Genomic DNA, 72089 nt, shown 5'->3' with positions numbered 1-72089 from the left:
CCAGGGACAACCTGGACAAGCTCGTCGCCACGTACAGCTGCGCGCTGGCCGCCCTGTTCCACAACATCCTTGACGTGTCCGCCTACAACGCCTTTCTGCTCTGGCGAGAGCTCAGGCCCAAGTGGCTGCGCGGCAAGCTCAACAGGCGCAGGACCTTCCTCAAGCAACTGGGCAGGGCGCTCGTCACTCCGCTCATCTAGAGACGCTCGCGTCTCCCTCGCACGCAAGCTTCCGCCGCGCTCATCAAAGCCGTGGCGGCGAGGTCAGCCGCTGGTATCAAGCGAGCCCGACAGGACCAGCGAGGAGATGAGGACGACGATGAGGACGAAGACGATGAAGACGAAGACGATGAGGAAGACGATGAGGAAGACGAAGACGACAAGGAGGAAGCGGAACCGAGAGCGCCGAGAGTGCCCAGCAAGCGAAAGAGGTGTCAGCTCAGTCCAAAGAAATAGGACCGCAAGACACACACCGTGTGCGGGAGCTGCACACAGCCCTACTGCGCGGACTCCGTGAGACAGTAGCCTCTTGGTTTGAGCTTCGTCGATTTTACGCTGCATAAAAAAAAAAAACAGCGACATCAACTTTCCATTGCAACAAGGGTCCCGGGGACCCGAGGGACACAGGCCTCCATGAGGCCAGTAGCGAGAGACAAAAATGCCATTGAATAGGCAAGGGTCCCGGAGACCCCAAGGGCCAGGTAGTTGCCGCCACGGTAGTTGACGTGGCAAAGCATTCAAATAGTAGGCCAGGGTCCCGGGGACCCGAAGGACGAGGACGCGAGGCTAATACAAAAAGTGAACATAAAATAAGTGAGGGTCCCCGGGACCCGAAGGACAGAGGTCGCGAAGCTAGTAGCAATGCATAAAATCACAATAAGCCAGGGTCCCCGGGACCCGAAGGACGAGGATGCGAGGCTAATACAAAAAGTGAATAAACAAGTTCCCATGACACAAAGGACAATACAAGGGTTAAACGTGATAATTCAGGTTTTACAGCAACATAGTTGACTGACCACTATCATTTTCAGCATCTCACTGATAATTGTATTGAGAATAAACATAAGTAATACAAAAAATAACATTTCCCTCCTATTTTTGTTATTTAGGAAAAAAAGCATCAAGACCTGATGCGAAGTCATCTGAATCCAGCTCCAGTAGTAAGCGAATTTTTTTGGGAAGTAAAGCACAGCTACATCCATCCATACAACCAGCAGTGACAGTACAGTGGAAGCAGCCGGTGGAGTAGCCCCTCTACCATCCACTCCTCCAGTCCAGTCTTCTAATCCACATCAGGCAACCAGCACCATAAAATCATTTGTCAGCTCTAATCCAACACTTAAAGCAGAAATATGCTGGGCAACAAAAGTTGTAACCAGCCACTATTCCTACAAATCATGTGAGAATGCAGACATTTTCAGAACCATGTTTCCTGACAGTGATATTGCAAAGCAGTTTACTTGTGGGGAGAGAAAAGCAGCATACCTCACCACATTTGGGATTATTACTTCCCTATAAAAGCCAAGAAAGAGTCTGAATATGTACTTCTGTTTAATGAAAGTCTAAATAGGGAAATTAAGAAAAGCCAGCTTGACATGCTGATACGATTTTGGAATGATAACCAAGTAAAATCAAGGTACCTAACATCATTTTTCATGGGTCATCACACTTCAAAACAAATGCACGAGAAGGTTGAAAAAGTGCGTTTGGAGATAGGCTTCCAGAACCAGATTCAGCTGTCGATGGATTGCCCAAATGTGAATTTGAAGCTCTTCTCACTGGCCCAGCAGAACATTGACAAACAAATAGGCAAGAAAATGTTAAATGTTGGAAGTTGTGGATTGCATATACTACACAACTCCTTCAGAGCAGGGTGTGCATCCACGGACTGGGAGCTGGGAAATGCTCTGTCAAGCCTTAAATGGCTATTCAAGGATGTTCCAGCTCGTAGGGAGGACTACACAGAAGACACTGGTTGCACATCCTTCCCTCATGACTTCTATAGTCAACGGTGGCTGGAAAATGTGGAGGTGGCTGAGCGTGCCCTTCAGATTTTGCCCTCTGAAAAGGGACATCAGTGCTACTAAAATTAAAACTGTAACAGAGCCACTTACAAAGTCTTTCAAAACGGCTGAGATGATTGTGCAAGATGCCTTCCCAGCAAAGCTGAACTTCTTTCTAATGGTAGCTAAGGAAATCACACCGTTTTTGAAGTTCTACCAGACGGATAAACCCATGCTGCGGTTTATGGGCGGTGATCTCACAAATATGCTGAGGAGTCTAATGGAGAAGTTTGTCAAGTCCAGTGTCATGAAGGATGGAACTACCCCTGTAAAACTTCTTCAAGTTGACTATGCTAACTCAGTCAACCACATGGATGTCACCAAACTGATTGTCGGATTTGTCACAGAGCGAGCCCTTGAGGAGCACATGAAACAAAACTCCTCGGAGAAGCTGAGTCTGGAGTTTAGACGGAACTCTTTGAAAAGGCACCACTTAAATATCCACTTGTTAGAAGCCTGTCTGTCCTTGATCAAAAGCAAAGAGACAAGTGTCCAAAAACTCAGCACTGTTCTCCAACTCCTCGTGAAATCTGTCCGCATTGAAGAATAAAGCAGTGATGACATTCTGAGGAGTTTGGCCACTTTTATGACCACAATCTGAGGTGTGCCTCAGATTTCTTCAGGAATTTCAACCCACAGGTTGGAAGGTTGGATGAATTCTACCATGCCATCTCCGGGAGGTAGTAAAACTCGCCCTGCTCCTCTCCCATGGTCAAGCCTCTATTGAGAGAGGGTTTTCAGTTAACTAAGAGGTGATGGTGGAGAACCTAAAAGAGCATTCTCTGATTGCTCAGCAGATCATTCATGACCATGTGAACCATATTGGAGGGCTGCTCAACATGGTCTACACAAAGGAGCTACTCCTCTCTGCAGCTGCTGCCAGGCTGAAATATCACAACTATCTGGATGACCAAAAACGTCAAAAACAAGATGAGCAGACTGCTCAGAAGAGGAAGGGAGTAATGGAGGAGATAGCTGAGATCAAGGCCAAAAAGAAGAGGATGGAGGAGGACAGAAGGGCCCTCCTGAAATCTTCAGATAGCAATGCAGAGAAAGCTGAATCAGTTGGAAAACTCAGCTTCATCTCAAAGTCAAATGGTCTTCGCAGAGCTGCAAAAGAAAAACAAAAAAGTCTGGAGGCTGTAAAAAAACAGCTAAATGACAAGCTGAAGGAGCTCAAAGACACTCCTTCATAGGTCCTTAATGTACTATATGGCCTTAACGTACAATGTTCTGTGTTTAGTGCCATGCTAGCAGGCAGCTAGGCGAGCATTATAACGTGTGTTACAAAGTGACCCACGTTTGTCTCTGAAGTAAAGACTGGACTACAATAGAGCTGTTTGGAGCAGTTTGTGAACAGTGTTTTCTGTTGGAGATGTAAGTCCCTTTGGGGTGGACTTTGGGCTTTTTCACTTTGTAAACCTAATTTATAATGTGCACAAAAAGATCTATAATACAATAGCGGAAAGGGGAAAAGCCAAACAGCATAATAATAGCACTTTAAGTTGATTTGTTTAGTTTTTCAGTATCTAGTGTTGTATTTTCTTTTTTTGTTGTTTTTCAGGAGTGGATAAAGTCCACTGAAGTCAACTTTAAGTTTATTTGTTTACATTTACACATCTTGATGAGTTCATTATGTTAAATTAAGTTAAATATGCACTTTAAGGTTATAGACCATATACATAAAATTGGGCCTAATCTTTATAAAGCACACGTAGCACTTTTGGCCGTAGATACTTTTGCACTATTTTGTGTTAATTCTGTATGTTTGACAATTCAAGTTGTTTTGATTTCCACAATATTGTTAAAAAAGGTCAATGAGCTGAATCTGATTGACTGTCTACCTCAAAGACGAATGTTTGCATTTTTTTATATTTTCAATAAATTAAAGGTATAGTGGAGGATTTTCTTTTTCCGGGTGGATCATCAAGACTATTGGTCCTCCTGGTTGTCAATCATTCTGGTGATATGTTTACGTAGCTAAGGCCGTCGTACGTGCACGTCCCTAGCTTTCAGGTGTAACTGCTATATGTGTTGTGAGCTTGAGCTACGGTTTCAGCCATTCATTGAAGCATTGAAGCTTTTAGGAGAATATTTCACACGCTGGCGTGCGCTAAAAGCACAGGTTGGGCTTCCCACTGATGCCTCAGTCGTGAAGTTTCTACTCCACAGGTAAAGTTTGGCATGCTATTTGGAGAAATCCATTTAAAATCACTGCTAGTAAAAGTTGATATAAGCTATGATTAGCGATGCTAGCCCTGGCACAAGTCACGCACCGCGCACACACGGTAAACATCTCAATTTGTGAAAAAGTGCAAATCTTCTTTTGGAAAGTAGGCTTGTATGAGCCATGCCAACAGCAACTTGTAAACAGTGCACTCTCGTGCACACGTTTAATAGGCGTTCCCTCTCGGGAGCAGGCAGAGTGTTGCGCATGTGCATTTTTTCAAAAAGTAGGAGAGGGCGGTTCTTTTCTAAAATTCGGGAAAATCCTCCACAGTACCTTTAATTGAAAGTGAACCTGTTGAGTCATTTTGTTTGGAATAATTGTTTTTACATTGACTCAGGCAGGTTAGATAGCAAGCAAAGTCTACTTAGACAGTGATACGTTTTGAAAAATATCTGATCCTTCTGCTATTAAGAAACACAATTTTGGATGTTTATAGCATTATGTCTTTTAATGTGACAAAAACACTAAATAATAATTTTGACGATGTATTGGTATGTAATTTACGGTGGTGTAAGGTGCTGGAAAAGCTTTAAAATGGACCTTGAAAGTGCTTGAATTTGACCTCGGAAAAGGTGTACAAACCCTGGAATATACCCGAGTCAAACTTTTGTTTAAAAGCATAATTAGGACGGAAACGCCACTTTTAAGATTTACCGTATTCTCGTTTTCAGTCAAATGGCCTTTTGAATGGGAGTGTATCACCAGGGGCTCTACACATGAACTCGAGCATTAGAACATTTTTGCGTACACAGAGTTCATTAAAAAGACGTTTTGAACAACGCACTTTAGCAGGTGTTTACGCTATCCGCCATCTTGCTAGTCAAGAAGAGTCAATCTCCGAATGCAACATAACAGGGAGGAGAGTAAAGATGGAAAGCTCCTAAAGCTTAGTTCCATATAAATGCACGGAGAATTTGTTGTTTTGTTGTTAGTGAAAAACAATATTGACCTTGTAGTTGAAAATGGAGCCTCATATAAGAATGACATTTACTCCTATGGAGTCCGTTCATTCGCAATCGACTTGACTAGCAAGATGGTGGATAGCGTAAACAACTGCTAAAGTGAGTTTGTGACGGGGCGCATGGCTGCTGTCACGGTAGCGATGCACTACCTATTTTATCTCAAGGACTGAGTGTAAAGGTTGCCTGTATAGGTTTGTTTAGCGTGTAGCGTTAATATGTTCTGTTAATTACAATCAAATCAAATCATCTGTTAACCTAGTCATTCATCAAATTCTTCATAGTAATCCTGTAGCTTTCTTGTGTACACATTTTAACATTTAACAGCTAATACTGCGGTGATTTACATGCTATAGCTACAACCATCAATACACCATTCTCTCATTGTTTAAAACCATACCATTTACTTTATAGACATGACAGGTTAAACTATCCACGCAACACAAATGTCTTCTGGTAACTATGTGTGTTTATTGAGAAGAAAAGGTAACAGGTAGGCCTAATCTTTGTATTACCAACATGTGCTCTCTTTGTTAAAGGAAAGTTTGCCGCAATCCTCAGGTTTAAATGGGTCTGTGACTTCCGGGGTAACACGAAGTGACATGAATTTTAAGTAATACATTTATTAGTCATCAAGATGTCTTGTGGCTTTGTCTAATTTGGATGTTAATCATATAATTGAGATGCTGTAAATGTCTAGCTTCTTAGTTATATTAATTTTGGCTGTATAGAGCCGGTACTGTCTATTCACCTGAGCCACCCCTGCATTGTGTTATATTGTTGGTATGTTCCAATTTTAGGGGCGGGGCTTCAGGCTATATATAGTAGCAGTAGTATTTGCTCAGGGGAGAGCTTGAGAAAAACCTGAGGGAGGAGGATGTAAGTCTGTTGGAGGCCCTCAGAGTAGTGACTTGATTTAAGGTCAATTAGGAAACGGTTCTACGTTTGTATTATGTGATTGTTTTGATTTGCAAGTTTTATTTTCTTGAAAGTATATATTTTTCTGCTTTCCTTAATTTTTATATCACGTTTTTGCCTCATTTGGCCTTAATTGGGATAAACAATAAAAATCCCATCTTGTCAACTTCATCTTGGAAATCTTACACCATTATCTCAATCAAGAAGCTATTAGGTCCCTGGATGTGCAGGAACCAGTGCTTCACGAAATACTGAGGACATACCAGGCAAAAGTCAAAAAGGGTATTGTTTCACGGCTGTATAAGGGATTTATGAATAAATAAAGAAATTCAACATTATATGTGAAAACAAAATGGGAAAGGGATAGTAACTTGAAAATAACTGATAAAGAGTGGAATGATTGCTGCATATCACAGTGGAAATGCACAAACTCATATTCATGGAGGGAATTTGGTTGGAAATGTTTGATCAGGTTCTTCATTACTCCAAAACAGAAAATTTCTGGCTCCGGGGAGGAGACAAGTTAAGCTGCTCTAATCTGTAAAACAATCAAAAGACTGAGACGGCTGCATTTAGAATTAATGAGAGATCAACCTTGTGAACACTTAGAAATTAGGCAGTGTGGAAGTGAAGATGCCAACCATTGGCATATACTCTGGGATTGTCCAGTAATAAAACAATATTGGATAGAGATACACAAAGATATTGAAAATATTTTTAACATGAAAATACCCCTCAAGTTTACCAATTTTATTTTGGGTAACACAGACTTTTTACCGGATTATGCAAAGTATCTGTTTAGAATTTTAACTATTGCCTGTAAGAAAACGGTTACCAGACACTGGCTCCTCCCTGATCCCCCTACTCTGGAAAGATGGATTGAATGTGTTAATGAAATCTACCAGATAGAAAGACTAACATTGTCACTCCGTTTGCAGATGAATACATTTGTAGGTTTATGGTCAAAATGGGTATCCTATGTTAATCAAACACTACATGCAGGAATGTTTTCTTGAATGCTCTTAAGATGGTGGTAATCAAGGGTTACTTCTACTGTACTTTTTTTTTTTTTTAACCGTTTTATTAACAAAATAATTGTTTGTTGTCTTTCGCTCCTATATGTATTAGAGATTTGTCATATAGTAATGCACCCTTTTGTTTTGTGTTCTATTGTGTTCTTATATTTACAAAAATGGGAATGTTGGAATTGGAGAACTTTGGTCTTGACCACAGACTGGAACTGTGATCATGCGATAAATGTAAATCTGACTATTGTATTGCTCCCAATGTTTCAAAAATAAAGAATTAAAAAAAAAAACGATGTAGTGTCCAGTGACCAGCAGCAGTTGTCCTGTTCTGTAATTAAACAACATAGTAAAGTGTAGTTCTTGGTAAAGTTATTGATTTACAAAGGTGGATATGCTAAAGGGTTTAATGATACATAATTGCTTGTGTATGATACACAAGCAATTATGTATCATGAAACCCTTATTGAAAGCATTATTGATGCCTTACCGCCAGACCAGACAGAAGAAGCTCACATAATGGCAGTGTTAAAAGGTTACGGTTGTTGAAGTTATGGAACCCAGAATGATATTCCTGACATTGCCACATGTTGGGCAGTCTTTCACAGCAACAGAGCAACAGAGACACGTGATAATGAAAACATCTGTTAAAAATTTGTTCTATCTGTATTAGGACTATGTGAACACAAAACCAATTTTTCACTGTTAAAGCTGTCATAGAAAACACAAATGAATGTGATATCATGATGGATACATCATTTAAAAGTATTGATTACTTGGGTTCTGAATTAATTGACTTACCCTTTTTGACATAGTTCATCCCGTACACCACAGCTTGAGTCAGGTCCCTGGTACAGTAGGGGCAGGTGTTTTCAGAGGGGACAAAACATGGTGGTGGTTGTTTCTCCTGAGTCCTGAGCTCCACAGGTAACTCTTGCATGATGGGATGCGCTTTTGCCTTAAAAGATCATTGTACAAATTCTTTGATTGTTCACATTTTATGGCTCACAAGCGATGCTGCTTTCAACAATGTGACTTTCCAAGTCATCTATGTCATGTATGTGGATATCTGAAGTGGCCTGCAATGTACCTGGGGACTCCTGGTAAATCCACCACATTCCCATCATACAATGGATACAACGGTGAGATTGTCCAGTTCCACGACACTGACAGTTCCACTGTCCTGCCACTGCATCAAATGTCACTCTCATCCTCCCAAACTGACACCAGTTGTCTGTTTCATTAGTGAATACCGAAAAAAAAAAGCCACCACTGGGAGTTTCCCTCCTCTCCAAAAACAGGAAACACACTATCCACTCCACATTTAGTTGCAGCATTGTTCAGCTCTTCACATTTGACACCGCACTCAGATGACATCTGCCCTTTGCTCTGCATGTCCTATATTGAGGTAGATGTGAGGATTGCTGGCTTGGCATACGGTTTGGCATTTGTGGTTTTTTCTAGGTGTAGACATTCTTTTCCAGGATTTCCTGATGACAAAGCACGACACTTGTCTACCTCACAGTAAATTTTTGGTGGATAGGTTGACTTTATGACATGAATTGGGAGAAATGGACTATGGCCATATTTAGGAGTAACATAAATTCCGTTTCTTACATCTATACATGTCATGGGTGTAGTGTCAATGTTATGGACGTCTCTGATAAGTCTTTTTAAGTTTTTAGGTGCACTGAGCACAGCTGTGCAGTGCACACATGTGAACTGGTCGGGCTTTGAGTCCAAATTGTCTGTGGAGTCATCTTCGAGTGTCCGGTTTTGTCTTTGAAGTGCTTGGCTTCCCTGCTAAAACAAAAAGGTTCTATCAGAGATTTTAATGTAAAAAAATGTAACATTTGAGTTAAAGGTTTAAACTACATTCTTAAGCCACAGTACCCTGCCCTGTTAAGATATCACGTTTCTAGAATATAATTGTATAAGTGTTGGGTATGGAATAGGGTGACACAGACTCTCTTGGGTCTGTTGATGTTCTGATGATCTCCTTTGAAGATATGTGACATAATTGCACACCATAGCTTTTACATCTTCTGTACGCTAGTCTTATTGACCACAACACCATTTCAATCCGGCTTCCGTTCACAACACAGTACTGAAACAGTCCTCTTCATAGTCACCTTTTTAAAATTGCTTAATGTTTAGCTTAGATTGATGTGTTTTTTAGTGTTTTACTATTCAATGTTGTTTTGCTGTTTTATGTTTTTATGTAGTGTCTTTGTAGCCTAGAAATCTAGACTCCCCCTAGTGGCAGCAAATTTATTTGGCAGCCAGGGGGGGTGTAGGCACTCTCCGTTGACTTTCAAGCTGCAAAAACCAAATTTTGGTCAGGCCAACACATTGTGTATAGAGTCGGTGGGCGGGGCTTATGGCTGCTGCTGCTGAGAACACTTCTGGAAGACTTGGAGTTAAGCTTTTCTTTGATAAAAGAACAAAGAACAGCACAGAAATCATTCTTAAAAAAGGAAGATGTGTTCGGAGTTTTGCCGACCGGATACGGCAAAAGTTTAATCTATCAACTAGCTCCGCTACCTTCTTCGTTGCTCTGCCTGGTTGTAGCGCTATCCTATTACGTGCAGAGGGAATTTGAAAGACAACCGTTTATCCCGCCCCTCGGATCGAACTCCGTCAATGGTGAGTTCCCAGACCCTACATCTGGATGTGGGTCTGGCTTGTCAGGCTAGTGTCTTTGAGTATCTAGAAAAGCGCTTATAAATAAAATGTATTATTATTATTATTATTATTACAATCAACATCTCCTCTGTATATTAATGTGGCATGTGGTGAACCACTACATTTGAGAAGGGTTAAAAAAAAGGATGCGGCTCCCAAGAATAATGAACGAACGCTGCATATGGGCTTGGGTTTCTAGTCTAGGGAGTGAGTTGCAAAGGTCGTACTGAAGGATGTCATGGTCCAAGATGATATGTCATGATCTGGGACTGCAATATGATGAATCCAGTGTATGGATTTGTTGCTGTGGATGTGCATGCATGAAAAAGTCCAGATTGTCAAATATTAGGGAATGTGTTGGTGGAGGAGTGGATTGTGTGATCGGAAAAGCTGAGGAGGTCAAGCCCAGCTCTGCTGCTTCAGAGTCACTTAATCTTCTAAAAGGTAGCACAGCTATTTCAGAGTCATTTACGCTTTGAGCCAGTCGTCTGTTGGAAAAGAAAAAAGTAATAACAATTACAATACTTATTATTATTATTATTATTATTATTATTATTATTATTATTATTAATCAAAAGATAGACACAACATTCGAAATAACACACTTGTGCTTTGGTCTTCACTGGTATCCACTCTCTGACCAACATCAATGTTCCCTTCCGCTTCAGAGTTCAGGAAAACTTCATTCTGGACCTTTAACATTTTTAGAGATCCCTACATAGGAGTGCCAACTCTTTCTGCTTCTCTACAGAATTTTGGTGAGTGGTTGTTATGGCCTTTGAAACACTGCTTTCTGCCCCACTATAATGTAGTATACTATCTAGGTAGTACACAAAGGCTGACAGGCGGGCTTCTCTTCCTCTCAAAGCAATGAAAGCTGCTGCACAAGTTGCAGTTCCAGAGTGGTTGTTGGCAGTTGGAGAAAATGGAGAAAAGGAATGGTGAAAAACATTAAGCTGGTGAATGAAAAGGCTTTCAGATCATCCGGCGTTGACTTCCACAGGATGAAACCGTTATATATTTTTGCATTCGTTGCTTACTAGCTCCAGGATGTACACCTTTATTTCCTCCACAAGATGTTTATGCTTCAATATTAACTCCTGGTCTCTTTTTTTCTGATGATTCAGATGAACATGCTTCTTCAGCCTGATCTCCTTCGTCGTCTGTCCATCTTTTAAACACGGCCGTTCAAACCGTGTTATTAAGTTCTGACAGGACCGACAAATGCGAGATTTGTTTGCCGTATTGTCGAGTTCTAATCCTAAACGGAGAACTTGTTCGTATATGCATTCACCTTTACTATTTCTCTCAAAAATACATTTTGTGTTCGTAAGTACTCCTTTTATCCTTAGATTATTTTTACAACACCGGCAAATATCATTTACACTCATCTTCTTCTACTTCCAGCGAGCGAGCAGTTGAGTTCTGTTGCTGTTGACAACTATGCGTCACATACTCCATTGCTCTGATTGGTTGTAAGTCTATCCAATGAGTGCAGAGGAATTTTCTTTCGTGGTTCAGTTGAAACACGGCCCAAAATCACAGCCCAATGGAGCAGTGTCAGACTCACATTCAGACTAGAATCTGAGTATGATGACGTCAGGCTAGAAGACAGTATCCTCCATGGGTCAAACATGTCCATTTAATGATAATTATACCTCTTAAGTTTTAAAAAACAGCAAAAATATTATCGTCACAAGAAAGAGAAAAGGTCTGGTGAACGCATTGATGTGGTTTTTATGTTTGTGGTGTCAAATATATGTGACACAGAACAGGTAACAAACAGGGAACCGTCTGCGTACTTCCAGATATTTTTTTTCATGGTTTTTATCGGCAGTTGGTATGGACAGAGCCAAAAGTTTAAGTCCGGTGGATTCCATAGTCAGCAACTGGCAAAAAATTTCCCACATTTTGACCAACCATGATGTACGAAGAGTGACAACTGTAGGAAAAAAATAAGCCCTTATGTTTGTACTAACATTTCAATGAAAACATTAAAAAAACGGCGGCACCATCGCGCAGAAGAGGCACATAAAGGCACATAAAGGCACACAGAGAAATTTCATCCTTCAGCACGAAAGGACAGTAAGACAGTCAGAAAATGTGATGCAAGCTGAACTCACTTAACACTTACAGTACACTTAACAGTAACCCCCTCCCACCAGCCTAATAATAATGTTTTTATTATTGATCAAAACTGTCTTCTAGTAAAATAGTGATTTTGTCATCTACAGGGACAGCTGGGGACAACACTTTTCCATGGCGTGGCTGTGCCTCTGCAAACATGTGTGAGGTTCTTTCTCAGCTGAAAGTCCAAACTGCTTTTGCTGCCTATCCTCCCTTTGATTTAAACTTCACCAGTGCACCAACATGTTGTGGAAGCAGCTTCTGTAATTCAGCCGGGACTGTCAAACTGAGTGTTGTTCCTGTGCTGCTTGGTCTCATTGTCCTTGTCCTCTATTAGAACCAAGAGCGAAATAGAACTGAGAAGTAAACTGAAACACAAACAAACTAAAAAGTTTCATTCAGGGCAGTAATACTAAATGTTCCTAATGTGTGGGGTTTAGCATAAGAAGCGCCTAGTTGAGAGCTTTAGTTCCCATCAACTTGTTCATGTGTTTAGTAAAAGCTGTTCTGCTTTTGAGAGTTACTGTCTTAAAAACTACAACACCCAGTAGTCCTTCAGTTTGATGTTTTCATCTCTTATCTTTGTTCTGCACCTTAATTTACAACACAGCACCATGTGAATAATGGCATATAATGATTTAGTAGTTAAGTACCATAATTAAAGAAACTGTATAAAAATGATCAACCCATCTTTATTGTGTGTCACATACTGTAATCTCTGGTTTATGGTGTTTTATGGTGCTTGTGGATTACTTTTTTATTTCATTTTCCTTCATTTAATCAGGTAAAAGGGTTGATGAGATTAAAAAGAGAGACCTGGAAAAGAAGGCAAAATAATAGCAACGCTAACATTGAATACAGAAAACATGAACAGACTAATCATACACCATAAATCAATATGAACAAAATCCAGTTAAGATGCATAAGCAGGTGTGAATTCCCCAAATTATCTACACAATAAATGGCATGGAGTGTACAGAAGGGTTGCCAGTTTCACAACATTTTATATGAAGCACATGCAAAGTCAGTGATGAGATAATGAAGTGGGAGTTAGGACATTCCTTTACTCTATGTGTCAGACTTGTCCCTCTCTATCAGAACAATCACAATGACACTGTCATAAAGTGTCAAGGAAATTATGGTTTTTCTTTCTTGAGCTCACTGATGCATGACCCAAAACCATTGCCAACATTGAAAAAGAGTGTGGGAAGGTGTGTTTACATGATGTTTTATTTCAAATGACAAAAAGGATTAGTGTCTGAATGGTCTTCTTGTATGAAAACAAGGTAGGATCAGTAAAATCCGCCCCAAACATTACAGGCTTGATAAGCATGCTGGCCTGACATCTACATGCCAAATATGAGTTATAGTCTTCTATAACTTGAAAGTATGGGATCACACCCAATCCCTGAGGTCTTTACACGTGCATGTGTGATGTGTCATACATTTATTCACCTGAACAGTATATAAAGTGTAGCCGTGCTGTTAAGGTATAGTATCACCATCCAGGAAAACTAATCTTCAGTACTTACCTGTTGGTCATGATGAAGCTGATCTTTTCTTTAACTCTCATCTGGGCACTCTCCAGCACTGGTAACTCTACTTATTCTTACATTATTGTTTCTGCAAGTACAATAGCCTGATTTAGAACTTTTAAGACGTTTATTAATTTTACCAAAACTATTTTTTAAATCTTAAAAAGATTATTTAGTTAATTGATCAAGAAAAAGTTAATATCCTTTAATAATTATAGATAAAATAAAACTTAGTCCCAAGCGGGTAAATTTACATGTTACAAAAAAAAGCAGTCTGACAAGGTAGGAAACAGATAAAGACTAAGACTAGAATAAGAAATACAACGAAATATGAAAATGTGAATTACATTCTATATATATATATATATATATATATATATATATATATATATATATAACCATTACAACGAAGTAGCCACCCTTTGCTTTTTTATTAATAAGGGAAATAACTCCACTAATTAACCCTGACAAGGCACACCTGTGAAGTGAAAACCATTTCAGGTGACTACCTCATGAAGCTCATTGAGAGAACACCAAGGGTTTGCAGAGTTATCAAAAAAGCAAAGGGTGGCTACTTTGAGGAATCTAAAATATAAGACATGTTTTCAGTTATTTCACACTTTTTTGTTAAGTACATAATTCCATATGTGTTCATTCATAGTTTTGATGCCTTCAGTGAGAATCTACAATGTAAATAGTTATGAAAATAAAGAAACACATTGAATGAGAAGGTGTGTCCAAACTTTTGGCCTGTACTGTATATATATATATATATATATATATATATATATATATATATATATATATATATATATATAATTTCTAGGATAAAACTCTTCCAGTTAGTAAAGTCAGGAAACAGAGCAGACAGGTAAATGCAAAAGCAAGAAACTAGACTAAATACAAGTCTCGAAAGCTGGGGAATACGTATACTCAGTGGTAAGCAACAATCCGACAGGGAGAGGAAAGTCAGGCTGGTATTTGAAGGCAGTTGATGAAGCAGGATGAGCAGGTAAACTGATTGGGATTGGTGCCAGGTGTGAGGAGAGTCAGCAGGGAGGGTGTGTCCACACACTGTAGAACACAAACTGCAGGACAGCAGTGCTCAGTGAATTAGTCAGTAATTATTTAATGTATATATTAAAAAGTTGAGGCATTCTTACACAAAACATAAACATCATATTGCACAAACACAAGCCTTTCATTTGTATTTAAACTGAACTTGTAAACAATTGACTATTTCTACACATAAGTAACATCTTTTGGAAAGGCTGTTCACTGTTACACCAGTGCCCCCTTGTGGGGGAGGGTCCAGCTGCACTGTTGAGCGCATGAAATGGTGCCATTGGTAGTAAATGGGCAACGCAAAAGGCATGCTGTCAGAACAGAGTGGAAAGTGGACAATAACATGAAATTATTATAAAGTTTATAGGAAATCTTACACTGTATAAAGCATGTATAATATAGATATGGCTATCAAGTGGCTGAACTCAAACCTTTGACTGGAAGAATAGCATACAGTATTTTATGATCAAACTAAATTTAACTAATTGTTAATGTGCTCAACAATTAACAACAATTAATTGATACAAAACAACATATATACAGTAATATTAGCAAACACACTATTCAGACTTTCTAGAGTACCATATATAACTGGATGATTTTTTTATGCTACGGTCAACTATATACAAAGAAACATGTGGTCAGTGCTGCTGCTGTGTGTGTGTATGTGTGTGTGTGTGTGTGTGTGTGTGTCATCTTATTTGTACAGGAATGTTGCCCGTCCGTCCTTCTGAGTGGCAAACCTCTCAGTGACCCTTTTATTAAAGTCAGGAATGTCCCTGACAAGTTTCTTCTCCAGAGAGCATAGCCAGAGCATTCAGGCGATCCTGTGTCATGCTGTTTCTCAGGAAGGTCTTGATCCTCTTCAGTGTAGAGAAGCAACTTTTTGACTCCGCTGTTGTCATGGGTGTGGTGATGAGGATCTTGAGGAGGCTGACAATCTCTGTAAAAGTGCTCTGAAGGTTGTTCTCCATGAAGAACTGGTACAGGGGCACAGCACCACGGAGATAAAAAAAAATTTAGTTGAGCGCGGAGCAGCGCGGAGCGGAGCGAAATAAAAGAAAAAAGAGCAGAGCGGGGGTAGAGGAAATACGGAGAGAGACCGGAGAAACCCGTAACGTTGTTCTGAAACACTCGGCGGAGGCAGAGAAATCAGCACGACCCAAGTCATCCAAGGTGTGGGAGCATTTCACACTAAATAAATCAAAAACGTGTTAATTGCAAGATAAGCAAAAGCGACACGGCATGGCACGGGCGCACCACAGTGATGAGTCAGCACCTAAAACGTAAACATGTTGGAGTCCTTGATGAAGAGGAAGGGAGTTCAACAGCAGGGTACGTCACTACAGAATCCTACTTCTGTTCCGTTCTGAAGTGAGGAACGTACCGTCCCTCCAGTAGCTCTTCTGGTGCTGCTGTTTACTCTTTATCCAGCTGACTAGCATGACAAGCTAGCGTTAGCTCGGTAATAACTGTAATAAAGCAGGGGTGGTATACTTTGCAATACTTTTATTCACTCGCCTTTTTTGGCCCATTAATTTTTCAATCTGTTGTCATGTATATATTATGTGCTTTGTCCCATATCAGTTATTTTTGACAAATATAATAGTGTGTGGTGTATAAACGAACTTAACATGCACTTACTACAATGATGGTAATAATTTAATGAATAAGTGTGTGTGTGTGTCTGTCTGTCTGTCTGTCTGTGTGTCTTGTCTGTATCTGCTATTTGGGTTACTTACCTTTACACAACTATTAACTAAAACAACAAGTATGTATGTATTGAGTTGATGTAAATTAATGCTTTTTTTTTTATCCGATTCATCGATTAATCAAAAAAATTATCGACAGATTAATTGATTATTAAAATAATCGTTAGTTGCAGCCCTAGTTTTGAGCTTGGCCTTGTTCAACATGGGGTACGCCTCCACGGTTGTTTCTCACGCTCTATCAGGGAATTTCACACTGTGGGAACAACTCTCTGTGCAACAGTGTTGCGGATGAAGGAGAACCTCTCCTTGGCATGAATCAGGATGGTATCACATACCTGTAAAAGATACATCATCAGCTTTAATTTGCAATGAAGCTAGTTTGATACAAGTGATCCTGACTGAACACATGCCTATGTCCAAGTCAAGTATATGATTACTAAGGTGCTGATTGTTCAGGGTTTTTGGTTTTGGCTACTACCAGGCCTGAAAAAAAGTTCTAGGGGAAACACTGACAATTACATCACAACTTATCTCTGTAGCCAACCTCTGTTGTTCTTCTGGTCCCAGCATCCTCCGTCGCTTTATGGGCTGCTGCTGCTCGTCAAATGCGCTGTCCCCACACAAAGAGGGGTCCAAAAAATAAAGTTTAATTTGATAACTTGCCATCAGACTTCTTAACTCACTGTAACCCACCTTCAACACACACACATAACCAGTGACTCATATATATATATATATATATATATATATATATATATATATATATATATATATATATATATATATATATATATATATATATACACACACACACACACACACACACACACACAACTGCTTTTAACCTGTGATGTACATAATTAACTTATGTTATTACGTTTTTAAGCCTTTTTCTATTACATTTGTGAGAGGGATGCAACATCATTTTGTTCTGCTGTGCACTTGTCCTATGTAAGTAATAGTCTGAATGACAATAACGTTAATCTCCAATCTTCAATAACAACTTGGCCTCTTCTAGACTCTTTTTGACCTGGTAGACACCTGAATAAGCCTGTTATTACAAACTGTGTAATACTTTCCTGCATTATTATCCAAGTCTGATTGTGTCTTCTCTTTCCTTTTTAAAATACTAAAACAAATATAATTGTGATGTGCTCTATGATAATCACTCATTTTGATGACAAGACACATTTAGGCTTTTACACTTTTGAAGTGAGCTATTCATCTTATCAGCCAATAGTAAATATAGTTATTTACCTGATTGTTAGCATGCTGTCTGTGAACCTCTGGACAAGTGCTTTAATGAAGACAGGGTCGATGTTCCTCTTCTGCAGCTGGCTGAAAAGCATGTCCACATTTGGCATGATCTTGTGGAACATTGCCAGGAAAAAACAGAAAGCCTAGTCTTCGAGCATCCTCACAAAGCCCCCAGCCTCTCTGACAGTTGGGGGTTCAAAGTTCCCAGAGTATCTGATGGTCTGGAAACACTTTAGGAGTTCATCCTTGTGCTCGTACAGTGTTTACAGCGCGACTGTGGAAGCTCCACCGTGTTGGAGAGGCTCTGGGGAGTCTATGCACAACCACTTGGTCAAGCATGGTGGTTCGCTTAGGAGACCTGGAGAAGAAAGTAGAAAATCCTGCAATATCGTAAAAGAAAGTGCCGATCCTGGGGATGCGTGAAGTAGCCTGCTACATGATGAGGTTCAGCTGATGTGCATAGCAGTGGACGTAGTACGCATTTTCCTACACATCCACTATTTTACGCTGCACTCCTCCGGTGGCTCCCCTCATCACACTTGCTCCGTCGTAAGCCTGGGCAATAAGTTTGGCCTTTTGTCCATGTGAGAGTATGGTGCTGAGCCTTTCCAGCAGCACTGTAGCGATGGTTTCGGCAGTTGCGTTCTGGATCATAATGACCTCGAAAAAACGCTCTTGGATGTTACTGTTAGCATTGATGTAGCGTAGCACAAGCACCAGCTGGCAGTGGGTGGAAACGTTGTCTCGTCGGCTTGAATGGCGATTAAATGAGCACTCTTTACTTCCTCCAGGATGTAATCCTTAAGCACTGACAGCATGCAGTCCAACACCTCGTTCTGTATCATCTTTGACGTGCTCTTAAAAACAGTAGCTGTCTTCAGGTGCTCCTCCAGCACACTGTCAAGGGAGGCAACAAAATCCACCAAGCCCCTTGTGACACTCATTTGAATTGAGCTTGGTGCTCCTGCTCCAATTTTTATTACTCTAACTGTTTTCTCTTCCTCAATTTTGTTCTTTTCTGTTTCAGTCCCTGCTGCTAAGACAGCAACAACCGCCGCCCCAATGACAACTGTCACCCCAACGACAACAACCACTGCCCCAACAACAACTGTCACCCCAACGCCAACAACTACCGCTCCAATGCCAACAACTACTGCCCCAATGACAACAACTGTCACCCCAACTTTTGCCTCAACGACACAAACTACTGCCACAACAATAACAACTACTGCCACACTGACAAATGTCGCCCCAACGACATCAACCACTGCCCCAACAATAACAACTTTCGCCATAACGACACCAACTTTCGCCCCAACAACACCAACTACTGCCACAACAATAACTACTGCCACAACCGCAACAACTGTTGCCCCAACCACAACTGTCGCCCCAACAACAACCACTGCTCCAACGACAACAACTTCTGCCTCAACGACATTACCTGTCGTCCCAACGACCACAATTACTGTCCCAACGCCAACAGCTGTCGCCTCAACGCCAACAACTACCGCTCCAACGCCAACAACTACTGCCCCAATGACAACAACTGTCACCCCAATAACATTACCTGTCGCCCCAACAACTACCACCCAAACGGCAAAAACTATTGCCCCAACGACATCAACCACTGCACCAACAATAACAACCACTGCCCAAGCGACAACTACCACCCCAACGACACCAACTACTGCCACAACAATAAAAACTACTGCCCCAACCACAACTGTCGCCCCAACCACAACAACCTTTGCCCCAACGACACCAACTACTGCCCCAACAATAACAACTACTGTAACACCAACAAATGTTGCCCCGACATCAACCACTGCCCCAATGACACCAACTTTCGCCACAATAACTACTGCCACAACCGCAACAATTGTCACCCCAACCACAACAACTGTCGCCCCAACAATAACTACTGCCACACCGACAACTGTCGCCCCAATGACAACAACCACTGCTCCAACGACAACAACTTCTGCCCCAACGACATTACCTATCGTCCCAACAACCACAATTACTGCCCCAATGACAACAACTACTGCCCCAACGCCAACAACTGTCACCCCAATGACATTACCTGTCATCCCAACAACTTCCACCCCAACGACAAAAACTATTGCCCCAACGACATCAACCACTACCACCCCAACGACAAAAACTATTGCCCCAACGACATCAACCGCTGCCCTAACAATAACAACCACTGCCCCAGCGACAACTACCACTCCAACGACACCAACTACTGCCACAATAACTACTGCCACAACCGCAACAATTGTCACCCCAACCACAACAACTGTCGCCCCAACAATAACTACTGCCACACCGACAACTGTCACCCCAACGACAACAACCACTGCTCCAACGACAACAACTTCTGCCCCAACGACATTACCTATCGTCCCAACAACCACAATTACCACCCCAACGACACCAACTACTGCCACAATAACTACTGCCACAACCGCAACAATTGTCACCCCAACCACAACAACTGTCGCCCCAACAATAACTACTGCCACACCGACAACTGTCGCCCCAATGACAACAACCACTGCTCCAACGACAACAACTTCTGCCCCAACGACATTACCTGTCGTCCCAACGACCACAATTACTGTCCCAACGCCAACAGCTGTCGCCTCAACGCCAACAACTACCGCTCCAACGCCAACAACTACTGCCCCAATGACAACAACTGTCACCCCAATAACATTACCTGTCGCCCCAACAACTACCACCCAAACGGCAAAAACTATTGCCCCAACGACATCAACCACTGCACCAACAATAACAACTACTGTCCAAGCGACAACTACCACCCCAACGACACCAACTACTGCCACAACAATAAAAACTACTGCCCCAACCACAACTGTCGCCCCAACCACAACAACCTTTGCCCCAACGACACCAACTACTGCCCCAACAATAACAACTACTGTAACACCAACAAATGTTGCCCCGACATCAACCACTGCCCCAATGACACCAACTTTCGCCACAATAACTACTGCCACAACCGCAACAATTGTCACCCCAACCACAACAACTGTCGCCCCAACAATAACTACTGCCACACCGACAACTGTCGCCCCAATGACAACAACCACTGCTCCAACGACAACAACTTCTGCCCCAACGACATTACCTATCGTCCCAACAACCACAATTACTGCCCCAATGACAACAACTACTGCCCCAACGCCAACAACTGTCACCCCAATGACATTACCTGTCATCCCAACAACTTCCACCCCAACGACAAAAACTATTGCCCCAACGACATCAACCATTACCACCCCAACGACAAAAACTATTGCCCCAACGACATCAACCGCTGCCCTAACAATAACAACCACTGCCCCAGCGACAACTACCACTCCAACGACACCAACTACTGCCACAATAACTACTGCCACAACCGCAACAATTGTCACCCCAACCACAACAACTGTCGCCCCAACAATAACTACTGCCACACCGACAACTGTCACCCCAACGACAACAACCACTGCTCCAACGACAACAACTTCTGCCCCAACGACATTACCTATCGTCCCAACAACCACAATTACCACCCCAACGACACCAACTACTGCCACAATAACTACTGCCACAACCGCAACAATTGTCACCCCAACCACAACAACTGTCGCCCCAACAATAACTACTGCCACACCGACAACTGTCGCCCCAATGACAACAACCACTGCTCCAACGACAACAACTTCTGCCCCAACGACATTACCTGTCGTCCCAACGACCACAATTACTGTCCCAACGCCAACAGCTGTCGCCTCAACGCCAACAACTACCGCTCCAACGCCAACAACTACTGCCCCAATGACAACAACTGTCACCCCAATAACATTACCTGTCGCCCCAACAACTACCACCCAAACGGCAAAAACTATTGCCCCAACGACATCAACCACTGCACCAACAATAACAACTACTGTCCAAGCGACAACTACCACCCCAACGACACCAACTACTGCCACAACAATAAAAACTACTGCCCCAACCACAACTGTCGCCCCAACCACAACAACCTTTGCCCCAACGACACCAACTACTGCCCCAACAATAACAACTACTGTAACACCAACAAATGTTGCCCCGACATCAACCACTGCCCCAATGACACCAACTTTCGCCACAATAACTACTGCCACAACCGCAACAATTGTCACCCCAACCACAACAACTGTCGCCCCAATGACAACAACCACTGCTCCAACGACAACAACTTCTGCCCCAACGACATTACCTATCGTCCCAACAACCACAATTACTGCCCCAATGACAACAACTACTGCCCCAACGCCAACAACTGTCACCCCAATGACATTACCTGTCATCCCAACAACTTCCACCCCAACGACAAAAACTATTGCCCCAACGACATCAACCATTACCACCCCAACGACAAAAACTATTGCCCCAACGACATCAACCGCTGCCCTAACAATAACAACCACTGCCCCAGCGACAACTACCACTCCAACGACACCAACTACTGCCACAATAACTACTGCCACAACCGCAACAATTGTCACCCCAACCACAACAACTGTCGCCCCAACAATAACTACTGCCACACCGACAACTGTCACCCCAACGACAACAACCACTGCTCCAACGACAACAACTTCTGCCCCAACGACATTACCTATCGTCCCAACAACCACAATTACCACCCCAACGACACCAACTACTGCCACAATAACTACTGCCACAACCGCAACAATTGTCACCCCAACCACAACAACTGTCGCCCCAACAATAACTACTGCCACACCGACAACTGTCGCCCCAATGACAACAACCACTGCTCCAACGACAACAACTTCTGCCCCAACGACATTACCTGTCGTCCCAACGACCACAATTACTGTCCCAACGCCAACAGCTGTCGCCTCAACGCCAACAACTACCGCTCCAACGCCAACAACTACTGCCCCAATGACAACAACTGTCACCCCAATAACATTACCTGTCGCCCCAACAACTACCACCCAAACGGCAAAAACTATTGCCCCAACGACATCAACCACTGCACCAACAATAACAACTACTGTCCAAGCGACAACTACCACCCCAACGACACCAACTACTGCCACAACAATAAAAACTACTGCCCCAACCACAACTGTCGCCCCAACCACAACAACCTTTGCCCCAACGACACCAACTACTGCCCCAACAATAACAACTACCACCCCAACGACACCAACTACTGCCACAACAATAACAACTACTGCTCCAACCACAACTGTCGCCCCAACCACAACAACTTTTGCCCCAACAATAACTACTGCCACACCGACAACTGTCACCCCAACGACAACAACCACTGCTCCAACGACAACAACTTCTGCCCCAACGCCAACAACTGTCACCCCAATGACATTACCTGTCATCCCAACAACTTCCACCCCAACGACAAAAACTATTGCCCCAATGACATCAACCACTACCACCCCAACGACAAAAACTATTGCCCCAAAGACATCAACCGCTGCCCCAACAATAACAACCACTGCCCCAGCGACAACTACCACCCCAACGACAACAACTACTGCCACAACAATAACAACTACTGCTCCAACCACAACTGTCGCCCCAACCACAACAACTTTTGCCCCAACAATAACTTCTGCCACACCGACAACTGTCGCCCCAACGACAACAACCACTGCTCCAACGACAACAACTTCTGCCCCAACGACATTACCTGTCGTCCCAACAACCACAATTACTGCCCCAACGACAACTACTGCCCCAACGCCAACAACTGTCACCCCAATGACATTACCTGTCGTCCCAACAACTACCACCCCAACGACAAAAACTATTGCCCCAACGACATCAACCACTACCACCCCAATGACAAAAACTATTGCCCCAACGACATCAACCGCTGCCCCAACAATAACAACCACTGCCCCAGCGACAACTACCACCCCAACGACACCAACTACTGCCACAATAACTACTGCCACAACCGCAACAATTGTCACCCCAACCACAACAACTGTCGCCCCAACAACAACTTCTGCCCCAACGACATTACCTGTCGTCCCAACGACCACAATTACTGTCCCAACGCCAACAGCTGTCGCCTCAACGCCAAACACTACTGCCCCAATGACAACAACTGTCACCCCAATAACATTACCTGTCGCCCCAACAATTACCACCCAAACGGCAAAAACTATTGCCCCAACGACATCAACCACTGCACCAACAATAACAACCACTGCCCAAGCGACAACTACCACCCCAACGACACCAACTACTGCCACAACAATAAAAACTACTGCCCCAACCACAACAACCTTTGCCCCAACGACACCAACTACTGCCCCAACAATAACTACTGCCACACCAACAAATGTCGCCCCAACGACATCAACCACTGCCCCAACAATAACAACTTTCGCCATAACGACACCAACTACTGCCACAACAATAACTACTGCCACACTGACAAATGTTGCCCCAACGACATCAACCACTACCCCAACAATAACTACTGCCACAACTGCAACAACTGTCGCTCCAACCACAACAACTGTCGCCTCAACAACAACAACCACTGCCCCAACAATAACAACTTTCGCCACAACGCCAACATTTGCCCCAACAACACCAACTATTGCCACAACAATAACTACTGCCACAACAATAACAACTACTGCTCCAACCACAACTGTTGCCACAACCACAACAACATTTGCCCCAACAACAACAACTACTGCCCCAACAACAACAACTACTGCCCCACCAACAACTGTTGCCCCAACGACAACAACGACTGCTCCAACAACAACAACCACCGCCCCAACAACAACCGCCGCCCCAACGACATCAACTACTGCCCCAACGACAACTGTTGCCCCAACGACCACAATTACTGCCCCAGCGAAAACAACATTACTGGTCGCCTCAACGACAACAACTACTGCCCCAACTAAAACAACTTTTGCCCCAACGACAACTACTGACCCAACAATAACAAATACTGCCCCAACAACTACTGCCCCAACGACTGCTGCTCCAACGACCGCATTTACAACAGTTGTAACCCCAACAACAAAAACTACTGCCCCAACGACAACAACTGCCAACCCAACTACAACAACTACTGACCCAACGATAACAGCTACTGCCCCAACAACAACCATCACCCTGACGACAATAACTGTCGCACCAATGACAACAACCACTGCCCCAACGACAACTACCGCAACTACAAAACCTGCCAGTGGAGCCTCTCGTATCCAACTGTGTATGCTCCATCTGCTGCTCGGACTATTTAAATTTACCCTATGTTAGAATACATTAACCAGAATCTAGAATCAGAATCACCTTTTGAAGTATTAGGCTTACTGTTCACTGCCATCTTTTGTTGGCATTTAAAGTGGATAGGAAATCCCAAGTGTAGGATAAAAGGGGGATGGAGTCTGTGTGAAGCTGAGGTGGGACGAGGAGGCAGGAATGTAATAGACACATACCTGTTCACAAGGGAACAATACTTCTGCCCACTATAATCTGGAAAAAAATGTGTTGTCAAAAAAATGAGACATCTGGTTTGTGAACAATGAGGATGCTTTGTCAGATCTGTGCAGTGACATGAAAATTAAGCACAGTATTGTAAACAATCATATACAAATATAAATGTTCTATATCCAACTATTTATCTAAGTTAACAAATTATGTAACATATTGCTGATTTACATGAATTTATTCTGTAATTATTTTTTTGTCTGGCTCATCTAGTGTATTTGTGCTGCCCCTGAATGGCAGATTCCTGAAGGCTAAGTACAGTGTTACATCCAGCAGCCGCTTCAGTAGTGTTTTGTTTGGCGCCATACTGTCTTTCTAAACTACCTGTACACTTACAAAGTTCTCAAAGTTTTGGTTTAAACGTAGGGACCCTCATTATGCTACCATGGAAGTGTAATGCTATTTTGAACCTTGCTAGTGGTATAGAAATAGCAATTTCTTTTTACTTTACCCATTTGCGCTAAAACATAAAACATCACATTCGATTAGCATGAAAACAAATCCCAGATACGGTTGACTCGGTACACATGATCCCCAAGGTTCATTTTGCACCGGATTTGTCCTTTAATCACAGAATCACCTTGACACTTAAACACAAAATCTTGAGATTGAAAAAGTTTTCGACACTTTTTTTCGGTAAAAGTGGGCCTTAACCTTATTAGCTAAACCATTAATACACAATAACGTCAGATGCAATGTTATCTGACTAACATTACAGCTGATTAGTGTCACGATTTGAGGCTAGGACGGAGGTTCACCTTCCAGCAGGACAATTACCCCAAACACTTGAGTGGTTTAAGGGGAAACATGTAAATGTGTTGGAATGGCCTAGTCAAAGCCCAGACTTCAATCCAATAGAAAATCTGTGGTCAGACTTAAAGATTGCTGTTCACAAGCGCACGCCATCCAACTTGAAGGAGCTGGAGCAGTTTTGCAAGGAGGAATTGGCAAAAATCCCAGTGGTAAGATGTGGCAAGCTCATGGAGACTTATCCAAAGCGACTTGGAGCTGTAATTGCCGCAAAAGGTGGCTCTACTAAGTACTGACTTTAGGGGGATGAATAGTTATGCACATTGACTTTTTCTGTTATTTTCTCCTATTTGTTGTTTGCTTCACAATATACAAATATAAATGTTCTATATTCAACTATTTATCTAAGTTAACAATTTATGTAACATATTGCTGATTTACATTAATTTATTCTGTAATTCTATTTTAAATACTTATATTTTTCTTCGCAATCAATCTGTTTTTTTTTTTTTTTAAACAAGGTTTATTTATTCATTTTTCAGTTACGAACAACACAGTTTATGCAGAAGTCACAGGTCGCATAGATTTGAACAAAATCCCTCCCACCTTCCCACCCGTCCCACCCCCAGGTTGCAGGCAGTCAAGAGTAATATGAATTACCAAGGGTTACACACATCAACAATAAAAACAAAAAGAGAATAGAAAAATAACTAATAAAGAATTGAGAGAAAAATTAAATAAAAAAAAAATTAAAAATTAAATAAAAAAATAAAAATTAAATAAAAATCAAGTTAAGTGTAGCAAAAACGCTAATGGAAACAAAAGAGGATGAAGGACATTCAGCTGAAATCAGATTGTATATTCATCCCTTATGGTTAGTAACCAAGCATCCAACCCATCTATAAAGTCTACAAAGGGCCTCCAAGTCAAGCAGTTTCCTGTTTACATCTGTCACATTCTGGATTAAGCTTTGGATAAATTCTCGACAATCTCTCTTTGGAATAATGCAGGCGATGGACCACTTTGAACTGGATAACACAATGTCTCTCATGCATACTGAAGAGGAGTATATCCTTCGGATTGCCTGATCCCAATCTTCCTCGGAAATAGATGCACCCATATCCTGCTCCCATCGATTTTTAAGAGGTTCAAGTGGTATCTTCCCCCCTTATTAATTGCGTCGTAGAGTTTACTAATATAGCCCTTCTTGACAGGGTCGAAATCTAGAATAAGGTCTAATTGGGTTTAGGGGGGGGACAGCCGGAAAGTGACCTAATTTAGAACGTGTAAAGTCCCGTATCTGCAAATATTGAAAGAAGTGAGTTTGGGGTAGATTTAACTTTCTGGAGAGCTGGTCGAAAGACGCAAAGGTGTTGTCAATAAATAAGTCCTTTAAGTAACTAATCCCTTGAGTCTCCAAATTTCGAAAGTTCCATCGGTGAGGGATGGAGGGAAAGCCTGATTTTTTGCAATGGGGGTTCCAAGTGGGAGGTTTCTACACTTGAGCGCCTTCCTAAATTGATTCCAAATTTTGACAGATCCACAAATTATTGGATTGATGGTGAATTTAGGCAAAGGATGAGCCCAAGGAAGTGCTGAGCAAAGGATGGAATGAAGAGAAGTAAGGGAGACCGATGATGCTTCCAGGGCTAGCCAACATGGAGTTTCAGTGTCTGCGGGCTTGGACTGCCAGGCGGACATAGACCGTATGTTGCAGGACCAGTAATATTGCTGTAAGTTTGGTAGGGCTAGTCCGCCCCCTGAGCGGGGTCTCTGAAGAATGGTTTTACGAATCCGAGGCGGTTTACTGTTCCAAATGAATGAAGAGATAAGTTGGTCTAGTGAAGAGAAGAAACATTTTTTAATGTACAGTAGACTGGTACAGACTGGAATAAGTACAAGAATTTAGGCAAGATGGTCATCTTAACCGCATTTATGCGGCCTGCGAGAGATAAAGGGAGCCTGGACCAGCGCTCCAGATCTAATTTGGTTCGACCCAGAAGAGGCTGGAAATTGTATCTAAAAAGATCAGCATATTGCCGTGTTACAACTACGCCAAGATAAGTAAACTTTCTAGGTGAGACCTTAAAGGTGCAATATGTAATATTGTGTGTAATACTGGCAGCTAGTGGTTAAAATAGTTACTGCAGTTCACTTTCAAAACACTGGAGAGTCGTTTCCCTCCGCCCCCTCGAAAATCAGGTGGGTTGCCAGGTTGAACCCATTGTCACACAGGACAAGACGTAACAGAAGAAGACGATCATGACAAGCGAAGACGAGTCTTACAATGTAAGTGCATCGTAACAACGTACATTTCCAATGTATTTGTTGTTTTTAAATTATAAATTTATCAACTAAAGTACACGTTTGCAATGTATGTATTGTTTTAAAATTCTAAACCAGCTCGTGGATTATTTATAACTCTGTCAATGAGAGCTAACATTAGCTAGATGCCTGGCTTGCTATGTTCACGGTTACGTTAGCCTAAGCTTAGCCCGTTATTCTGAAAAAAAGAGCCCACTGCTCCGAAAATACACTGCCGGTATGCCGTCTTTACTAGTTTCCAGACCACGTTAGCAATAATTTCACATTCATTTCGGGGTTGTATATAGCCTACTGTTGTTCCTTGTTGCAGCCCGATGCAGACCTGAGTTATAAAGTGCCCTCACCTGTATCGAGTGAGGCCAGTGAGGGCTGGTTAGGTGCCAGTGGTACAACAGGCAGAGGGCGGAGAGGACGAGCTAGGGGAAGAGTGACACAGAGAGGAGGAGAAAGTGCAGGCCCCAGTGGTGCAACAGGCAGAGGATCTAGAGGAAGAGCTACAGAGAGGGGAGCGAGTGCTAAAGGTCCGAGTCGAAGAGGTAGAGGAAGAACCAGAGAAAGAACGACGGAGAGAGAAGAGAGTGCAGGTCCTAGTGAGAGAGATGGGGCCGGACGAGGGGGTGGAGGAACCAGAGAGGGGAGACGAGGCAGAAGAGGCAGGAGAACAGGTGCCAGAGATGCAGAGGAGGAGGAGAGAATCCAGGTCCTCCAAAATGAAAGAAGGGTTCAGACAGAGGTTTGTATTTTCATAGATCTTCAATGTATGCAACATAATAAACAACAGTAATACATGACAGTGGCTACATCATGCAGACAGACACAGTACAGTCCATGTATCTTGAATATTGAAGTATCATAAACACAAATTCAACCACAAAGTTGGGTTAGAGATGGAAATGTGAATCTTTTTCTGTGAAAATAATTTATGTTGTATGTTATTATCCTAATGTGGTTGCATCTATGATCCGTTTACATAGGTACTCATTCAACAGATGAGTGATGTGCATCTCCGGGAGTTGGCCAGTCGGCTCTTTTCCATGGAACCAGGACTAATTTTTGATGCCCTGATGATGAACCAGGTTGCTGCCCCACCGTCCTCTGTTTTAACCTGGTGTATGTGTGGAAACTGTAGGGAGATGCCAACAGACAGGGAAAGAAAATGCTGTGGCCAAAGGCCCAACCACTGCATTAGCCTGCTGCCACACTTCACCCTGTATTGTCTTGAAGATGGTTATTTGCGGATTCACAGACAGTACAGGAATGATGTTTTGGTGATTGGCGAAGCAAGGGAGCCTGGAGATGAAAACAGAGAGTTCCGATATGCTGCCTATCGGCAGTACATTTTCTGGCAACATGGGGCATTGGGTCAGGAAAACCGGCGTGTAATCCCTAGCTGTTGTGTCTGGTGGATCAGGGACAAGTACCCAGATCCTCACGTGCATTATGTTGGTTTTATCCCTCGCCTCTAAAAAAAAAAAAAAAAAAAAAAACCCTCTCCTTCTGTTGGATTCCCATGTATTTCACTTCCACATTTGAATAACACCTCACTCAGCTACCTCAATTTCTTTTAATTGTTATACAAAATTGTATTTCATATTATTATTATTATTATTATTAACTTGATTGATGTTTATTACAGTGTTTCTTGTAAATAAAGTTGACTTACTTATGAATATACTGTTGTAATAATCATTTCTTTAAAAATCACATTAATCCGTTAGGGTGATGGTTAAAAGTTGATGAACGAAAGACAACATTAAAAGTCCAAAATTATTTTTAATAAACATTTCTATGCATTTCCTATTTATAGAGCAATACAGGTAGTTACATGCACATGAAGGAATTAACAAGATAGTATTGTAATCAAAGTGAGTTGTTGACGATGGTTGTGAAAAACATGATTTACAGTATTGATAAGTGATAATATTTTTTATAACTAACTGCTGTAGACACTATATGACACAAATTACAATAATAAGAATACTTGATGAATAATGTCAATAAAATTATCTATATAAGGTAAAGCTAAAAGTACTACCAATTTAGAAGTAGTTTCATCCTTCTAGTAATTCTCACAGTGATATAAATCTAACTGAAAAATAAGTCAAGGCTGTGCAATGACATTACTGGAAAAACACCTGATGACTGTTTGTTTGTGAACATAGCCATGCTCCAGTGAATCACTCTGTCTAGAATGCTGGCACTGAGGAGACAAAAATAAATGCAGTTAGTGTTTTGTGGAATAGTTCTTTAGCACAAAGTGAGGAAAAAGGAGGATAGTTTCTTTCTGTGCATTCATTTATGTCATACATATGGTTGAGCCTCAAGTTTGTTTTATTAAGCCGTGTTTTATTTTTTTTTTACCTACCAAGACCTCGCCTGACTTGGATTTTCTGTAGTTCCTCTGTGGTTGGTGCTGGTACAGGGGGAAGCAGGCCAAACCTCCTGGGGTCATAAGGGCATAGGGACCTTAGCCTTGGCATTCCTTTGCCAGTCAGTCTCTTCAGGAGAATCCGAGCCTGCAGATCTGGGATGTAGCCATACGTCTTCTCTGTTTTCAGTGTATAAAGACTGTATCTTCTGGCATTCTTCTTGTACAGTCTCCTGAACCTGATAAAAGTATGAAACATATGTTTACATATCAATAACACATGAATTGTATTTTGTGAGGAGATGACTATAGAGCAGAAAAAAACTCTTCTTTGCTCTCCAGTCATTCAGAGAAAGGATATGACTTTTCTCTGCTCTCCTCTTCAGGTCTCATGTAGACCTAAAGGTCTACAGCCTTGGGCAAATTTATGGGGAATTGATCCATTACATAGATAAGATGGAGAGAATTATAAATAGTATATTATGCAACATGCATACTAATATGGCCTAAAATTATCAAACTTACTGTTTGCTTCCATCAGGTTTCATCCTGTCCGGTCGGTCTTTGTGGTAGTTATAGTCCAGGGCTGCCAGCAGGGTTCTGGCCTCGAATGCAGGTGGGCTAAATGCAGAACACTTACTGGCATACATTAGTATGTGATTTTGAAAAGACTCCAGTTCAGCTGTCGTTCTGTGGAAAAATGTAGTCACGGGCAAAGATTCAGTAGTTCATGTATTTAGCTTGATATATTCATTATTCAAAAACATACACACAAATTACCTGAAGTTCAAGTACTTGTGAACTTCATTAAGCCACCGCTTGTTTCTCATAATGCCCTTTAGAGCCTCATGAGCCATTGAGCCTCTTACGAGCCACTGCTTTGTCCCGTCGTGTTCCATGGGCTCATGTTGGCAGTTCCCCTGCACCCACCTGTGTTCATTGGTCACATGGTGCAATAGTCCCATCCACAGCACCTGGAAAAATTCCAATAAACTTACATCCTTCTTCAATTAAGATGACAAGTTTGCCTACCTGTAAGTGAAGCTGGCAATGGTGCCCATAATAATATTCCATAACACACCATACATTGCAAAGCAACCTGTAGAAAATGTTTGGCTACAGCATTGTTTTGCAAAGGTTAACAAGTTTTACATGTTCAGTATATAATTTTTAGAATGTTGTGCAATCACTGCTGTATTTACATAGAGAATATAGCAGCCAAACATAATCAAGCATTCATCCAAACCATTGTGTGTTTAGTAGCTACAGATCAATGTGTGACTGCATAAAAACACTTACAAGGAAGTCGTGGGACAAGTCAGCCATTTTGCAGCACCACCAAAAGTGGTTAACAATGTCCTTCAACCAATGGATCAGGCTAGACTGGCCTTTGATCTGTGCTGCCTGTAAAAGATGTATAAAAATATCAAGGACGAGATATTCCTCGGGTTATAGAAAAATTGTCAATCATGATAACGCTTTGCATTGAACATAACACTTACAGTGTGGATCTTTTTGGCCAAGTTCTTGGCCCCATGCCACATGTCTAGGCTGTGCCGCAGCCCCAAGTCTTTGTACTTTCCTTTGTCTGAAAAGTAATGTACATTATGTAAAAAGTGTAATTTTCCCATCAAAAACTGACTAAAGTATAAATTTCATAATATTTTTAATTATTAAATTCTGATGGCTACTTACTCATGAGAGCAGAGATCTGGACATGGGCATCTGTACAAACTTCGACGAGCTTCAGCTCAGTCATAAGCCTGTCCACCGTTCGGATGAATGCCTCTTTCTCCATGATAACAGAATTTCTCTGCGTTTCCCTTTTGTCTATGTTGATGATGGAGAGTATTTCTCTGGACTCATTTTCCATGGCGGTGTAGGTGCAATATTGGGCACAGTGCCCAGGGCTGTCCATTCTTCCATCCGCTATTGAAATATATAATATTAACAATAAGTATTCATTGAGGACTGAATTTACATATCAACACACTACTGAAGTTTTAAATAAAAAACAAAAAGTGCACATTACCGATGATCACCACATCTTTGTCTTTTAGGCGCTGTACTATTACTTGTTGTTTATCAGTCCAGTACTCCTTTATGGTGTTCACACAATAGGTGTCCTGGATAGTGAAGAAAGAGCTGTGGTCGACCATCCCCATGTTCATGAATTTTAAAAGAAGAGCAACTTTGGAATAGTTGCTCCCAGACAGTAAGATGTTGTTGGCCAACATGAAATCCCCTGCTAGCATCCCGTATTTCACTGTAGGCTGTGAGCTCCACCTCCAAACAATATGACCAATGGGACAGGTCTGAAAGTAAACAGCAGTAAAAATTCTCTCTATGATTAACAATCCAAAATGAATGACAAGGGTTTTGCATTCTACATACAGTGTGGGGAACATGATATAAAGTCTCCAAAAATTAACAAACAATAACATAGGTCTACAACTTGGTTGCAGTGTTTTATAGTTATAAAAACTCACCCATTCGAGGATGCTTGCTGTACCCCTGGAAGTGATGGAGACGTCAAAGGGGGGAAGGCATTGGCAGTCCACATTGGTTATATTGCACCTGTATGGACAACTCTGCACTGGCAGCATGAGGAATGTTGCTAGCTGCTTTAGACTGTCCTCATAGGTGATGGATGCCCGTTTTCCTATTAGGTCATCATCAGTTATGACCTCGAGTGGAGTAGGAAAGATGGGTGTTTGAGTGGGGGGTGTTGAGTCAATGATGGAGGGTCTATGTCAGGGATGTCATGAACCGTCTCATTCGCTGAGATTATTGGCATACTGTCAATGCATGTGGGTTGGTGCAGCGCCCCACCCATCCTGTCAAAATACGAAATATAAACAAAAGATTATAACCTTTAAAAGTTATCATGCTGGTAGAGCAACTAAGTGCCCAACACACACAGTCAAACTCAAGTTGCTGCCCTTTTCTCCTGTTTTAAGTGGTGTAATTGAAAATAATGTTGTGTAAGGATTGAATGTGTACATTGCAAGGAAAAAAATAGCTAATGTGACTTTTACTTTCCCCATTTTACATATTACATTATTGCATGCATGCATGCAGGTTGTGGCACTATAGTAGCTATAGAATTTGAATTATAACATACCGAATACAAAGACGAGGAACATATTCCTCATCTGAGTTGTCATCTCCTTCAGTTTTATTTTCTTCTTCTGGTCTGAAAGTGTTCCACTTGATGGACCTCCAATACTGGACAGCGCAGGGGCAATCAAGTGAAGCTTCTTCCTCTGCCTCTTACTAGGGGTAGAGGTGCTTGGTCCTTCATAGCTAAAAAAAAAAAAAAAAAAAAAAAGCCATAATCAAGACATTATAATATAGTTTCAAAGTAGGATCCGCATATTCTCACCCTAACTTTACACCTACCCGGTTGTATTCTAAAACATGAATAAATACAGTATGTCATAACCCTGACTGTAATACACAAACAAAAATAAGGGAACATTTTTCGACAAGACAGCATAAATCCTCACGTTATGTGTAACGTTAGCTACTCTAGCTAGATAACTAGCTAGCTACGTTAATGTTTGCTAACGTTAACGTTACATTGTTTCACAAGGAAATGCTAACGTTAGAAAACGCAAATTAAACTTTAGCAGTCACGCTAGCGAAAGACTAATCGCATTCGTAAGTCAATTTAGAGTCAAACTTGCGGTTTGTCATAATGTATAGCTAGCTACCTGTCACGGTGGTTGTTGCCGGGAGAGTCAACCGATGTAGCCCGTCCTCTGGTCGGTAACTTTAGCAGTTAGCGTGTGTTAGCATGGCGGCTTTAGCCAGCTCCAATCGGTATAACTTCACCGGCTGTGCGTCAATGTTTTGCCAGTAACTAACACGAGTAACGCTACTCTATATTAATTTAACGAGAGTACTCGAATGTTTAAATTACTTAAAATGCAATCCCCTACAAACTTTGGTATACGTTAAAAGTGAAGCTAGATGCTTACCTGTTCAGAAGGAAATTAGCCAACTCGGTATCGGTCTTAAAGTCCTTTTGGTCTCTAAGCTGTCTCCATCTTTCAAATGCATCTCCAATATTTACCCGTGTTTTATTACGCATCTGGTCATGCAACTGTTTTGAAACATGCCGAGGTTTTTTAGGTCGTGTAGAAGCCATCTCCGTTGATCCCATTTGTTTGTGTGCTGCTTCCATGGTTGTAGCGTGCTGGGTTTACGTGTTTACAGGTATATCTGGCAACCCGGCCTGCCTGTCAAACTGGGCCGTTGATAACAACACACAGACCAAAACATAAACAGAAATTCCGTCACAGAACGTAAATTTAAAAAAGAAAAAATACTGACATTAGCATTGTTGTCAGAAAACATTGTATTTCAGCTTGACATGTTTCCTTAATATCTGATGAGGCACTGGTGTCATTTTTGGATTTATTAGAGTAAATATATTACATATTGGTCCTTTAAATGGAAGAGAGTCCAGCGAGCATTGCTCTGATGCAGCGTTAATTGGGAGCAGTTCACTTTTGTGAATATTAAGTTTATATCCAGAGAACAGGCCGAAATCTTTTAATAATTTTAAGATCTTGGGGATGCAGCTCATCGGGTCAGATACCAGGATAAGCAGGTCGTCCGCAAAGAGCAAAACTTTGTGTTCCTTTTCTCTATGTATACCACGAATGCTATTGTCCCTGCGCAAGGCGCAGGGGCTCTATTGCTATTAGAAAGAGTAGAGGGCTTAAAGGGCACCCCTGCCTAGTACCCCTGCGCAGCTGGAAGGGAGGTGAAGTGGTGTCGTTTGTTCGAATTGAGGCCGTTGGAGAGGAATACAATAATTTGACCCAGGAAATGAAATTATCACCGAAACCAAATTTGTGCAGGGTATGGAAGAGGTAATCCCATTCGGCGCGATCAAAGGCCTTTTTAGCGTTAAATGAGACCACCACCTCTGGGACATGAGAGGGCTCGGAATATAAAATATTGAAAAGATGACGGAGGTTGAAAAACAAATTCCTGTTTTTAACAAATCCAGCCTGGTCTGGGGAAATTATATCAGGGATGACGGTCTCCAAGCGATGGGCAAGGGCCTTAGCCAGTATCTTTACGTCAGCGTTGAGCGAGATGGGCCGATACGATGCACAGTCGAGGGGATCTTTACCCTTCTTAAGTATAATTGAAATTGAAGCTTCACATAAAGACGGAGGAAGAGAGTGAGCTCTAAACGCCTCGCCGAACATTTCATCCAGAAGCGGTGAGAGAAGATTTGAGAATGCCCTATAAAATTCCACTGAAAAGCCATCAGGCCCCGGTGACTTCCCCGTCTGCATGGCTCCAACAGCTTTTGTTATCTCAATTTCGGAAACCGGTGTGCGTTTCAAAATCCACTAAGTAGGCAAGGAGAGGATTTAAAAGTTTAACAAGTATTTATTTAAGTAAAATCATAAGAGCATAAATGTGTACACGGGTCCGAGTTGAGCAGGCACACAGGCTTCTCTCATCAGACTGAATTTTCTGGCTTATACATGGATTCATATATCAGTCTCTAAGAGCATTTTGATTTGTTTATTAAAAGTTGGAGGAGTACCGTGGTTTAGACTTAGCGTCCCCTGGTTGGTGCACAGACTGGTCCCAGTCTTTTGGCACACGCCCTCTTCATCAGCTGTTAGGCAGACTTTAGCTATGCTGATGGTCAGAAAGAACAATGCGCCGCTGTTGCCTGTCACAGGTTGAGGAGTAACTTATTCTCATGGTCAAACTGATATCAAACTGATATTAACTTTGTTGCTGCACTCTTGTTGCTTTCTGACCACCGTCATACAGTGCTGCTGTACATAACAGTACAACAGTATCCTTTTCTCATTTTGCATGACTAAGCTGTCACAGTGCTCTTCCACTAAACACACAACTATAATTCAACTATGATTTGTATCCTCATAAAGCATAGCCAGCTTGACTGATTATTTTTATTTCTTACAGATCCCCCTTTTCACACCTCAGGTGTGAATACTACTAAGCTTAGGATTATATGGCCCTCAAACTGGTAAATAATTTTCCGCCCTAGGGGAAGAAGAAGCAAGATTAATATACCATAGCATTACATTGGTGATTCACTTCCTTCATTGTCCGAATCAGTCTCATCACCATCCTCCATCCCCAACAGGGGCATGGAGTAGGCTGGAGGAGCATCTTTCTGGGGATCTTTTTTGGTCAGAGCCACATCAATCCATCTGTTCACCAGAGTGCGACAACAAGGGATGCAACAGCATCCACAACACACCAATATGCCCACAAACACTGCCACGGACATAAGCATGGAGAGCACAATTGCTTTGTATTTGCCAAAAACGTCCTCCAGCCAACTGGTGATGAGGTTTTCAGCCACACCCAAGTTCTCTGCTAATTCATTGGCTAGAGAGGTCAACGCCTCCAAGGCTCTAGTGATGCTACCATCCGGGGCAGTATTATTGGGAATAAATGTACAACAAGCATCTCCAAACATGTGGCACACACCCCCTTTTTCTGCCAACAACATGTCCAGTGCCATACGGTTCTGAAATGCCATGAGTGAGGAGGCGGCTAATTGTTCGGACACACCCCTCAGGCCATCCCTAGTCCGGTTCAAAAACCTCTGCTGGTTGTAGTATATATAATTTATCCAGTCCACATTCTTGTTTGTAGTTATCCAGGGCAGTATAGACTCAAAACCCTTTGCTATCTGATTCTGAGCTTTGAACTACTCTGGTACACCCCTTGGTATTCCAATTGCATCTATATACACCCTACTATCTATAGACCCGAACGGGGTGCTTGGATCTCCCCATGTACCAAAACCCAAGTCAGTGTCTCTTTTAGCCCTCTTCAAGGAATGTTTGTGGTAGGTAGACTGTACTGTCTCCTCTAGCTTCCCTGCGCTAATAGGAAGCATGGTAATCGGCAATAATAGGGACACTAAGGCACGGGTTCCCCCCCATTTAGCAGGTAAGGATGGTCTAAGGCGGGGCTGTGTCCCACACATCCACCAGACATCAGCGAGTCCCTTACTCTGATTGTTAAACATCGACTGTGTGACATTGGGAACGAACGAAGATGTGTTGTAGGTGTACATACAAAACTTCTTAGGTAGGTGTCCCACATTCATGGTAGAGCTGTTGGGTTGTGTGATGCAAGTATAGTTACCAGGGTAGGCAACCACTCCTGGAGGCGGTTGTATTGCACGCACTCTGGGATACAGGAGAGACAGGGTCCTGCAGACATCACTTTCCATGGTCACATCACTGTAAAGACTTAACATACAATTATAACCAATAAGGTCGTCCACAGGTGAGAGTGGGAATGGTACTGTCCCCAAATGAGGTCTTGCTTAACAACACTGTCAGACATTTTATGCGTTCTAGCAGTATATTTCATCATTTTGAGCCACGTGTTACCTGAGGGTGTGAAACCAGTTTCCATCTCCAACCTTTCCTCAATGGTAAAGTCCTCTAGGTTCAAATATTTTACTAATGGCCCTTTAGAGTCTTTCAGGATACCCATACCTGTGTTCATTGCGTCAACCTGGGCAGTAATGGATGTGTACGGTGTACTATTACTCCATGGGTCTGTGACTCGAATGATGAACTGTCCTAATGGATCTTTTCCTTCAGCATACAATCCCATAACATAAGTCCCTGCATCCTCTGGTTTTGGATCCTTCAACGTCACATATATAGGATTACATTTCTGTTCCTGGCATCGTCCTTCCTGCTTTCTACCTACACTCAGTCTGGATTTCAGGTCCCTATGTGTTATCGTAAGGTGCATTGTATCATGTGGTTCACATCCCACATTTCCCCAATCTGAGCCTGTGTTAGCTATGGCACACTTCCAACTGCTACACCACTTGTTTGAGTTGGTCGTGACGCATATGTATATGACTTCCTCTCTTCTGTCTTTGGTGGTGCATGGCACTATGTCGCATAGGTCTAATAGGGCTGTGCTTGTGTGTCCCCTAATAAATGACAATGTGATCTGTCCCTTTGTTCTAGTCACCTGAACCTCCCTTCTTCCTCTGTCATATTTGGTATCTATGAACCAAAATAACAACATAACGAGTATGGCTGTAGATATTAGCATACCTACCCAGACCTTCCATGTGCATCCATAGTAGTATTTTTGTCTGGGTTCACTCCCTTGGCCTGATTGCCTAAGTTTGAACAGGAGCGGCATTGTTGATCAAATCAGCTCTAACTTCCCTCAAATCACGGGAATGTTAGTTTTGTACCTTCACACGCTTTAGCGATTTTTCTTTTCAGTGTCTGGTTGGCCCTCTCCACTAATCCCTGTGATTGTGGATGATAAACTGACCCATATCTGTGTATGATCCCTAATGCCTCTTCTACTTTCTGTAGATGTTTGTTAGCAAAATGAGATCCATTGTCTGATCTTATTGTGCGTGGTACGCCATATCTGGGTACTAGTTCATTTTTCAGCCATTTTACAACTGTCTGTGCTGTTTCATCTTTACTTGGTATCGCTTCAACCCATTTTGTGAATCTGTCTACCATTACAAGGAGATACCTTTTTCCCCCTACTCTGTTCTCTGGCCCCATATCTGTGAAATCTATGGTGATGTCTTGAAAGGGGGCTGTAGGCACAGGGAATTTTCCTGCTGGGGCCTTGAATGGTTTCTTGTTATTGTGTTTGTTGCATGTGTCACATTCTTCCACAAAGTTGGTGATGATGTCTGACATCCATGGGTGCCACCATAGTTCTTTCATGTTTGTAAGGGTTCTTCTGGTTCCCTCATGGGTGGGGCCGTGCATGGTTGGGAACAATAGTCGACATAGCTTTGCCGGAGCCACTATGTGTCTAGTGTGTGACCTCCAAATGCCGTCTTTATCCTTGCATGCTCCTTTTCTCTGCCATTCTGAATGTTCATATGGTCCGGCCTCTTCTTGGATGTCTTTTATGTTTTCTGTGGTTAGTTCTGTTGGTCCTCCCTCTGGTTGTAGTGTCATTTGTCTGGGAGTGTACCCTCCAACTTCTTTGGCTCTTTGTTCTGCTGCTTCATTTCCTTTTGCCACCCTTGTGTCTGCTTTGTCATGTCCTTTGCACTTCATTATTGCCACTGCTGCTGGCGCTTTTACTGCTTCCAGTAGGGTTACCAGTTAATCCTTGTGCTTGACAGGAGTCTTGCTGGTGGTCAGGAAATTCCTCTTCTGCCATTGTGGTCCATCTATATGCACCGCTCCATGTGCGTATGCTGAGTCTGTGTAGATATTGACCCTTTTCCCTTCTGACCACTGCAGTGCTTTTGTGAGTGCCAATATTTCAGCCATTTGTGCTGATGCAGGTTGTGGTATTATTCCTGAGTCCACTTCTGCGTGTTGTTCCATCACCGCATAAGCAGCCACATTTCCATTTTCTCCTTTGTAGCAGCATCCATCTGTGTACAGCCAATGTTGTGCATCTGGCAGGGGTTTGTTTTTCAGGTCTGGCCTGAGTTTCAGTTCTTGTGCTGCCACTTCTTCACAGCTGTGGGGTTTTCCGTGTCCCATTTTGTCTGCCAAATTGATGGCTGAAGTTACAAAAGTGATGTGGGGTTGTCTCAGCTCCTTCTGTATTTTCAGTTTTCGTTCAGTACTGAACGTGAATGCATTGCTCTGCAGGAATGCGGTCACTCCGTGGTCCGTGTGGATCTGCAATGGGTGATGCATGACCAGGTGGGTAGTTTTTTGGACAGCTTTCGAAAGTGCAGCCAGATCTTGAGCACAGGATGTTTGTCCTTGTTCAATAGTGTCCAATTTCGAGCTGTGGTAGGTTAGCACTAACCTGTCTCCCCCTTTTTTCTGGAAAAGAGCGGTATGAACATGTCCGTTCTTGACAGAAACATCAAGATGAAATGGAATGGTGTAGTCAGGTGCAGCCAATATGGTGGCCTGGGAGAGTGCTTCCTTAGTAAGGGAGAAGGAAGTTTCAGCTTCCGGAGACCATTGGAGGAGAGCATTTAGGTTTCTGTTTCCAGCTTCAGCCACTAGGTCTCTGAGTGGTTGGATGAGGAACTTCTTCAGTGGCTTTCGAGACCTGTAGCTTCAGAGCTCTTTTGGTCAATTGCTGCATCTCTTCATCATCTTTGGCTGTTTGTTCTCGATGTAGGTCAGTGTGATGGGAGATGTGCGCCAACCATTGTTCTTCTGGCAGGTGAGCTAGGCCAATGGTGAGTTTCAGTTGTTTTTGCACTGGCTCAGGCAGACCAGCTATGCATCTGTCTCTCCACAGCAGGATGGAGGCCTTGGAGCGGTCATACTTCTCTCCCCAAGCTGACCTCCATAGAGATTTAGCCCTGTTAAGATAATCAATGGGGTTTTCGCTTGGTTTCAGGGTTAGGCCTGTCATGGCTTCTGGGTTGGCCTTGGTGGGATATTTATCACGAAGCACATCCCAGACAACTCCTCTATAGTTCCCGAAATTGTCTCCATCATGGTCATGTCTGGAGATGTGGAGGCTCTTGAGCAGGCGTTTGGCTTCATCACCACCCATGGCTCTGGTGAGGAGGGCTCTCATATCTCCTAGGGCCAGGGTTTGGCCCTGGCAAAGTTCTTCCAACTTTTGTATCCATGGTCCAGCTCCCTGGGTGATTGGCGGGAGGTCATCCAGTAACCCCTCCAGATCTGTGTGTTTGAATGGCACATACACTCCGAAGTTGGTTGAGGGGTGTTCCATAATAGGGAAAGCTCCAGCCTCCCCTTTTTGCGGTCTGTCTCTAAGGTCATATACTCTTCTTGCTTCATCCATGACCTTCGCTTCTCCTTCAAACACACCTTGCAGCTGCAGTTTCTGCATGCCTCCATCGTGTGGGGGACCCCTTTTGGTGAAGTGTTTTATAATTCTGTGCTGCTGTTCATCTTCATCGTCAGTAGAGGATACGTCAGATTCCTTCAAGCTAACCGCTGAGGTGTGGCTGGAGAAGGTATAGTCAGAGTGTTGGGAGCCTTTATCTGAGGGGGCATACTCATTTACAAATCGATCAAAAGGTGGTCTCACTTGCAGACCCCCTCTAGGAGTTTTCTGGGACTGAGGTTGGGGCAGGAGTTGAGGCGTTGATTGTGATGGTGGCAATTGGAGTGATGCAGTGGATGGTCCTGGGGGTCCTTGGCCTGATGGTGACCCAACCATGGATTCCCCCTTGAGCTGGCTCAATTCTGCTCTGGTGTTTTCCATTTGATTTTCTAGTTTGTCAACTGTGTCGGTCAGGTCGGCTGTGCATTTCACCAGATTTGCCAGGTCGTTGTGTTGGGGTTGTCCAGATCCAGAACTCCTCCATTTACTTCCAGTACACCTCTCTTTACTGGCACCACAGGAGCTTGAACCACTGTTATAGCCTCGTAGGATGGAGGTGCTGTTGGTTGTGGCAGGGAAGGGTACATGCTGGCAGTGGCTGTGGTTGGGTTATTATTAGTCTTTTCTGGTACTACTTCAGTTGTGCCACCAGATGTTGCCAACTTATCATTTTTCCTTTTCAGTTTACCCAGCAGTTCAGTCAGCCCCCTTGTGACATCTTTCTCCACGGCTTTCTTTTGTTTATGCCCCCATGCAGGCACCCACCTACTACTCCCTTTTTCTTTCCATTCTGTGTCTGCCACTCGTGCCTGACTCTCTGCTCTGATTTTCAAAGTTCTCAATACACTCTCATCTCTCCCTATGTCTGCCAACAGTCCTTCTTTTTCCCACTTACAGAGTATCTTTTTCCCTGACTCAACCCATTGTTTCTGCTGCCCCCCCCGGTGCTTTCTTCCCCAGTTTCACCAACAGAAAAGCTTTCAGTTCTTCCATTTCAGCACTGTATGCACAATCTTTCACTTCTTTATGCCATGATACAGTTCCCAACAGCACCCGAAACACACTATATATAACAAACCGTATATATTTTCAACGAACAATTGTCTCTGCTTTTCAAAGTGTCAATTTGACTCTGTAACGTCAGTCTGTCTCTTGTCCTGCTGTATGTTGCTCTCAAAATCTGAAAACTCACTTCGTCACCACTACCTGTTACTGTTTCACTCTTTTCTTAAAGTATTCTCCCCTGTCCGTTTGGACACTTCACACAATGAACCTTCGCTAGTAATTGTTTCTACTTCAAGCTGTGCCTTATTAATTTTATCCTCTTCACAGTATACCTCAAAATCAAACAGTGCTCTAGTAATTTTATTCTCTTCACAATATACTTCAAAATCTGCCTCCGTATCGAAATGTAAAACGTTTTCTGTCATTGCATTGAATTCACAATCATTGGCTTTTTACAGTATCTACCAACCAACAGACTGAGATTCCTCTAATTAAGTCAAATTAAACCAACTCTCCGATTTTTCTAACCAAGAGCTTTTTACGGTGAATTCACAATCATTGGCTTTTTACAGTATCTACCAACCAACCGATTGAATAACCAACCATTGGCTTTTTACAGTATCTACCAACCAACCGACCGCGATTCCTCTAATTAAGTCAAATTAAACCAACTCTCCGATTTTTCTAACCAAGAGCTTTTTACGGTTTTATTTCACCCAATGTACTCAACTTTCCGACCAGTTGTAGATCAAAAGCTTCTTACGAGTCTCTTATAGCCAATTTATAGGTCTCGTCAGACCATTGAACCTTCGAAGGTTTACCTCTTTGATTTTAGTTTTGCCAACTCTCCGGTCTCAATGAACCAAGAGCTTTTTACAGGTCTAATTTAGATTTAATTTTTGTTGCCCAACTCTCCGATCCCAGTGGACCAAGAGCTTTTTACAGGCTAATTTAGATTTATTTTTTGTTGCCCAACTCCCCGGTCACAGTGGACCAGGAGCTTTTTACAGGCTTTATATTTTCACTCTGTTAACAGTTCTTATTTTGCAATTTCATTTTACTGTTTAGTTTTCTTTTATACTCTTAAGATTTCATTCAATTTACCAACGGCACTCTTGTTCTTCTTCACTCAAAAATTTGGTTATGCTCAATGTGCAGAAGTTAGATATTAACAGGTTCAATTCCCCGACGGGGTCACCACTTTGTGCGTTTCAAAATCCACTAATCCACAGGCTTCTCTCATCAGACTGAATTTTCTGGCTTATACATGAATTCATATTTCAGTCTCTAAGAGCATTTTGATTTGTTTATTAAAAGTTGGAGGAGTACCGTGGTTTAGACTTAGCGTCCCCTGGTTGGTGCACAGACTGGTCCCAGTCTTTTGGCACACGCCCTCTTCATCAGCTGTTAGGCAGACTTTAGCTATGCTGATTGATGGTCAGAAAGAACAATGCGCCGCTGTTGCCTGTCACAGGTTGAGGAGTAACTTATTCTCATGGTCAAACTGATATCAAACTGATATTAACTTCGTTGCTGCACTCTTGTTGCTTTCTGACCACCGTCATACAGTGCTGCTGTACAACAGTACAACAGTATCCTTTTCTCATTTTGCATGACTAAGCTGTCACAGTGCTCTTCCACTAAACACACAAATATAATTCAACTATGATTTGTATCCTCATACAGCATAGCCAGCTTGACTGATTATTTTTATTTCTTACACGTAACAAAATTAACTGTTACTGATGTAGCTAGGCTAATTAAAAATTGACCGGACCCTATCGCTGGATGCACCGGAGGACTGAGACACAAAGTAAACACGCCTCTTTGACCATTACCGGGGGGTAGCGGTTAAACTGAGCGGAGGATGTGCGGAATTAGCTAGCCAAACACTGAGCGGTAACATCTGCAAAGATTGGCTCTGTGAGTGCATCAATCTGCTCGGTGTGCGTTTTATAACAAACCGAGCAGCTGCCGGACTCTAACATCTGTTTATCCGTGCAGGACTTCACTGTGAGTGGACTGTTTAGAGACGATGTGACCGGCAGGTAACGTTAGCGGTTAGCTGCTACTGTAGCAGAGCTGCAAGGAAACGCTGAACTGAGCTGTGTGTTTTCAGTGTTAAACACTGCTGCAGGTGTTCATGCACGACTGTTGGTAGTGATTTTCAGAGGTGGAAGACTTACTCACATCATGTATTGCAGTAAAAGTAGAAAAAATAGTGTTGTAGAGTTACAAATTACTTGTCAGTTACAAGTCCTGCATTCAACATCTTCCCTATGTAATAGTACAAAAGTATTATCAAAATATACTTAAAGTACCAAAAGTAAAAGCTCATTATGCAGTGTATATTTTATTTTATTGGATTATGTTATGATCCAATTAACTGTATTAAATATGACCGATAATTTAAATAAAATGTTTTATCTAATTCAAGTAGCCTACTTGAACATAATTATTTTCTAGGGTTTAAAATTTAGACAGATTTGACATTTAACGGCACATTGTTTCCACGTGCGGGCTGCCGTGTTCATGAACCAGAACTTCGACAATAAATCAGTAAGTTGCTACTCAAAAAAGTTTTTCAAGGTTGGCAGGTCTGAGGAGGTGGCATTACGAGTTGCAGCAGGTATAGCTCATTACCATAAAGTTGACGATTGACGCTCAAAATGCCCAAAACGCGACGCTCCTTGCAGCTGAGAGAAGCCAGCTTCCATTGAAAATGAATGACTTCTGGTATCTTTAGAAGCTCAAGTCGGCGGCGGTGTGTACGTACAGTATAACACAAGAGTAAAAAAAATAAAAAAGAGAGTAAAGAGTAAAAAAAGAGTAAAAAGATGAGTAAGGAAAATTAATAAGTTATACCATACAGTGACAACCTTAACATGCCAGACATCCATAGCAGCTGGTATGAAGTGCTATTTATAACTACAGGCAGCAGTGAACAGAGATGAACAAAGAACAAAGGTCAGGTTGATCATTATTAAACTGTAAATATAACCAGTTCCCAGTCCCATATATAGAAGCTACTCTACTGGAATATGGCCTTGTCTGTGAAGTTGGCTCTAACCCAGAAATAATAACTTAGGGCAGTGAATCTGTTAAATTGAATCCCAATACTACATGGTACAAAACAGGCTACTGCTGGGCGAATTATAGGCTTGCATGCCATGGCTGAACCGCCTCAAAAAAAGGTTCGGAACGATTTCTTAACAAGAGAGAGAGCCTTTCCTCCACATGTCCAGGCTACCTCACATAGACAGTATATAGAACCTCCTCACGCGTTATGCACTGTGTGCAAGACAGACATCGACATCAGTCACCAAGGGGCAACAGGTAACGAACACAATCCCATTAACAAATACTCCCCACCCCCCGAAACATAATGATATTAAAAATAAATGGATGATAAGAAAAAAACCTTCATAGTGTCATAGTCAGTTTTTTACGCTGCATTGAAGCGAACTGTCCCGTCACTGTTCCGTGGTCAAAGCCAGAACCAGAGACGGTGTCGATCGGTGTGGCAACGGTACGGACAACATCTGTGTCCTGTCAGTGACGACAGCAATGTGACAGAGCAACTGACAGATAACATGTCGAGAATTAATGTTTAGTCTTGCTACACGTAATATTACATTTTATCAGCGGTGGAAAGTAACTATAGCCTACCGTCGGCTACTTTGATTAAATTTTAATTGGGTATTTTTCATTTAATCCTACTTATTAGGCTACTTCTAGTCCACCACAATTCAGAGTCAAGTAGGCTATTGAATGTTTTACTTAACTACTTATTTTATAGCTTTAGTTACTTTGCAGCATCAGATTAATAATACAAAATAATATGAAAATATTATGATGTATTAAAGTGGATAAAGATGAGACTTTGACCCCGTGGTGAAATTCACAAGCTACCTGCTAAGAATACTTCCATTTTGGTGAAAGTAACTCAAAAGTAACGCAAAAGTAGTGTAAGCATTACAATTCAGAAACAGTAATATTGTAATATAACTAATTACTCTCAAATGACAGTAACTAGTAATCAATAATGTATTACATTTTGTAATAAACATGCCCAACAATGGTGTCAATAGGCTAGCCTATCACACCTGCCATCCTTCCCATTAGTTGGGGGCAGTTAGAAAATTGGTGGAATGGCTAGAAAACTAAAAGGTTTTAGAAAGGCAAGGTATGGAGCTAGAACAGTCTCAATAAAGATAAATGCACACACTACATTCACATATGCACACACAGGATTCATACATGCACACACGATTCATAAATACACAAACAGGATACACAAATGCGCACAAAATTTACAAATTCACACCCAAAATTTTAAAAGCACAGAAGATTCACAAATGCATACAAAATTCATAAATGCACACAAAATTCAGAAATGCAAACAAAATTTGCAAATGCACACAAGATTCAGAAATGCACAGGACAAGATTCAGAAATGTATTTCTGATGCACACACAAATATATCTTGATTTACAAACTGCTTGCGGTCTGTGAGCTGTGAAGTATTTGTGTGTGAATTTTGAGACTCCCCGTGGCTCAACTCACAAATGCATTTTTTTAAACAGCGAATTATCTGCAACCAATCAGATATCTCCCTTGTTTTAGCCAATCACAAGAACGCACCCCACGTGACATACGCCACGATTTGGGAGGTGCCTATGCCTGAGCCTGTGGCCTGTGCCATGGCCTGAGCCCGTCCACCTTTTTGGCATACCTACACTATCGGTAACCAGGGGCAACTATAGACTGTATAGGGGGCAACGGTGTGAATGCTGCATTTCAAAACACTTGAAGAAATGGATGTGGAACTGTGAACTGGGCTGTTTAATTTGTTTTGTTGAGATGGAGAAAGTGAATCAGCGTCAGTCTGCTTGCAGGAGGAGAATATTCTGTCAGCAACTTTGGCCACAATGTGCGAAGGTACAGTAGGTAATGTTACCGACACTGATAGACTATCGTTTTCTCTTATTTATCCCATGTCAGTGAATTATAAACTTTTCAAACGATGTTTGTACTTTGTAGTTGTCATAACACTTACCGGTAAGGAGAATTGCATTAATTAATCTAAATTACATTAAGCTTACAGTAGCTAACAGTTTACATTAGCTAGCTTGTAGTTTACTGCATGTATGTAACATTAGCTCATTGCCCAGTAGCTTCTAGCTTTCAAACAAAAGCAGTGCAAAATATGATCAGCAACTACAACAAGGTAAACGCTACCAGCTAATGCAGGTTGCCACAGGCAGTATGATATGCAGTAAACTAAAAGTGAGAAAGGTTAAATAGTACTGTAAACGCACAAGCTACAATGCTACTACCAACATAACCAACATGTTAAGTGTGTTAAATGGTCAACAGTTGCCAGTTAAGACCATGATGAATAAACTACACCACTACACAGTTACATGAAGTACCTTAATTTTACAGTATGCTTAAATATACTTGTGATACAATTCTAATCTTACCAGGACAGGTTGGATAACTACTGGACTAACCTAAAGCTTTCTCCTTCTGTCTGCAGTCTGGAAGCAACCCCATCATCGGCAGCTGAGTCTGATTGTTGCTTCATGTTAAATATACTTGTGTACAGTATATAGTCATGTTTGAATAAATGTTATAATAAAGATACACGTTTCGTTAATGTCATTTAAAAGCTGGTATACCTAACTAGTTATTAAAACAGGTAGCATCTGAGTATACTTATTCAGCTAGAAGTTTCCTGTCTCCAGGTCACAATTTGATGGAAAGATAGACATTGAAAAACTGTTTACTATATATATATATATATATATATATGCCCAAAAACTAAAAGACATGGACAAATCAGTTAATTTGATGCATTTATTTTTTGAATGGCAATCTCTAATATAGCAAATCTATTCAACATCTTTTGCTTTCCCTCTCCTCCTCATCTCTCCCTTCTGGTGATGAATAGTGCAGCCTCCGTTTGTTCCTTAGTCCCTGTTAAAAGACAGCAGCAAACACAAGACAAATGTTTACCGTTATAAATGCTCTTCACATGGGAAACTACTTATACATTTTAGCTTTCATTTAACGTTGCTAGTGAAGTAAACAAGGTGCAGCTTTACCTCCCATCCTGCAGCTACAACTGATAAACACACATTTCTAAATCACTGCTAACGTTACCCATATACAGTAACGGCTTATAAAAAGAGATGAAAATGCCACCGGACATTAAACTCTACAAACAAATGGCACAAAAGACAGCAACCCAGCTAACAGCCTTATGTTAAATGATTAGCATGGGTGTGTTCACTTATGCTTAGCTATCACTGTAGTTAGCTAGCAGGATAGGGAACAACGTTAGCTAGGTGCACTTTGTGGCTTTAAAAGCCGACAACATAAACACATTTTAAGAGAACTTACCCAAATTAATATGCAGAGAACACACTCTCATCGACTAGAAGATTAGGTCGAAAGTAAAGTCCTTTCTTCTAATTGCAGCCACCCGATAAATCCGACGTCTCAGCAACCAACATAAACAATGAACATGAGCAGTTCAAAATGGAGGAAGGGGCGGGGCTCTGTGCCCTGACGACACCTACTCATTCTCAATTGGCTTAGAAGTAAACAATCCCCCACGTGGGGTGCGTTCTTGTGATTGGCTAAAACAAGGGAGATATCTGATTGGTTGCAGATCATTCCCTGTTTAAAAAAATGCATTTGTGAGTTGAGCCACGTCAAGGGAGTCTCAAAATTCACACACAAATGCTTCACAGCTCACAGACCGCAAGCAGTTTGTAAATCAAGATATATTTGTGTGTGCATCAGAAATACATTTCTGAATCTTGTCCTGTGCATTTCTGAATCTTGTGTGCATTTGTAAATTTTGTTTGCATTTCTGAATTGTGGGTGCATTTATGAATTTTGTGTGCATTTATGAATTTTGTATGCATTTGTGAATCTTCTGTGCTTTTAAAATTTTGTGTGTGAATTTGTAAATTTTGTGCGCATTTGTGTATCCTGTGTGTGTATTTATGAATCATGTGTGTGCATGTATGAATCCTGTGTGTGCATATGTGAATGTTGTGTGTGCATTTATCTTTATTGAGACTGTTCTAGCTCCATATACAGCCATTCATCCACTCCTTTACACAGTAATAATAATTTATTGTAATCTAGAAGGTAGTGATGAGCCAAACAGTGTATTTTCAGGTGGAAGAAGTTTCCAACAGTTTGTTTTCAAGTCAATGTTAGGAGTGATAGCAGTAATTGTATAACATTTATGGTCTACTTGTATATGGTTATGGAGTAACTAAAAAATCTTGTTTGGTGAAATTATATTATGTAGTATGGTGTTAGGTATCTCATAGGTTTCTCATTGGTGAGTGCAACGGTGGAGCGTATATTGGCGGTGGGCTATCGGTGATTGGTGCGGGGGGGTTGTACTCATAAAATTTCTTCAAGGTTTGCAGGTCTGCAACACAAATTGTCTTACTTTTGTTGTGGTAGTGTCAAATCAGTGGTTTGACATCTTGCAGCTGCACAAAAAAGCTGCACAAAAAAAGCATCACTTTCAGCCAGATCTGCACAACGCTGGAAAAAGTTGAACACAAGCACTGATTTGAAGTTTCAATACCTTTTTGAATAAACTCCAGAGTACATGAGCCATCCTCAGGATACGGCAGATTAAAGTTGTAATAGCTTGCAAAAACTGCTGCTATCCCACTGATGAAGCTGTCTTCTGGTCCCATCAACACTTGTCCTTCAATGGATAGCATCCAAGTCCTTGGCTTCATCATGTCACCTAAAATGAACAGATATGGAAGTGGAATGTTGAATGAACAAGAATGTTTCTGATTTCGATATCCAGCAACACTGCCTTTAAACTGTGAACCCACTTGTTGACCATAGTTACTGATCTGAGTCTCTCAAACAGCTCAAGCTACAGAACATGCCTTGCTCTCACAATTATACGCAGTCTCTAAGACTGGTTTTTCACACAGTACCAAAATAAATTTAAGACAATGCCCTATCCCACCCCTGGAATGCAGGAAAATTCTGAAATCTCTAAAGCCATTGACTGTATACAACTACTACCACTATTCTGCCATGCAAAGGCAAAAGGCCATCATCTTTGGTCGAAAATTAGTTTTTGTCATTTTTGGGGTATTCAAGACCTCCTTTATCATGTGGAGAAATATCTTGAGTTAATTTGCTTGTTTTTTCGAAAAACCTGGTGAACATTGATTAATGAAATAGGCTAGCATATTGGTCAAATAAAATGTTTTTGGACTTTATATTATTTCCTAGGGATATTATATATCGATAAAATATTATTTTTATTATCATTATGATTTTCTCTATTCATTTCAGTTCCTTGCGGGACTGGGTACAGCAACTACAGTATATTGATTATTATGGAAGAGCTTTGCCATGGCTCTTTATTTGTTGGCAGATGATACAGAGGGTATACATAAGGCAGAGTACAGTCACTTCCAAATAGGGTCAAAGGTCAAGTTTGAGCTCACGATTTTTTTAAGTATAGACTTATCTTCATTAAAACAGGTAATAGCCAGATTTCCAGTGTCCTACAAATAGACGCTTTTTTTTAAGATCAATTTTTTATTAGTTTTATATTTTTTAAACATACAGAACAGACAAACACAATTGAACAAGAACAACAACCATCTCTCACCCCCCACCTTCTGCGGTCTTGAGGAAAACAAAAACAAACAGAAACACACACAAAAACAGAAATCACACCTTGCCTAGTTGCGCTCCTCTAACTCTTATGATGCTGAGGTCATTAGGACTGATACCTGTGCTGCTGCGTTTTTCCATACATCTATAGTTGATGATTTGGCTTTGTTAATCCTTACTGTAGAGAGCTCAAGCATAACTATGTCTAGAAAATACACCAACCACTGTTTATACAAAGCAAGTGGGGGGGGAGCCAGCGAAAAACCAAAAACAATTGAGTCAGTAGGAAGTCGACATCCTATCACATCAGATATTATTGATGTTGTTTTATTCCAAAACTCATGCACCTTTTCACACTCCCAGACCATGTGCAGGAAAGTTCCAGTTTGTTCAGGTTGGCAGAACGTGCAATAGGGAGTGGGAATGACTTTATAGATGTATCTCTTCTGAGGAGTCCAATATGTCCTATGGCACATGTTGAAGTGGATCTGCTGGTGATTTGGGTTCTTTGAACAGTGGAAAATGTTGTCCCAAACTGTCTCCCAATTAATTACGTTCTCGAGCCCCGCTTAATGGGAAACGGGAGAGCGCAATCCATTGGTTGAGACTATGACCATGGGATGTGCATTTAAAGTACACACCAAGTCAATGAATTTGGCCCCCAAACCAAGCCTCACCATTACTTACCACAAGTAGTTCCACTCTAGGCGGTCGAAAGCCTTTTCCGCATCCACTGATACAACTGCTGCCGTTGTTGGAAGGTTTTTGGCTTCTTCTGTTACATGAAATAGTCTGCGTACATTGTCTGCAGCATGACGCTTGGGTATAAAACCTGATTGGTCGGGGTGGACTAGCTTTTTGATAAAGCGCTCTAAGCAGAGAGCCAGGACTTTGGAATAAAGCTTAATATCAGTCCCGATGAGGGTGATGGGCCTGTAATTTGAGCAATCCGTAGGATCTTTACCCTTCTTTGGCATAACGGAAATCCGCGCGGTGTTGGTTTGTTGGTGGTAAGTACTCTTCTCTATGGCTTAAGTCAGGGCTGGACTGGGACAAAAAATCGGCCCTGGCATTTTTGGCCCAGGCGGCCCACACCCACCGTGATTGGTCAGACAAATTCCCTGCAGACAGTCCTCTTAAAATATGCGTGCATTCTATGATATGAGTTGCCTAGTGTTCAGCGTTCATGTGATCGTTTTGAATCCTTCAAGAGGGGACTCAAGACTTATCTGTTAATCTTACACTTAAATAATTCATTCATTCTTAGAGTTATGATTTGTATATTTATGGTATTTTTATATATTTTATTATTGATATTTGATATTGTATTGTCATTTTTATTATTACTATTTTGCTTAATATTGGCTTAGCAACTTTAAAAACGTTTTAAAAAGTTTACTGTTAATTTTAACTATTGTAAGATTCATATTTTGTCGCTTTGGACACAAGTGTCCGCTAAATACTGTAACCATAACTATAACCCTTCCCAAAAGCTACAATAAAGCTGAAGTATATGCCCTGGAAAAGAGCACCAATACAAGAGAAGCTAATTAAGCCATTCAAGAACACTGATGCTTGTATCAATCTGTCAGACTCTACAACACCTGCACCACCCGATAATGTTGTAGTTTTTTTCGGGTCCTGTCTCAATCACCCACCACTCAGCATGGCTCTATGTATATATTTGTTATTATCTGTATTTATATTTTTCCAACTGTATTTATATTTTTTCCATTCCAAGTACTTACTTTTTCAATAGTATTTATATTATAGTCACACTTAAATATCATTTATATTATGGTTAATTACTTTTGCTGTTATGTACAGTAATTACATATTTTTCAATCTAATTTCACGTCAATTACAATTACAGTATTTTTTTTGCACTGCCCACCTCACTTTACTTAAATACTTTTTATATAATGCCACTTTACATTCATTCAGTGTTTTTTGCACATTGTCTGTTGTTTGCCTGTTGTTTGTTTGTTTGATTGTTTGTTGTTTTTTTTTTTTTTTTTTTTTTGGAAACACTGCTGCTGTAATAAGTGAATTTCCCCATTGTGGGATGAATAAAGTATTAATAAAAGTATTATCTAATCAACACTGATTTTATAGATCACACAGACTTTTCAGCTACCCAACAGGCTAACCGCTAGCATTTTCAATGTAAGCTTAAGCAGTTAGGTTACCTGACAGCCACTAACTTTAATGTTACAGCCAAACTGCTTGTTATCGTTATGACGTGACACGCACGCGCGCACACACACACACACACACACACACACACACACACACACACACACACAGCCTCCCTCCCTTCCTGAAAGTCCCTGTTAATTTGTCTAGTCCTTACCACATCGTCATCTACTCTCTCTTCCATCTTTTCCTCACTCGCCTCCTCCTCGCCTTCTTCCCTGACATCGTTGTTTCTGCTTCTCTGTATAGCCAGCCACCTCTCCTCATCCTCGGCTTCAGGTAATGCTGATGTTGAAGCAGCTATACAGCCCCAAACATGTCAGAAATTTTTGAGGACTCCGCCTGTAGATTCTTAATCTTTTTCTCCTCTAATTTCTCGGCACCTCCCTTGCACTTGGTGGTCGTTTGTCCATTATAACGTGAATGCTAAACTTCCAGCATAACTATGGGGCGGGATAAACTGTTGTCTTTCAAATTCTCTCTGCAGGATAGCGCTACAACCAGGCAGAGCAACAAAGAAGCTAGTGAAGCTAGTTGATAGATTAAACTTTTGCTGTATCCGGTCGGCAAAACTCCAAACACATCTTCCTTTTTTAAGAATGATTTCTGTGCCGTTCTTTGTTCTTTTCTCAAATAAAAGCTTAACTCCAAGTCTTCCAGAAGACCGCTGTTCCCAGCAGCAGCAGCCATAAGCCCCGCCCACCGACTCTATACACAATGTGATTGGCCTGACCAAAATTTGGTTTTTCCAGCTCGCAAGTCAACGCAGAGTGCCTAGACTGACCCTGGCTGCAAAATAAATTTGCTGCCACTAGGGTGCGTCTAAATTTCTAGGCTAGGTTGACCCAGTTCTTCTGCCTCTTCTGGGTCGAGAAGAGGAAAGTTTAGTTCTTTTTGGAATTTCTGGCACTGTGTCGGATCTGGGTTACAGGAGGAAAAGGATTGAAAAGTGGCGCTGATATCCTTAGGATTTGTTTAGATACCTCGGTCTGTGCGGATGCTGTTGATAGTAGCTCTGGATTTGCTTTGTTTTAATTTCAGAGCAAGCAATTTACTTGGTTTACAGCTGTTAAAATAGTAATTTTGCCTCACTCTGTGCATTATGAACTCAGCTCTCCTTCTTAGCAGATCATTCAGCTCTGTTCGACAGTTAACTAGAAGAGTGTTTAGATTTAGAAAAACAAGTCTAAAGAGATTGCTCTAATGATTTACAGCGTTCTTCCAACTCTGCTATCCTTGCCTCTCTTTTCCTCTTCAAATTGACTGCGAATGAGGATATAAAATCTCTAATAAATCCTTTAGTTGCCTGCCATGTACTGTATAGGCAGGGTCAGAAACTGAGTCGGTATTAATTGATATAAATTCAGCCAGTTTGGTTCTAAATTCTGTATCAAAAGCTGTGTTCTGGAGAAGGGAATTATTAAATTGCCATCTCCTAGACCTTTCTCCTGACATATCGCAATAGAATGTTGTTATCAGTGCATTGTGATCAGACAGAATTGCTGGTTCTATTGCTATTGTGTGGAAAGGAAGGTGTAATCCTTGCTAGTAGAATTATGCATCTTCCATATATCTGTAAAATGGTGAGATTCCACAACTGCTTTAAACACAAACGTTTTTGGGCTTTTGTGTGATTGACCCCTGATCCATCCTGATTTAGATCTAGTACTGCATTCATGTCTCCCCCTATAATTAGTGAATATTCATTGAGAGAGCAATTAATTGGTTAGGCATGGGAAGAAATCATATGTAGACGTTGCATATACCAAAACAAAGGCTATTTTCCTACTCCTTATCGTGGTACATATATAAGATATCCTGCCTGATAAGTCTTAACTGCTTTTGTCTACGGTGAGTGCGCATTTCCACAACAGCAACACAATGGAGCCCTTGGTTTTGGTGTTTTCACTAGATGAGACAGCAACCTTGGAAGTATTTATTTTGTAGACAATTTACATCTGTTTTACATAAATGTGACTCCTGTATAAGCGCCATGTCTATGTTTTTCCTTCTTAAATAGTCCAGGAATTTGGCTTGTTTGATCGGCCCGTTTAGCCCCTTGATGTTGACTGGAAGGATTGAAAACTCAGCCATCTTCAAAATTTACACGCATACATGTCTCAAGTACCCTACCGGATTTTGCTGACAAATCTGTAGCAAAGGGTGAACTGTTAGCTCTGAGCAAGGTGTGACAAAACATAAAAAGTAATATAAATTCCCTAACCCTCTGAGACCGCAGACACCCTCCCCTATCTGTAATAGGGTGACCAAACGTCCTCTTTTGCCCGGACATGTCCACTTTTTACCTACTGTCCGGGGCGTCCGGGGGGGTTTTATAAATTCATTAAAATGTCCGGTTTTCACTGTTTTTCATGGGACCATTAAGCGTGTACTTCAATTGACTGGCACTTTGCTCAACACAATACTACGGTAGGCTACTTTGTTGTGTGACGTAATTCCCGAGAGGCTGCCTTGTGAGCGGCTCTGCGACGCGCACGTACACAGGGACCAGGGCAGACAGACAGGGACCAGGGCAGACAGACAGGGACCAGGGCAGACAGCGGAGCAGCATTACACACAAAATGCCGAAGCGTTTCCTGCTAAAGATTTCCCACCGTGGTCAGAAAACACAGGGGAGACACTTCGTTTCTCTCACTATGACTCTAGAGTCGGTAGGACTCGCTCGCTGTCACTCTCACTTCTCCCCCGCTCTATATCACCCACTCCCCACACACACACACACGCCGTCTCGACGCACACACTAGCGCACAAGTATAAACATCAGTCCACTTACAACCATAAAACAAGACTAGTGCAGCTTCACAGTTGAACTACAAAAAAAATGTCCCACATACCGTCCCGGTCGGGACCGGACAAGTGGGAGGCGGAGTGCACCGTGTGCAAAGCTGGCACAAATGTTTCAGTGTCTTTATTATTTATCTTATTACATTGAAAAGGTATTAAGAGATATTTTGTTGAAGCTGGATTTTCTAACACAGAAGAGGTCATATTTAGAACATTATTTCATATTATTTCTTTATTTTAAAAGAGAGCTATTATTTTGTTACATGTTGTTACAGATTTTATTTTTAAGATTTTAAGTTATTTTTGCACAATTGAGGCATAATAAAGCATGTTCATTAACCTCTGAGAATCACCACTGTCTGGATTTGTCTCGAGGCCAGGGCGAGTGTCCTCTTTTTTGGAAATCAAAATATGGTCACCCTAATCTGTAAGATGCGTGACCACATCACACGCTTTTTGCGCAAAACTCCAGCTCAAAACTGCACCTTCTGTCTTAAGTCGCAGGTTAATTCAGAATCTGACTGTATAGACCACACAGGAGATAAACACGTTTTTAGACAGTCACTTTTGACCCCCATAACCACAGTCATGAGGAACAACCTTGACACAATAAATAGAACTGGGAAGGAGTTAGTGCATCTCTGTAGAGCCTCAGGCCTGTATATATTGAATGGGAGGTTCAGAGGAGACAGTCTGGGACGCTTTACCTACTGTTCAGCTCTTGGTAAAAGTGTAGTTGACTATGCCATCTCAGACATGGACCCCGCCTCATTCAGTGCTTTCACTGTACGAGCACAAACCCCCCTCTCCGATCACAGCCAAATAAATATGTACTTTAAAAAAATAAACGGTAAAGATACTACTAAGAAACAGCCCAGTAAACTGTACAATCTAAATCAGGCATAAAATGGGCTCCAAACAGTGATTAACAGTATATACACACTTAATAAAAACATAAATAAAACATGCAATAAACACATTCAACATATTCCACTATCAAAATACCTCTGAAGGCGTTACCAAAGCAACAAAAGATATTACCCATATCTTCCAAAACGCTGCATTAAATGCCAAACTTGGGAAAACAAAAGAAAAACACATTCACAGTGAACATAAAATGGTTTGACAGTGCATGTAAAGATATGAGGAAACATTTAAGACAGCTATCAAACCAAAAACACAGAAACCAACATAATCCAACACTACAAAATGAATACTTTGAAACTCTGAAACAATATAAACAGACCATAAGACTAAAGAAATTCCGGGGCAACCTCTAGCTCACCCAATAAGAGCGTGCGCCCCCATGTAGGCTGAGGCCTTTGCAGCAACCCGGGTTCGAATCCGACCTGCGCCCCTTGTTGCGTGTCATCCCCCATCTCTCTCCCTTTCCTGTCTACCACTGTCTCTCACTCTGAAATAAAGGGAAAAAAGCACCAAAAAAATAATCTATATAAAAAAACAAGAAAAAAAAAAAAACTAAAGAAATTCCACTATACCAATCAAACACTTCAGGAGATTGAAAACGCAATAAACCAGGGTCAGTTCTGGGACACATTGAACAGTTTAGAAACCACAAAGCAACAACAATTGGCAATACGAGATGGAGACATCTGGGAAAAATACTTCAGCGATCTTTACAAAAGTATCCCACCTGAAGACCTTAACATAAACCAAATTGAAAACACAATCTTAAATCAGCCATCAAAACTAACCAAAATCCATTAGATTATCCAATTACACAAAAAGAGTTAACAGACAAACAGAAATCTCTTAAATCAAGAAAAGCTTGTGGCACAGATTGCATAAGAAATGCAATGCTGAAAAACGAGTTACAAATTGCAATTGTTAAAGTGTAAATGGTGTTGACATCTGGCTGCTTTTGTCTGGAACCAGGGGCTGATCACCCCAATCCACAAAAATGGAAATAAATCAGACCCTAACAACTACAGAGGGATCTGTGTCAACAGCAACCTTGGGAAATATTCTGTAGTATCCTAAATTCAAGGATATAACCTTTACTCAAGAAAAAAACCTACTTAGTAAATGCCAAATTGGCTTTCTTCCAAGTTACAGAACCTCCGATCATATATACACACCTTACATACTTTAATGAACAAATATTAAAGGGAGGGAAAATTTGCTTGTTTCATCAACTTTAAAAAAGCATTTGACTCCATTTGGCATGAAGGGCTTTTCTTCAAAATCCTTCAAAGTGGAATAGGTGGCAAGCTATATGAGCTTATCAAATGTATGTACAAGCACAACCAATGTGCTGTGAAAATTAATAATCAAAGAACAGAATATTTTACTCAAGAATGCGGTGAGAAGCAAGGATGCTGTATAAGTAGGCCTGTCACGATAGTCAATAAATCAATTAATGGCAAAAAATGAGCTCGATGATTTTTCCAGCCACGTTAATTTACATTTGCATGTTTGTTTGTATTCCTTGTCTGTCTCTCTCTCTCTCTACCAAAGAGAATTGAATAACCAGGCCTATTGCTTTTTCTTCGACACCAAAACGTTTTGTCTGTTGTCACGGTGACTCTGTGAAATGCTTGCAGGCACGAAAAAGCAGGTCTCGTTGTCGCCTGGGGTGTCTACTCGTTCTGTCTATTTGCTAGCATGTCGGTGGCTAATAGAATGGTGGCTAACGGAGCAGCTGATACAGACACATTCTCTACCATGGAGGAATTAATCGACCAGGTCTTGGAGAAGCAGCTAAGTGGGCTTAAATCAGTGATATACTGTATTGCACAGTGAAGGGAGTGCTGGCTGAATTTAACGCCTCGCAGCAGCACGTCGGGGCAGAACCTGAGATGCAGGAAATCATGGTATGTGAGCCGGATCAATCTGACTGTGCCACACTCAAGACCCAGCGGCTTCGGGCGCCTGAGGGGATACAACACGTGCTGCACGCTAAACGAGACTCAGACTCGTTCGTCTACCGCGCCGCCCTGGGAGTGACCAACGGAGGGAGAGAGTTCACCTGTGCTGCAACCGCGGAGTTTCGTAATGGGAGCGAGAGTTGAGCTCTGAGGGGAACGTAATTAATTGGGAGACAGTTTGGGACAACATTTCCCACTGTTCCAAGAACCCAAACCACCAGCAGATCCACTTCAACATATGTCATAGGACATATTGGACTCCTCAGAAAAGATACGTCTCTAAAGCCATTCCTACTCCCTATTGCACGTTTTGCCAACCTGACACAAACTGGAACTTTCCTGCACATGGTCTGGGAGTGTGAACAGGTGCACGAGTTTTGGAATAAAACAACATCAATAATATCTGATGTGATAAGATGTTGAAATCCTATTGACCTGATTGTCTTGTTACTTAATCATGACTAAATTACACCTGCTTGGGAGACAGAAGAGAATTTGGCTAGCTGGATCAACCGCGACCAAGAAAAGGACAGCTCAGTACTGGCTAATTATTTTTAAAAAGCTTTTTGCTTATGGATTGTTGAGGCATCTTTTGCACTTTTTGTTTACAAAGGTCCTAACTGGCAGTTTTGCCTGTTAACGAATGTATCACTCTTTATGTCTGAGCCTAATGGTTAATATTTTTTGAAGTGCAATTTATTGTAAATCCATTTTATTATTGTTTTTGGTTGTGTCTGGTATTTATTCAAGTGATAATATAAATGCAGGGCAATGTATGCATTAAAAACCAAGCTGTTGCTTTAACATTCCAATAAGAATCTGGACTAAAATATTTGATAGTGATATAAATTGGCTGAGTATCTGCACACTGTCAGTGATCTAAAGCAGAGGCAAATCCTGACTAAATACAGGCTCAGTGACCACCAACTGGCCGTAGAGACAGGAAGACTCAGACAGACATGGCTGCCCAGAGAGGAGTGTATATGTGCTGCTCAACAGGGGAGATAGAAACAGACATACACTTCCTCCTCCACTGTGAAAAATTCTCTTCACTAAGAGATTTACTGCAGGTTCCAGTCTGGTCCATTTAAAAAGTTTCCATGCTTTAAAAAGTCCTTGATAAAAAATGAGGCAAGTTTCACAAAGGGATAAAACCACAGTCCACTAAAAACAACAAAGCATCAAGACTCATGCTGCGTTCATGCCACCTGGGAATAACAGGGACCACCCCCGTGGTTACGTTGTTTTTCCGACTGGCAGCGTTCACATGGTCGCGTGTTCTTCTTTTGTTATATTGGTGTTTGGCATAACAACTTGTTGCATGACTGCCACCAACGGTTGGCCGTAGCCTAGAGCATAGGTGGGTGAAAACATGGAGGCCACAATAACAAAAGATTTGCTGCTGTTTTCTTATGCCAGCATCCAAACAGCACATCACCAGGTGTTTGTTTGTGTTATCTGTAGGACAACCAACGGGAAAGGACACGGATAAGGTGTTGTTTTTTTATACATGGGCCTATTTATGAATACTTTTTGTATGTTTCTTGGCAGAGGCATTTGTCCACAATAAACAGTTTAATGTCTTTGAAATATGTTCAGTGAACCAAAGTCGCCTACATCAAATGTCAGTTGTCAACAACGCGTCACCAACTGGGAAACTCGGTTAGCAAAATCCAGCCCGAGTTTACCCACCTCTGATTCCCACAGGAAGTGACGTGAATGGTGACATTTTCACTCGGAAAAACATTTTTCCGATGTCTATGAATGCAGCATCTGACCTGCTACCCCCCTTAAAGTGGTGCTGGCTACTGGCCTCCAGATGACATAATCATTTTCAAATGAAAATCTCTGTATGAACTGTAGTCTAAAAGCAGCTGTCCGGCTCTCTAAGTCTACCAATCACTGCCCTCCCTCCCTCCTCTTTTGGCAGGTATAAAACACATTGAAGAACCCAGTGTAACAACCCAGTGTAACAAAAACTTTAAAGGGGTGGTTCAGAATTTTGGACATAGGACCTCATTTCCAAGTTAGCTAGTGCGTAAAACGCCTTTTCCTGGTCCGATGAAACCAGACCTGTGTCTAAACCCAATGAACCAGAGACGGTCAAAAGATCCCGAATTAATGACACATTGTCAAAAATGGACCTGCCGGGCACACAGTAGGTTTGGGTCTTGTGGATGACCTGGTCCATCACCTGCTTCAGCCTGAAGGACAGGACTTGGACAGCAGCTTATAGTCTGAACAGAGAGACAGGCCTCCAGTTCTTTATGTCCATTAAGTCACCTTTCTTAGGGAGGAAAGTTAACATTTCCCTCCTGCAACTCTGAGGAAGTGAGCAGTCATTAAAACTTTCTGTGAAAACATCTAGAATGTCTGTTTTCATTTCCTCCCAGAAAGTTTTGTAGAACTCCGGGGGGAGACCATCGATTCCAGGGGCCTTTCCCCCCTGCATGCTCTGTAGTGCTCTGAACACTTCCTCCTCAGTCAGGGTCCCCTCTAGCTCCTTGTTAACGTCCCCAGAAACGGTTGGCAGGTCCCTGCAGAACACGTTGAAGGCCTCGTCGTCTTCTGTGTACTCCGTACTGTACAGGTCGGAGTAGAAATCCACGGCTCTCTCTCTTATCTGTGAAGCTATGGTTAGCTGCTGTCCTCCTGCCGATCGCAGAGCATGGATCATTCTCAGATCCTGCCAATACTCAAAAAGCTTGAGATGCACTTTACTGTTGTTGAGGGAGACACAGTATTTGCATCCAATCTCAAAAAGCAAGTTTGGGCAAACTTGTCTAAGCGATATCAGGTAAAAGTTAGGTGAACTTTCATTACAGAATAATACATTAAATAATTATATTCCTGTGACTTAATTGTATATTTAAATAACTTATTTTACAGAGCGAGGACATCAGGAACTTTCTTGAAGTGGCAACAGCATTAGACCCACGCTTCAAACAAAATATGGATGGTGATGATGTCGGTGTCTGGGACCGAATCAAGAGAGAGATGACAGTCTCTGAGCACGAGCAGGTTATATAATGTCATTGAAGCTCAAACATTTAATGTCTCCAATTCAGTCATTCAAATATTTGGTTTATAAATGCCAATTATGTTATTTGCAGTCAACAGAGGACGATTGTGGAGAAGGTAGTGATATCAAAACAATGTGGTCAGAGAAAAGGCATGATAATGATGAAGTGGAGGAGGAAGATGAGAATGTAAGCACAGAACTGCTGAAATTATATTTAGGATCTTAGCCTCTGCCTTTAGTAGATGTTTTCTTTTAGCGAATAAGTCTATTCTTTGTTTTTGCAGCAACAACCTCCAAGCAAACATCCAAGAAAGTCTCCATTGGAGGAGCTTTTTGGCGATGAGGATGCAAAAAAGATGTCATCACAGAGGAGGACCATTTCCATCCAGGACCATGCAGAAAAAGAGCTGCAGATGTATAAGAAGACACCACCAACCTTTACGTCTGATGACCCTGCTGCCTGGTGGTGGAACCAGCGCATGACTTATCCTTTAATGTCAAACATGGCCTTTTCGTATTTGTGTGTTCAGGCCTCCTCTACACCTAGTGAACGGGTGTTCTCAACTGCCGGTGACACAATCTGTGCTGAACGTTCACGGATACTGCCTGACATGACATGCTCATATTTCTGAACAAGAACTGTTTTTAATGCATTGAGTTAGTTTGTACATGTCCAGAGATTCCAGACCAGGTGCAAGTTCTGTATATATAAATCTGTTATTTGGTCTGGTGCAGAGGCATTCCTAATTTTCTCCCAAATGGGCTGCAGCTCCCATAACTAAAACTCATTATTGAATCAAAATAAAATTTTCCTCTGTGAAATGAGCCTGTGACATGTTTTGACTCCACCCCTCAAATATTCGGAATCGAGATACGACAATTCACCATGACGTCACAAAAATAATAGATGTTGTTCCGGGTGGCAAAAGCCAAAGCGTTCCTACGGCAACGCTAGTAAATTGCTTGGAAGGGAGACCCAACATCGGCAGTAGCCTAATTTACATTTCGGCAGGTAAGTTGATTCAAAAACAGACGTGCTGGAAATTCAGACATAGTTAACATGATAATTGAGGGACTGATTAACTAATTCCTGAGATAGCAATAAATGAAATGCCTAACCTTGGTCATATATGGTAGTAGAGCGCTACATATGTAGCACTCTACTACCATAATTTTTAAATGAGCCTCAGCCTAATTTAAGTAGCTAGTTATTTTAGTGACTGTTGCTGTTTGACTATGTTAGGCTTTGGTAGATGTTCTATTTTCCTGTTATCTAACGAAAAAGGCTATGATCGTTTTCTGTTGCTCGGATCGGATGGCACAGACGAGCTTTTGACGGTGAAATGGATAGCGCGCTGTAGCTAGCGCTGTCAGCACTCAAACTAAACTCACGGTGATGATGAAACCAATGTGGTACACACACAACTAGCTATGTTTTGCTTTCCCTATTTTTTCCATTGACATTTGATCAGTAGGCTACATGACGGTCTCTTCCTTGTATAATACTTTTACTTCAGGGAGTGACTGGCAGTGAGTCTGATCTTCAAAAAAAGACCTTACGTTTACTAATATTAGTCTTGGATTTCCCCAGCTGAAGATAATTATGCTCTGTTATGATTTTGTAGATGGACAGTTTTGAAGTTTTGAAGAGTTGAAGAGCAAGCAAGGTTGGCAGCAGGAAGGTAAACGGATGAATCATATCATTTAGGGCATCATTAAGATTTCCTCTTGGCAGTTTTTATATTGGTTGTTTGCACATTCTTCCAGTTACTTTGCAATTTAACAGAACCACTTTTTTTGATATTGAACACTAGGGACCTGACAGAGCAAAGCATAATAGAGAAGTGACTGCAGTAAGAGGGAGCCCAAAGACAGGCAGGAGCAGCCAGTCCAGACAGAAAGAAAGCAGGCAGTTGCTTTCAGAGACAGACTGAGGGAGACAGAACGTTTTTTACATGAAATATGTCTAATCTTTCTTCTCATCGTTCTTCAGTTGGACAAATCGGATTCCAATAGGTACATTAGTAAACTGCAGCTCTCATTTGAAGATCAGATTCTGTCTTTGCCAGATCCATACAATCTAGATGATGGCTGGTATGCTGCTGATGCTTATAAATTGCCCCCTGTTCAGTATCTTGACCTTTTTAACTACCTGATTAACACTCCAGGCCCTTGTACAGGTGAGGCTTTGCGAGCCTATAAGTCACTAGAGGCGTAAAACTATTTTGTTTGTGATCATGTCCAAAACATCAAGCAGCATGATCTGTCAGAATCAAGTCCTTTTGCTTTGGTCGCTGCCACAGTGGCTCCAGGACAGCGGATCAAAGAAGAAAAGTACAAACCCTGGGTTTGTGTTAGTAGAAATGGCTGTATTGTTACAACCCACTGCACTTGTGCAGCAGGTTTAGGAGAGGACTGCGGCCACATTGCTGCTCTACTGTTTGCCATTGAAAGCATTACACAAAGCAGAGACAGAACTGAAGTGTCATGTACTGATATCCCATGTCAATCGAAGAAATGTGAAAAGAAAAACGTAGCTAGCTGTACTGCTGAAAATCTTGACATGTCACATCCAAAGCATGGTAAGGTATTGAATGGCAGACAGAGGGAAAAAAGGAAGGAAGTACCAGGGTTATCTATCCAGGAGCAACAGCAAGCCTTTGCAGAGCTGAGAGAGATCCTTCCCACTGTAGCAGTTTTAGTCAGGGACAGCAGTGACACAGACACCGCTTCAGAATCAGAGGATGCTGTAGACTAACCACAACTCCCATACAGATTAGCGAGACTAACTAATGTTGACAATTGCTCTCCACAGACAATAATCAATTATGCCATTCCCACCAAGGCACAGATTGACAATCTGTCTCAAGCAACTGTTGCTCAGTCCCGGTCACACCTTTGGAGTGCTCAGAGAAGAGGAAGAGTGACTGCTAGCAACATCCACAGGGTCATCAAATGCAAAACCAATGGAGCTTCAGCTGTAAGGACCATCATGCAGTATGATACCAAGAGCATCTCCCACATCCCTTCAGTAAAATGGGGTACTGACCATGAAGACACTGCAAGAGATGAGTTTCATCGGCACATGACAACAGTACACACAAACTTTGTTTTGAAACCTACAGGCCTTGTCATCTACCAGCCTTACCCATTCCTTGCAGCATCACCTGATGGGATCTCAACATGTGACTGTCATGGAGACGCAGTTCTGGAAATTAAATGCCCTTACAAATACAAGAACTTGTGCTCTAATGAGATCCTACAAATCCAAGATCCAACTTTTTGCTTAGATACCCATGGCAATCTGAAGAAGGCACACCAGTATTATGATCAGGTACAAACACAAATGCTAGTGACCAACTGTACCCAGTGCAACTTTGTTATTTGGACAGAGCCTGGACTTGTCATCGTCAATGTGTCACGAGATGAAGATCATATCACTAATTAGTTGCACCAAACTAAAGTGTTTGTTGAAACACACCTTATCCCAGAACTCCTTCAGAAGAAAATGGAAACAAGTCAGGGTGATGCAGTAATTTGCACTTGCAGCAGACCCAAGTTTGAAAGGACCATAATCTGCTCTAATGAACAGTGAAAATGTACCACTACAGCTGTGTAGGCATCAAAAGAAAGACAAAACAGTGGCTATGTAGCAGATGTAGATAATGCAGACATGAATATGTACAGCACTAACACTTAGTACTTCTATGTAAATTATATATATATATATATATATATATATATATATATATATATATATATATATATGTTATTATTTTAGATTTTGGGGCATTTCTGCCTTTATGAAAGGGGGGAGCAAGGGGGGAAGACATGCATGAAAACCATCACAGGTCAGATTCAAACCCTGGACCTTCTGCATCAAAGATTAAACCTCTACATGTGCGCCTGCTCTACCAACTGAGCTAATCGGCCACCACATTTGTATATTTCTCATCTAGTAAATATTGTAATTATCTTTTTTTTATTGTGCTTTCATTAAATGTTTTAAATAGAAAGTAGACTGTTAGCTCAACTTGTGCTGAAAAGAAAAGTGTGAGGGAAGACTGCATCATCCCCTGGAGAAAAACAGCATTTGGTCAGGCTGTCTTCTTCGTAAGAGCAGTTCAGCAATGAAACACAGTGCCGGCAACCATTAGAGAGTCTTTGTCATTCTTTTCATTTAAAAAGAATGCAAAAAAATGGCTGGTAGGGAGCCAAACTTGTGGACACTAATGCTTTCTGTGTGCATTTAAACGTTATACAAGTATTTTACATGAATTGTATTTATTAACCACAATGTGTTGTATGTAATTTTATCTTGTGATTTTATACCTGTAATTTTTTTTAAAAGCTGCCTGTTTTACATCTGGCTGGGGGACTCCCGATGAAAATTAGCACTTGTGAGCTAACTCGGGCACATTTACATTGTTTTAATGTTGATTAATGTTCAAAACAAGAGACAAAACTTACCTAATAAATGTTTATTGAATGTTGCAAAAATCTTTGTGTACCTCTATGCTCAACAAATGAATAATACCTTACTAGTTATGTTAGGAGAGGTGCTGTTTATCCAGTTGTGGATTAGGCAAGTTCTAGGTATGGCATTACGGGGGAAAGAACATGACAATGAAACCAAGTAAAATTGTGTACAAAGATCATGGACATTTATTACAGATGTACATACATATTTATCTTAAAACAGAAAAAAATAAAAAATAAAATAATCCACACATAAATCAGTGAAGTACAAGAAAGTTAAGGAGCAAAAGGTTTTGATTCAAAGATGGACCGGACAGGATCTGGTCAGAAAAAGGGCAACAAAAACCTCTGCAGACCCCTCACATCATGGTCACAAACTGTTCAACCTCCTTCCCTCTGGTAGGAGATACAGGGTACTGTTCACCAAAACCAGCCGACACAGAGTTAAGTAATTGAAGTCCGGTAGCAGTATTATTTAATAAATTTAGGTCTAAGATTACTTAGAGCACAACAGACGGTCAATATGTCACTGGAGAGAGGAACAATGGTCAGAGGGAGCGTGTTTTTCAGAACTCTAAAGATCTTGATCCGTTCAATAGCTTGCTCCACATGAATACGCAATGCTGAAAGTTGGCGGGCCCTCTCAACATCACAACAAGGGAGCTGCTTTCTCCCCTTCAAGAATGGAGGCATGACGAGTGTGGCACCAAGCCTAGCCAGGTGGTCACCTATCAGAAAACCTCTATCTGCCATCACCTGATTGCCTGGATTAATGTTACTGTAAAAGCCAGACTTACCACTGATCTCTTTATCTGATATCCTCCCTCCCCACATTTTGGAAATAAATGATATTGAGCCATAGGGCGTGATACCTATTAGAGCTTTAAGAGTATTATGGTGTTTATAATTCGACCAGGTCTGGACTCTAGCCCTGAGATTGAATGGTCTGTCAATGAATATTAAAAATTAGAGACGCTTTGCAAAGACAGGTATGACTTCGTTGATAATATTTGAAACACATGCAGAGGACACACCAAACCGGAAACCAAGGTCTAAATGGGCAAGTCCGTGTCAGAGCTTCATCAAAGTTAAAAGAAGTTGATTCACCGTGGAGATAACCCTTCTTTCTTTAATTAGTGGTGCAATTAATTTCAAAATCCAAATAAACACAGCAAAAGATGGCAGTCCAAAATAAAATGAAAAGAATTTCTGTTTGTGCTTAATTTGACTAGCTGCATCATTCTCTGTGACAATGACATTTTCTGAAGAGATGGACAATTTTGACAGCTTGTCTTTGTAAGAGTCTCTCTCCAAACACAAACTATGTACCTCTTGCTGTAGCATTTCACACATATGACATTGTCCCCCATTGTCTTGGTTGTCCCCTTCTTCTTCCTGGTTGTCTTCTATGTCAGGAAGAATCTCTGGTTCTGGTCCTGGTTCAGCTGCAGAATAAAGCTGTTTCCTTTTCACTGCTCGATGGTATCAACCCTGTTTATCTGCTGCTCTCTTAGCAGTTGTGGTTGGATCGGCTAACTCAGGTCCCAGGTGTTGTGAAGGAGCAAAGTCAGGGTGGTCGGGGTCAGGGTTCGGACAACCTGCATAATAAACATATAACCACTTAAGCATGTGCTCTTAAGTTACTATATTTTACCAAATGTTACTTCAATTTTGGACACTGGAGACTTCAAGTTAGGCCTAACAAAGCAAACTTTACAACGAACACTGCTGTTTGTTAGCCTGGCCCTAGACCTTAATTTTAGAAAATGTACCCTCTATAATGTAGGCTACAACATTTAATTTTAATAGAGTAGGGCAGTTCACGTTTCATCCTTTAAAAACTGCACAGAACAGCAGACCATGGACAAAAGGGGACGCTGTTGTTCAGTAAAAGCTTGCGGTCTTCTTTACAGCGTAAACAAACACTTGTGGAAACGTTAGTCCAAATTTGCTTGCACTACATTCAGAAAGACTGCAAGCTTTCAGTCTGTTACAGCTCTGTTGCCCTTACATTTAGACATTTAACTTGACCTTGCACTGTGAAAGCATATCGATGGAGCCAAGTCATGACGCTGACAGCTAGTTCTAGCCATCAGCTGTGTAGCTGTGGGTGTTTCTTTATAGCTGGGCAAACGCTAGCTAGCACTGCCAAAACTAGTGCTGACGTTAGCTAGCAGGCTAGCCATTATGTTTTGGTAAATTACTCAAAGACAACCAAACCAAACATTTTATACATTACCTGTGAGAAAATGTCTTCCACAAACACGATGATGGAGGTTTGGTTCCCAGTCTGCCCCGTTAGAATTGGCTACTCCGCCACCAGGCAGTCTCTTCTCTGTAGCGCTGCTTTTGACGACATCCACTCGCTTTAACCTCCTCACCCACAGGTTCCGCTGGATAAATTTACTTTTTTCTGAAGGAAATCGATAAAACCCTACACCTTGTGCTGTATATCTGGCGGTGCAACCCCAAACACAGCACCTTTTCGTCATCGTTTCAACTTTTATCAACAATGTTTGTAACAATGTAACGGTTTACAGTAGCCGACTGGATCTCTTCAGTTGGTCCGTAGAAGCCGGTCGCGTTCTGCCACCCGGAAGTATCTTGGTGCCTATTGTTTACAAACATTCTGAAATGCCGTATCGAGAATCGAAAAGAACCGGAATCGAAAGGAAGAATCGGAATTGGAATCAGAATAGTTCAAATCAAAACGATGCCCAACCCTAGTCTTGTGTGAGGTGTCATTGAACTCAGCAGAGACTTCCTTCTTCATTGGTGATGGTTTGGCCCGCCCCCTATGTTTAAACCACGCCCCCTTTCATGAATGGTGAGGAGCCTCATCTTCCAACTCCCCAGAACAGCAGGAGACAAAGAGGTAGAGGACGAGGAAAAGGGAGAGGCTGCAGTCAAGCCAGATCAACCAGCCCATCTGAAGAGAGGTGGAATGATGTTGACGTTCCAGACATCACACCACCACAGCCCACCTTCAGACCCAGAAATGTCCCAGGACCCCAGCTCATACGTACTGCTACGTACACAGCCCTGCAGTTGTTTCAACTATTTTTTACCAACTCTGTTTTGAAGACAATACTTCCAAACACCAACAACTGTGGCTCAACACACCATTCAACACCCTCTATCCCGTGGATTGATCTGACATTGCAGGACATGTTTGCATTCCTGTCTTTAGTTGTTTACATGGGTGTAGTCAAATGCTTTTCTTTCACTGATTACTGGCGTGGGGGTCATCTTTATAGCTTGCCATTCCCGAGACGGGTAATGACTGGTAAAAGTTCCTCAGGATCTCCCAGTCCCTTCACCTCCGCAGCTCCGTGGGGGATGCTGCTAATGATGAAAGGAGAGGCACAGGAGCCTACGACCGTCTGGGTAAGATAAAGCCACTCTACGAGGAGATGAGGGACTCCTGTAGAAGAAACTATCACCCTGGCCAGGAAATCGTCATTGATGAGCGAATGGTTGCTTCCAAAACCTGCACTGGTCTGAAACAATATATGAAAAACAAGCCTGTTCGCTGGGGTTATAAACTCTTTGTTCTGGCAGACTCCAGGAACGGTTATACATGGGACTTTTTTGTTTATGAGGGAAAGTGCCAGGGAAACAGTGGTAAGGGACTCAGAGGACACAGTGCAGAGGAGGGTCAAAGGTGCAGATGGGCAGTGGCAGCTGAAGGACGTCTCAGTTCCACCAGTTGTGAAGGACTACAACCGGTACGTACTATATATTCAACTACATTTTCATGTATGCTCTTGGAAGTGTTATTTGTGTGCTGTATACATTCATGTTTTTGTATATTGTCTGTCCATCTACTGTAGGTGCATGGGTGGAGTGGACCACTCAGATGCCCTTATAGGGTATTACAAAGTCCTGCACAAGACCCAATGGTGGTACAAGACTCTGTTTTACCACTTCATGGACATCGCAATTGTGAACGCCTTCCTCCTCCAGAAGGAACTTGCAATTGGTAAAGGAGAGGTACCTCTGCATCAGAAGGCGTTCAGAGAGACGCTCGCAGTGGACCTGGCAGAGGCGGGGTCTACCTCCACAGCCACACCTGAACCAACTCCTGCTCCACCTGGAGCACATCACAGGCCAGTGCATATCAGTGGGCACAGTACTGCTGGTCGGCTGAAGTGCAGGCAGTGTCATGCAAAGACACCAGTGAAGTGCTCCACCTGCGATATTCCTTTGTGCTTTGTCGCTGACCGTGACTGTTATAATGAATAAAGTAACCTGTAATTGTAAATTCTAGTACAGTGCCAGTTGAAAATGTGCCTGCAGCACATATCTGCGTTCATCAACCACCAGATGCGGACCGTGTGTGTCTGTGCGCGCAGAGAGAGAGAAGGAGAGATGGTGTTGTCTCATGTCATATGATTGTTAACAAATTTAACACATCAGCACAGGTGCTCATTTTCCGTACAGGTTTATTTAGTGGCTTGATGGTTACAGTGAAGTATGGATTTGATTTGCTTGGTTCCTGCAATTTATAGATATATCTATGTAAAAAGTTATATAATAGTACTCGCAATACTTTTTCAGCATAGCACTTGTTTTACTTTGTTGACCATTTTTACCAATGGTTCCTTTATGGGTCTTCAAATGTCCTTTGTGCTTTGTCACTTGAGATTTTTACAATGTCTGGCATGTTGCCAATAACCTGTAAATATGTGGATTTAGATGTGTAAATAGTTATATAGTAATATTTTTTTTTACACTACTTTTTCACCATAGCACTTATTTGACATTTTTTACCAAAAGGTCCTTTTTGTGTCTTCAAACGTTCTTTGTGCTTTGTTGCATGTAGCAGATAACCTGTACATACATAATTGTAAATATGTGTATTTAGATATGTTAATAGCTGTAAATATTGTGTTACCTTTTATACACTACTTTTCCACCTTACCACTTGTTTTGACTTTTTTTACACAAAAAGTTAGAAAACTGCAATTTATTGTGTTTATGCTTCTGTTAGTCTGTGTCACAAATACTGATAGTGATTCTGGATATGAGATAGGATACGTCTTAATGTAACCTTTCAATAGAGCCCTGAATGATGACTGTAATGTCAAATGTTCATGGGTAGCAGTCTTTTTAGTCCAGGTATGTGACCATCGTTACCAAGGTTCCTTTTTAGAGTCACTAAAACGTCCGTTTTCGTGAACGCCTAGACATATACCCATACAAAAATGGGTGTAGAATATTTATTTTATGAGATATTGATATCAAATTTCAACTGGGACTGTGTACGACTTCTTGCTATAACCCCATTGTGTTTTCAGGCTAATAGGTCCCAGCAGTAGTCATCTACAGGCATTTGTCTATAAAATATAATTCAGGCGGACATAAAAAAAATATTTTCCAGTATATTAAAACTTCTATTACTCAAAGCCAATAGCACTTACAGTACTTCTAACTGTTGGAAAATAAGCCTCAGAGTGTTACCTTTCAAAAGAAACCATAGACATGCATGTAGAACAAATGGTTCAAGAACAGCTTCCAATTTACTATGGGTATGCCTTGAATAGGCGTTTTTGGCTAATTTTACAGGAGTGTTCAGGGGTTAAGACATGTGAGCGT

General features: G+C 41.7%; 1 protein-coding gene, 1 long non-coding RNA gene and 1 pseudogene across 2 annotated transcripts; 1 reads left to right on the top strand and 2 right to left on the bottom strand.

The window, feature by feature from the left end:
• Positions 1-455, top strand: part of LOC114565207 (piggyBac transposable element-derived protein 4-like) — a 1371-nt pseudogene extending 916 nt beyond the window's left edge.
• A 29847-nt stretch (positions 456-30302) lies between these two features.
• On the bottom strand, positions 30303-32816 carry LOC114565839 (uncharacterized). The gene is made up of 8 exons (XM_028594121.1): positions 32635-32816; positions 32298-32531; positions 32105-32190; positions 31902-32006; positions 31383-31576; positions 31128-31292; positions 30600-30841; positions 30303-30434 (listed from the first exon to the last, which is right to left on the bottom strand). The coding sequence occupies exons 1-8, from the start codon at positions 32771-32773 to the stop codon at positions 30421-30423; spliced, it is 1179 nt and encodes a 392-aa protein (XP_028449922.1). The 5' UTR covers positions 32774-32816; the 3' UTR covers positions 30303-30420.
• A 15448-nt stretch (positions 32817-48264) lies between these two features.
• On the bottom strand, positions 48265-48948 carry LOC114564856 (uncharacterized). The gene is made up of 2 exons (XR_003693853.1): positions 48825-48948; positions 48265-48398 (listed from the first exon to the last, which is right to left on the bottom strand). It is a non-coding gene; the product is annotated as an uncharacterized LOC114564856 (long non-coding RNA).
• Between the last annotated feature and the right edge of the window lie 23141 nt (positions 48949-72089).

This window comes from Perca flavescens, chromosome 12 (assembly GCF_004354835.1).
Source record: "Perca flavescens isolate YP-PL-M2 chromosome 12, PFLA_1.0, whole genome shotgun sequence".
Lineage (NCBI taxonomy): Eukaryota > Metazoa > Chordata > Actinopteri > Perciformes > Percidae > Perca > Perca flavescens.
The sequence above is the reverse complement of the archived record's forward strand: the minus strand, read 5'-3'. Positions and strand labels throughout refer to the sequence as shown.

Excerpts from the sequence above, each read along its gene's own strand:
- LOC114565839 (XM_028594121.1), bottom strand. The coding sequence starts at position 32,773 with ATGAACATGGGGATGGTCGACCACAGCTCTTTCTTCACTATCCAGGAC. Across the intron at positions 32,191-32,297 it reads CCAGATCTCTGCTCTCATGA|ACAAAGGAAAGTACAAAGAC; the intron begins GTAAGTAGCCAT and ends ATTACTTTTCAG. Across the intron at positions 30,842-31,127 it reads AAACCTGATGGAAGCAAACA|GTTCAGGAGACTGTACAAGA; the intron begins GTAAGTTTGATA and ends TACTTTTATCAG.